The 71841-nt window shown below is 44.2% G+C and overlaps 1 protein-coding gene across 8 annotated transcripts; it reads left to right on the top strand.

Annotated features, from left to right (window-relative positions):
* The first annotated feature begins 20430 nt into the window (after nt 1-20430).
* Vldlr (very low density lipoprotein receptor) lies at nt 20431-59647 on the top strand. 8 transcript variants are annotated; one of them, XM_057777677.1, is made up of 20 exons: nt 20431-20520; nt 21115-21269; nt 35235-35354; nt 40310-40432; nt 41770-41892; nt 43615-43986; nt 44073-44195; nt 44285-44407; nt 44990-45109; nt 45213-45338; nt 45823-45994; nt 46553-46771; nt 48194-48312; nt 49007-49146; nt 49433-49574; nt 50765-50911; nt 51986-52069; nt 52409-52489; nt 53429-53598; nt 54742-59647. In XM_057777677.1, exons 2-20 carry the CDS (start codon nt 21188-21190, stop codon nt 54775-54777), a joined length of 2622 nt encoding a protein of 873 aa, XP_057633660.1. In that variant the 5' UTR covers nt 20431-20520; nt 21115-21187; the 3' UTR covers nt 54778-59647. The 8 variants fall into 8 exon arrangements, with proteins under 8 accessions (XP_057633660.1, XP_057633659.1, XP_057633658.1 ...); XM_057777676.1 differs by lacking the exon at nt 20431-20520 and adding an exon at nt 20597-20782; XM_057777675.1 differs by lacking the exon at nt 20431-20520 and having other exon boundaries at nt 21008-21269.
* Nucleotides 59648-71841: the final 12194 nt, after the last annotated feature.

Genomic DNA, 71841 nt, shown 5'->3' with positions numbered 1-71841 from the left:
GGCTTTTTTTTCTGTCCTGTAGGCCTTGAGTTACAGGCCCTGAGATAATTTTGGCCCAACAACCAAGGTCCCCAAACTGGTAAATTCTGGAGTCAACAAAAACCCACATAGTTAGATGCCCCAATGACATTTGGCCCACACTTTCTGTCAACAAGAGGCACTTACAGAGAAGTCTCTCACTGGAAATATATTATTTGAGTATCCTTTTATTTATTTATTTTTTGGAGGGTGGGAAATAATTTCACTAGGTCTTTGTCTGTCTGTTCGATGTCGTCTTGTCTGTTTTCCTTCCAAAGCCTGGAAAGGGAAGAGATGAGAGAGTCTTCTCATGTTGCGACTTAACCTTGAGAAAAGAAGACTCCGTGGCACAGAGAGAAAATGGATCAACTGCTCTTTCTCACAGACCACAAGTTAATCACTGGGGGGACATAAGACCAAGAAAGCTAAAAATGGAATTTGCAAAAATAGAGCTGTCCTTGGGGACCACTGCCTCTTTATAGAAACCGAGACGCTCCCCACTAACAGCAGATGCTAAGTGGGGCGTCAGCCCTGAATTTCAGCTGCCTGTTGGAGCCCATGACTCACCGGTTTATTTCCCTGGTTATTTGATGCAAGCGAGAAGGGCTGAAGACGATTTTGGCAGGCTTCATACAAGGCGGATCGATATTTTCCATTTCTTCATTTACGTAGCCCTACAATTCACTGGCCAGGGGAACAAGTGGACCAGGTGCTGTATGAGAAAGTCCAGCAGACCCATACGTCAAGGCAAAGAGAAAGAAGGCAGCGATGGAAGCTGAAGAGTTGGAAGGAGCAAAGCAAGAAGATGCTCATAAAGGAGTCTGCCAACTACTACTGCGCATGCGTTCCAGCACGGACGGCGGGCCCAGGAGAAGGTCCCCTCATACTCAGTGCTAGCCCAGCACTACTCACTTTGCGCTCTGTGTCACAGTCAAGAACACCTGAAACCACAGAAATCAGAAGCTTCACGAAATCCCAAGAGAAGCTAGAACCCAGACTCTGAAACCATTGGCATCATTCCTTGGTAGATGATCATCAGACTTGCCTTGGTAGGCAACTGGTCAGCCTTTGGAGCTGAGGTTGACATCTCGGGCTTCAGGCTCCCTGTCATGTTTTTTGGTGCCTTACCTTTAGGGTCTGCATTTATTCCCAGAGAGGCGAAAGATGCCAATAAAGGAACAGGGATTTGCAAAGCTGGCCAAATATTAGCCAGGTGAGCAGCAGCTTCTACCCTTCTACCTAGGTCCAAGCTTGCCCTGGTGGGTTAGGATGAGGGCTCTCTATCAGAAGGCACTGTGCAGGCTCTTCAATTAGACAAGAAGAGATAGGAGATGGTACAAACTTAAGAAGACGAGAATGAAGCCGTGACACCCACGAGACCAAAGCCCCTGCTGTAGATACTAAAATTTGTGGAAAGCAGACAAAACAAACAAGCAAACAAGCCCATGATATCTGGACCACTGCAGATCCAAGTCAGCTTTTCTCAGAAATAAGGGGGAATTGGAAGCGGCCACTAGAAATCTGGCTGCTCATTCTGAGGAGTTCTCTCAGAGACAGAACCGCAGCAGGAAACACAGGTTCAAGCTTGGAAGGCCCTGCCTGCATTGCTTATCTTCTAAATTCGAACCTTCCCCACTAGTTTAGGGGCAGTCAATCTATTTTCCCATACTATTTTTAACAGAAGCATTTATTACATTTATTTCTGGATTACCTAGCACATGGGATGAATATCCCTTACCTAATTAAAATGGTTGGGACAAAAACTGTTGGAAGTTCCAGAGCATCACAGGTTAGGGGTGCCTAAACTATGATTTAGTGATGCAGAGCAAAAAGGCATCCCTTTTGTGAAGCAGATGCTGCAGATCTGTGCGGACAAACAAGAGATGGGGGAGTCCTGTAGTTTTCTGAGAGACTTAGCAGGTGGTCACCTCCAGGAAGAAGAAGAGAAAGAGAGTGCAATCTAAGTATCCAAATGTTTTCAGGGAAAAGCACCCGCCCTCCACATCTGACAACTTGAGCTAAATCCCAAACTCCTAGAATTGCCCTCTGAATACACGGGCGTGGTACTCAAGCACTATGTGGGTGCTCACGCACTTGTGTGTGTGTGTGTATATATACAGCAGGGAAATAATAAAATAAAATTAATATTGTAAAGCCTTGATTTTATTTATAACATTTTATGATCGAAAAGTACATGAGTTTGAAGTGTTACTTTTAAGTGCTGTATGCATTTGCTCTAGGTTTTAAGGTATGAAAATAAAAGGAAGACAAGACCCTCCAAAGCTATAAGTAAGGAGGGTGAAGGAGAACAGCAAAGATGGAGTAGGGTCAGGAAAGGCCATGGGGTGTCCTCCAGGGTCTCCCTCTTCCCCTGAGGCAGGGTCTCTCCAGTAACACATTTTCTCAGCTGAGGCAGAAGCCAGCAAGTCCCAGCAACCCTCCCATCTCCATCCATCTTGAATCTTGGGCTATAGCTCAACACTGAGTCCCCAGATTATTGATTTTTTAGCAAGTACTCCTAACCACACAGACAGCTCTTCAGACCCTAAGATTAAGTTCTGAAAACCACAAATAGAGAATTTTTTTTCCCTAGGAGAAGACCCAGAGACAGTCTCCTAGGAATGGTGCCACCAGAACTCCAAAAGATTGGCGTCAACATATAAATTTCAGGATTTGTCCCCATCGGAATGTCCCATTGGATACTCTAAATGGATGCGTGTCATCTGGCACACAGGTGTTTCTCTGAATTTAAAATTAAAGTTTGTGTGTACAGAGAATTCATTTCACAATCAAATTCTGAATCAATGTCCCAGGAAATGGACAGTCTGGTCTGGTCTGTACAGTGGGGCGCATTTACCGTTCTGAAACCCCAGTGAGGGCCCTGAAGAAGCTGAGCACCTGCTGTGCTTGACACACAAAATCCCCTCCCATTTTGACCGAAAAGAAGCCTTTGTTTTATACTTCCATTGGTATTTACTGTTAAATACTTGAGTATTTAGTAGTAACGCTAGCAACTTCTGAGGTTCCCAGTGTTGGCTAGAGGAAGAAAAACATTGCAAACGTGTATTGATTGCTCCCTGTCATTAACTGAATGTCAGATAATGGAAGACTCTCCCTCACTGCAGGCAGAAGCCACCCTCTCATCAATCCCAGATGCTTAATTAAATCACCCCAAAGCTCCTAATTTCATTGTGTCCTTTCAGATACCCACATTCATTCATTGGGAAAGGAAGACTCTCAGACAGTTAAATGTCTGACATGTTGGTTGGGTGACTTCTGAGGAAACAGTCTCCATAGCAAAGTGGTTACCGGAGGCAAGTTAGCGACAGGTCCTTCCTCCCTAATTTTTAAGGTTATCACATATTAAGATCCTGATTTCTGCGAGCCTCATCATCTGGTGAGGCTCTACCAGAATTTAAGAAAATACAATTCCATCCCCTTCCTGAAACAGAAGTAACACAGGGAAGTAAGGGGGCGAGGATGACCTATTTCAAAGCAATGTAAGAGAGTCCTCTGCAAAAGATCATAGGAGCGGCATCAGAGCCTAGAGGTCACTCAAGACATGCTTTCATGGCTGAGGACACAGTTCAGTACAGTGCTTGCTCTCCTTGCATGCAGAAGACTCTGAGTTCATTGCCAGCATGTACATATGTGTGCATGCACGCACACACACACGCACACACATATTAATTAATAATTCTGTTTTCTGAGGCTGAAGACATGACCCAACGTCCACATCAGGTGGATCACGGTTGTCTGTAACTCCTGTTCCAGATGATCCATGTCCTCTTCTAGATTCCACAAGCACATACATGGCATACGTATACACATGCAGACCCAACACTCAAACATATAGAAAATAAAAATAAAGTGAACATTTTTCTTAAAGACATGCTTTCAATGAATTTGCTGTTGAATTAAAGAATCAGAAATTCTTAATATCTTGGAAGGCAGGATAGAAAAATACACCGTATCTCTTTCTGTAATTAAGATTCTTTTCTGCCCCCCCCCCCCCCGCCGCTTTCCAAAGAAAGAGATAAGAGAAGTTCTTGACCACAACAAAAGTGGCCTCTGAAAAAGATGCTTTAAGGGGGGGGGGGGAATCTTCGCAAGTCACATCAGCTACTGTCACTACCAGCAGCTGCTCTCATTTCACCTTCGATGGAAGGGCAGATGTCACACACATTTAGTCTTTTCAAAATTGTCTCAGGAGGCACAGGAGTTCTGTCTTGAGACAGGTATAATTGAGTCCTCAGACCCCAAGGCTCCTCAACTCTCCATTGGTGTAAATTCCTACAGACACTTTCCCTTCCGATACCCAGGTCTCTCACCTCCTGCCATCCCCCCATCCCTGGACGGATTCTCATCTTGTTAAACAGCCTCTTTGCCTAATTTCCTAAGGCATCATTAACCGGTGGCATGTGGCATATGACATACTTTATGGAAGGTCTGAAGCACAGTGAAGATCATATCATAGCACCCTGCACGCTCTGGTAATATAAAATGTAATAACCTATTTTATGCTGCTTGGTTAAGTGAAAAATGGAATGAATTTGTATGCACACCCTGATTGCGTTAACATTACCCATGAGAAGTTTTTTTTTTTTTTGAAGATAGAAATATGCACAAATGTGACAAGCAGTTAAGGTAATAAAATCACTATTAATTTCTTTTCTTCCCCTCCTTCAAATTTTCTGCCTCTTCTTGGAGGTGCTTGCTCCAGAGGCACGGTGGCCTTTCTTTGGCCCCATGCTTTGGGCTCCCTTTTCCTATAGCTAAGGGGATGTTGTCTTTGCCTGGCTAAGGGAACTAGTCCAGAGCCTATGGCTTTGCACTTGGGTTCCTGCTAAGCAGAGCCGTGCCCTTGTGGCTCATCAGAGGTGACCTCTAGCTCTGTGGAGCTCCATGCTTCGCATGCATTCATTCAGTGACAATAAACAGTGAGAACGGATGACTGCCTGCAACTTATTTCTTTCCTTTTATGGGACTGGACTTTGGCATGATACCAGTGACAGCCATTGTACAAAGCAACCCTCTACAACTCGATGGCAGTCGGTACAGGAAAACCCAATCATCAGAGCTGCAAACACCCTTTTTACGAGTAGCTAAGAAAACTAACTCACTTCTGTTCTGTGTTTGAAGGAGGATGGAGCTGTTCCGGAGAACATTCATTTTTCTTTTCAAGCAGGTAACCAGACATATGAGGTTCTTTTCTGTTTAGTTCTGGTCACTACGACACTCAAAGATAAATTTTTATATCACAGGAATGGATTTTCTATAGCTAACTTCACCTTATGACTTTCATGTTTTCTCTATAATACACATTTATATTGTTAGAGGGAGAGAAAAAGACAGAGAAAGAGAGAGAGAGAGAGAGTCTCACATAACCTAAGATAGCTTTAAACTTAATATTTTAATACAGGCTGGCATTGAATTCTTGATCTTCCTTCTTTCATCTCCCAAGTCCTGGGATTATAGATGTGAACCAACACATCCAGCTATATTGTATCCTAAGAAAGAAAAGAGAAAAAAACTCTAAATGTGAGTGTCCTAGCTGGGTTTTATTATTGACTTTATACAACCAACAGTCAGAGTCACTGCGGAAGAGAGACCCCCAACTGAAGAATTTTCTCAATCAGACTGGCCCGTGGCCACGTTGGGGAGGAATTTTCTAGATGAATGATTGATGTGGCAGGCTCCAGCCCACTGTGGGCAGCACCATTCCTAGGAAGGTGAACCTAGAGCTGTATAAGAATGCCAGCAAACAACAATCCAGCAAGCAACTTTCTTTCATGGTTCTCAGGTTCCTGTCTTGAGTTCCTGTCCTGCTTTCCCTCAGAGGTGGATTGTGACCAGAAGTGCAAGCCGAATAACCCTTTCCTTTCTGAGCTGCTTTTGGTCAGGGGGTCACCCCAGCAAAAGAAGGACACTAGAGCAACAGTTACAAGAGGATTGACTACTATCACAAAGAGAAAGAAAAATGGAAACCACCTATGGAATGACGGCCTCCCGTGATCAGAACCGCCCTAATTCTTCAGGAAGGGCACTGCCTGCATCTTCTTTGGCAGCACAGCACTGATAAAAGAAAAGAATGCTTGTCCCACCTTCAGTGCTTTCTCCCAGAGTCCTGGGCCACATCCCTGATAAGCCCATCTCTTTCCCAAGGTCTAAGCAGACAAAATGCTTTCATTGCGCATAGTCAAAAAGTTTTTCTCTGGGCTCTGTGCAGGGAGAGCGCGTGTGTAGAAGACTGGTCACTTGCTTTCTGACGCACACACTAATATTCATCCATCTGTTTTTTTGAGGAAAAGAAAACCTTAGGCAACTCATAAGAATTCCTCTGCAAGTAACATCCTCTGCACAGTGAGAGATTCCAGGTCTGCTGAGCCAGGGGAGCTAAGCATTAAATAGCAAACCTGGAGCTCCACCCTGAAAAGCATTGGTTTTCAACCTTCTGGTCATGACTCCTTTGGGTGGCAGAGCCAAATGACCCTTTCACAGGGGTTGCCCAAGACCTTGGGAAAACATAGAATTTCATATTAAAATTTCATACCAAAATTACAGTTATGAAGCAGCAGCGAAAATAATTTGTTTGGGGGTCGCCACAAAATGAGGAACTGTATTAAAGGGTCGCAGCATTAGGAAGGCTGAGAACCTCTGGCGTAAAGGTTACTACACACTGTAGTAACTCGGAGGTTCTGTCAAAACTCAGAATGAAGTATTAAGAGGGAATCCTCTTAATGCCAGGAGTGGTGGCACCTTTGTAATTCCGGCTCCCAGAAGACTGAGGTTGAAGGAGCTGGACCGAGGCCAGTCCGAGATGGACAGGGAGAGGCCAAGGGAGAGGCCACCCCCAATCAAGAGTAACTGCAGCAACCGTGGACACTCCTAAGCACGACAAGTAAGAGACGTGTTTTCTCTCAGGCTTAAAACATTCCCTGCAATATGATCCAGAGTTATTTTGGTTTTCCTTTGCTAAATTATCATTTTTTCTGGGGAAAAATATCTATATCCCTTTGTGCTGGAATATAGGTTTGTGACAGAGTTAGTCTCTACAGTGTCTGTTTTGATTGACTTCCCTCAAAAGAATAAGCTTCCTAAGGCAGGGGTGTACACACTGCAATCCCAGTTCTTGAAACATGGACACAGGAGAATCAGGAGTTCAAGGCTAGCCTCTGTTCAAACAAAAAGTAAACTAAATCAATAAGCTTCCAAAGATGACTACATTATTATAAGTAACAGCAACTAAATGGAGCAAGTTCAAGTTCATACCATGTGTCTGGGACTATAAAAAGTTCCTTATGAAATTACTTGTGCCATGAAGTTGCAATGGTCCGCATGCTTGTGTCCCTCCTAAATCCTCAAAGTCAACCTCTGAGCTTAAGGCAGAATCTTTTGTTTTTTGTAACAAGACAAAACATAGCCAGGCAGTGGTGGCACACGCCTTTAATCCCAGCACTCGGGAGGCAGAGGCAGGTGGATCTCTGTATGTTCAAGCCAGCCTGGTCTACAAAGTGAGTTCCAGGACAGGCTCCAAAGCTACACCGAGAAACCCTATTTCGAAAAACCAAAACAAACAAACAAACAAAAACAAAACAAATCCTAGCACAATTGCTCACAGGTTGCACAGACCATTCTGTGACAGACACCTTCAGACAGTGCTGTAAAGTCCCCATCACCCACTCTGCCATGAAAATTTCTGTGACCTTTTGCAGTTGAGATTGAGATTGTGGTCTTTCTCCCAAGGAGACCTGCTAGATTCCTTGCACAAATGTACTTACTCTTATTTTACAACCTTCTCTAGAATTTAGAAATCAGAATATCAACACACGGCCACAGCAAATACCTCGCCAGAAGTAGAGAGGGAATCATGTCTCCCAGTGGAACTAAAGTGAGGCCCAGAAGGAGTTAAGGACCTTTGGGAAAGGTGCAGAGCTCATAAATGGCAAAGCCTGGATAAAGACCTCAGCTTTAGAGCCCAAATGGCACCACGTAAAGGTGATGAAAACAGAGGAGTCTGTGATTGTTCTAGAGTCAAACGAGACCCTTCTACAATAAATAACACTGCAGAAGTTTATTCTTTCCCTCTTACACAAAATAACTAGATTCAGCCCCTGGACAAAGAGGCAATAATACTTAGAATGCAGATAACCTTTTCTAATTGGTATGGGCCTGAAGTCTTTACAGTACACACTCACAAATTCACAAGGACACACAAACTCCTGTTACTGGCTTGATTATTAGTGGCCCCTGTCCAGGTGATGGGAATTTGTATGTAGATGCTACAAACATCAATACTGAATCATTAAACACCATGGGCTTATTAGATCCTTAATTCCAGAACTTCAAGGTCTTGCAAAGTTGGGAAAGCTAGAAGCTCCAAGAGTGCGATTCCCAGAATTTTTCTCACAGTAGTAGGAGAGCTATGATCCCAATAGCTCTAGAGCTTCATATTACAGAGCAGAGGAGATGGCTCAGTGGGTAAAGTGCCTGCTTTGTAAGCATGAATACCCCAGTTTGGACACCAGCACTCTCATAAGGAGCTGTTCACGGCCATGTGCCTCTGTATTGGTGGGGCAGAGGAAACACAACTAGCCCCCTGTTGCTCCCTGGCCAGCTGGTCTAACCACTAAATGCCAAGTTCCGTAGTTCCGTGAGAGACCTAGTCTCAAATACAAGCAGGTAGGTGTAACTCTCACTGTCCTCTCGTCAAAAAAAAAAAAAAAAAAAAGAAAGAAAGAAAGAAAGAAAGAAAGAAAGAAAGAAAAGAAAAGAAAATAGCTTATTTTTGCAGCAGAAGACTACTACAGGACCCACAGCTATTTAAAATGCAGATAATAAGTGACCTGGGGCATCCAGCCACAACTGGCACATCTACAATGTTCCAGTCTGCAAAATCTATACCTACAGCTCAGGGAACATCTGGGAGGGGGGTAGAAAGGATGAAAGCACCAGAGAACAGGATGCATGCTGCTAGATAATGTCTTCTAGATATGACAGGGATGCTGACCCCATGAAATCTTAACAACGTAATTGCCCAGATAAAATCCGAATAATGACAACACCGGTCAGCATGCCAACATGGACAGGGACAATTCACAAGGTGCCAGTGCCACTCTAGATAAAGAGTTATAGTAATCAATGGCTCCTGAGAGAGGGAGAATCGGGTTTCTCTAAGGACAAGACTTCTTAGAGATTATCCAATCCCAAGCAGTCACTCTCAAACATAAGTAATAGGAGTAACATTAAAGAGTTGAGACAGAGTAGCACTAAAAGAGTTGATATAGATTAGATAGATAGATAGATAGATAGATAGATAGATAGATAGATAGATAGACAGACAGATAGATAGACAGATAGCAGTAATAGCTACAAAAGAGATCACTAATTTGAGAGGAAATTGCTGGAGACATGTGTTGACATTAGCTCAATTCTGGGAATAACCAGGCTAGCTAAAGGATAAAACAATTATATTTTTATTTATTATAAGCGTAAAACTCACGAAACAGGAACAAGAAGTCCAAACTCAGCTGTGCTGCGAAGGAATCACACAGAGAGAGCACACCTCGGTCACATGCCTCGTTTTTCTCTGGGTCCCAGAAAGCCACACCCTAACTTGGTCCCACCTCTTAAAGATAATTGTCTAAATAAGAGTGATCCAAACCCAATACAAAACTATTTACAATAGTAACAAATATCAAGTATAAAAATACAACCAACATAAAAAATATTAAGCAAAGAACACATGATAAATGTTTTAATAGACATTCTATTTCAAAGAGTCTAAGTCTTGCATTGGAAATAGGCTTGGCTAAACCATAAGAGGGTGGTAGCTACAACTATCTAATCTTCAACCCCATCAAAGGCCTGAGAAAGGAAATAATATTACTTGAGAAGGCAGGAAGTGAAATCAAGCAGCTACCAAAGCAAGCAGTATATGACGGAAACAACTGACTATCTGAGCAATCACCCAAAGTCTCATTTGCAATGTTGAAGCAATCAACTTTGGCTAAGGCCTAGTATAACTGACAGACCATTTACAGAGGCAGGGAATTTTTCATAACCATCTTGCCCTGTCTTGGCAAGGTTTGGCAGTCCTTTTCCTTGTGTCCTGCTTATCCAGTCCGGATACCATGTACTTTGTCAGTGGTTGAAGCATGGGCAGTTCCTTGCCCAAAGGCCTGTGCCAAGAAAAAAACAAACTCCAGGTGGAGTGTCTTTGGTACTCAATATTCTCTCAGGAATAGACTGGTGCTGTCAGAAGCAATCATGTCTCATATCAACAGAACCCTAAATTATTTAAATTCCATGTTCTACAGATCCTTGAAGTGGTTGAAGATTACCTATCTAGGCAGAATACAATCTTATGTATCTAAAGAACCTAATTAATCTGACTATATGTATAATAAACATGAACAACTATTAACCTATAATATTTAATACCTGTATAACTTAAAGACTAAGACTTCATGTCAGAATATTAAATAATATGTAAACAAATGTGCAGCAAGTGAGGACAATGACCTCAAAATGTAAACAATGTATAAGCTCCTGATGTTATACCTTCTTCACCATGACAGAAGTCCCCTCTGGAACTATAAGGCAAAGTAAACCCCTTTTCCCCTAAAACAATAACAAGATGGGGAGTTATAAAGGAAGTCACACAGTGTCAACTTCTGGCTTCCACATACATGTCCACACATGTGCATCTGCATATACATGTGCACATACACATGTATGCACACACATACACACAAAAGAAAGTTATATCGCTCTGAGAAGGTCATGCCTCATTCTCTGTCAGATGACACTGGACAGCGAAGCACCCTGCTCACGGATCATCTCAGAATCCTTGGAGAACATGCCAGACCTGGATAGGATGGCTCTCTCGAGCATTTTCCAGGCTTAGTCCAGATGTAGCTGCTCTGAAGGCACATGCAGATCTAAAAAAGAATGGCAACTGCTTCTGGAACATAGAAAGTCAGTGCTTGCTACCTCTACTGGGCTGTCTCCATGAAGAAGACATAGGACAGAAAAGGAACCTCTAATCTTCTCCATCAGAGTATAAACTTAAGATTAGTGCCTGATCCACATTGTCTTCATCAGTGAACACACATAGCATCCCTCTCAGTAATTACAGCATACAGTGACATGTTATCATTAATTTCTTTCCAAGAAACAATATTTGTTCAAGATAGATGTGGCTTGTGTAGAGTCCAAGACTATGCTGCAGTTGTGCTGGAAAATTGGTACCATGTGTGCTTTTAACATGCTGGGTATGAATCTAGGTCCTTGGATGGATTTAAGTGGCTAAAGAAAGTACAGTAAGTAAACCTGAGCTATGTTACCCTCACTTGTCATTACGGGACCTTTAGAATACTTGTTGGGAAAGAGTATACCCTGGATATCATGGGAATATCAGCACAGTCAGGCAAAGGTTAAAAATAAACAGGGTAATGCTTTGTAGTCCCGACTTTGTCAAATATGATGACATCTCTGCAATGACAACAATGTCACAAACCCTTCCCACATGATACGGCCATCAAGAGCGAAGGTAAGTATGAGAAAAATACGTGATTGTATCATGCGATTCTGTGTGGGAAGAGGGGGTAGAAACTCAACATGATGGGTGAGAGGAGGCTACAAGGGCCAATACAAAAGTATTTACTAAGCCTTTGGAAGGAGAGACACAACCATTTCTCAGCAAGAATAATGTGTACAGCAAGACCAGGTAAGAAGATGAAGGTGACAGTACAATTCTAAATACATGGCCAGTAACACTACTTCCTTATTCAGTCCAAATAAATCCAATACACCCACCATAGCCTCACAAAGGTTTTTTTTTTTTTTTTTCCTTTTAATTGTTAGTATTTAGGGAGAAAAACAGAGTCCTCCCCAAATCCAGGTAAGAACAAGAAAGCCAATGCCAACAGACTGCTCAGTATATGATGGGTCAAGTCTAAATACAGGACAGGTATTTATAGCTGAGAGAGATTTACCTGGGCGGTACTGCTTCCTACCCAAAATACCTTGGTAATTAAGAAACAAAGAATCTGGTAGTTATCAAGAGCCTTAGGGAAGTAAGGGACAATGGAAGTTGTGGGTCAAGGGGTACAGATAGAAGAGAAATGTTTTGCTATCCATTGCACAGCCAACTGGGCATAAATCAAAATAGCATATTTTGTATTTCGCAACTGGGAGCCAACATTTCAAATGTCCTACTATAAAAAGTGATAGACAAATGAGGTAAGGGGCCAATTAGCTTGATTTAATCATGCAACATTTATATAAAAACATCACATCATATCCCATAAAGGTGGACTGTCGTGATTTATTTATCAAATAAAGCATTAATGTAATTTAAAATCAAATTTTATTTAAAAAATAAAAGAAAAAAGTAGAAGAAAAGTAAGACACTAATGGAATAATAACTCTGCCTGACAGACTATCAGACCTATTTGTAAAACTCAACTCCAGGCCGCTCGGGTCAGAGGCAAAGGAAGCTGGAATAGAATTTGACCTGAGAAATAGTTCCCCTTTTCAGTGTCAATTTCCAAATAACCCTGGCTGCCACAGTTCCAATAATTTCTCCAATGACTGTCTCCTGAGTTGAGGAAATGTTATTAGATCCATAAGGAGCAGTTCCATTTTTCTTCATATCCTAGGAACTTTCTTCCCTGGTCAGAGCTCCTGAGATATTTTCAGACAGGCAAGCAGAAGAGAGAAAAGGGTTTAGGGGTGGAAGACAATCAACAGAGGAAAAATACAAGCAACTTGACTAAGATGTGACAGACATTTTCTTGCAACACACACACACACAAAGAAGTTGTAATGACTGAAGATGGTAACCCCCGCTCATAGTGCACGCTTCAGTTGTTAGCAAGATTTTGGCGACTGTGCTTTACCGAGAAACAGCAAGAGGACATCAGAGAGGATTTTTTGTCTCCTCAGGAAGTGCTCTGAGACTCCAGACTTAATTCCAGGGCGTCCTGCTATACTACTTGGTACCTCCTTCTGTTCTCACTTTATTTTTGCCTTGCTCAGAACAAAGATGTTTGATAAGCATATCTAAGTCCTAAGACTGATCATTAGGGAGGGATAAGCAAAAAGTGAGGACACTCCTCAGTTTGTCTTCTTAAAGTGTGAGTTTGCCAAGAGATCTCGCTCAGACTCATCCAACCGACCTTGAGTAATAATGACTGTAATAAAGCCCTATGGAGGGCTAGGATCAAATCCTTGGGGCACACTGCATGAACCTAAAATGGGCACTTGAGCTCCCCAAGCTCCTGAAAGGGAATTATTCTCCAAGGGGTTGGTCCGCGGTCTCCTTCAAGGAGTAATGATGTCATGTTTGTGGAGTACTTTGAACCCACACAGAAGAAAGGCAACACACAAGTTGAAGACATTTTTCTCACACTATGTAAGACATAGTTATCATAGTTCTGTTCTGCATGTAGAAACAATCTGCCCCTCTTGCAAAGTCGGCTCTATAAAGTCACCACACGAAGAGACAGACGATCCTGCATGGCCCTCCTAGAAGGGACGCCTTTGAATAGTCTCTCCTTCTTTTCCTCTCCCTCGTTCTCTCTATTCCAATCTCTCTGCTCTGTCCTTCCCTCTGCCTCTTTATTTCTATATTTTTTTGTTTGTTTGTTTCTTCATTTGCTTGTTTGCAGGCCTTGGCAAAGGGGGATAAAGAGCAGAAATACAAAGAAATACAAGCAATATTCTACCTTCCTCATAGACACCCAATTGAAAGGGGGCTGTTCTAGAATTCACCAAAAGAACCTGATGAAATATCCCCCAATACTTTTATTTGATATTACACAAACATGTATTTTTAACCATAAGTTCTGCCCTCAGGGTATATATACTTCTTACACAGATAGCAAAGGAGTATGTTTTGATTGCAAGGAAATATTCTGATGCTATTAGGACAATATGATTGAAAGAATGAAAAGTGTCAAAAAAAAGAGACAAACCTTGAAAATGCTATGTAGCCCAGGCTTGCCTAGAACTCAAGATCCAGCTTCTGCCTCCCAAGGGCTGGCATTATAAGGGTGAGCCACCACACCTAGGTTCTCTTTATGATTTAGCAAAATAATCACATTATTATGATGTCTGCTGAATGCATTATTCCTTTATGCCCCGAGTCATAATCTATTTTCTGTAGAGCTCATTGGAAAGATCTTTTAAACCCTCAATGGAAGATCCAGCTCTTGCTAAATGAGCTTCCCTAGTTGTAACGAAATCCACCCCCAACTCTTTGATCCATCTGTCTATTTGTTGCAGACTTCTGACTCCAAGAATCCTTAAGCGGTCTTTCCTTTCTCAGATGGCAAACCCTGTCATGCCTCATAATTGAGTGGGCACTCGATAAATGAATGCTATAGAGCTCTGCAAAATAATACACTTCCTATTGGCAGCAAATCCAAGAGAAACTTCCTTAGAAGAAAGGACTGTCAGTTACCACTTAACAAGCCGGAGTTGGCTCCCATAGAAAGAGCAAACAGAACAATAGCAACTTGCTCCCCAGCAGCAGCCCCATGGCTATCTGGTTGCTGCCTCTAGTCACCTGGCACGCTGCTGGTCCCACAGAAGGAGCTCAACAAGTCCTTGTTGTTAGATTGATTCAGAAAGGCATGCGACTGGTGATATGTAATCCATCACCTGATAGGTGGACGCCAGCTGGGTTTCTCACAGCCTGGCTGTGCCCAGCTTTTGACCTCCTGTGGTCTTTGGCTCCCTTACAGCTGACAAATTTAGCTGAGTGTGAGATGCCAGACCGGGAGCAGGATGCCCAGAGCAAGGACTGGAAGCCTGTTCTGGAACTCTGATGACCGATTAGCTTTTGCAAGACCCTCTTCCCCTCTACAGATAGTGTCACCTTCAAACTTTATCCCAAGACGTCCTCTACAACACTCCCGGCCAGAGCTTCAGATTAAACACGAGTAATTCAGAATTTGAACGTACACCAGACTTACCAGGGAAGCCTGAGGACGCTAGTGGGCAAACCCCACTTACGATTATTGCTATTCTTTTTTTCTCCCCCTATCCCGCCTTTTTGATTTTTCCTGAGACAAGGTTTCTCTGTGTAATCTTGATGTCCTGGAAACTCTCTGTAGACCACACTGACCTCGAACTCACAGACGACCATCTGTCTCTGCCTCCCGAGTGCCACCACTGCCCGGCAATTATTGTTATTCTTAAGAAAAACACCAACACTGAAATTCTCATAAACCAATCAAAAGGACTAGTGTGCAGTATGGATCAAAAGCATTACCTTACATTTTTGCAAGGTCTGACTTCCCTCTGCCTCGCTTTTCACATCATCACAACAATAAACATCACTATTGTTGCCAATTGGAACCTTTTATTCATAACTTGCTATGTGCTGGATGCTGCTATGAGCAGTTGTTTGAATGTAATTGATCCTTGTAAGAAGTGGGTATGCTTGCTAACCCACTTCCAGGTCCGGGAGGGCTGATACAAAAAGTTTAAATAATTGGGCTAAGTTCTTACAACAGGTGAGCATCAGAGTCAGGCTTTGCGCCACCAAAAGCCTGCCTCCATTCCCCATTCTCTAAACCACTGACCCACACTTCCTCTCCATAGTCACTCAGTGGCAGTGACTTTCAGGTACCTAGAGGGTGCTCTCTGGATCCTGTGCAAAGAAAACCACCTTCTGGATCACAGTTCTAAATATGTGTATCAGCTCACGCCAACTCTTGAGCCCAAATCTTTCATGGGGACCTAGAAGCTCTGAACAAACACCCAGAGAAGATACCAGCATCTTCCTTAATTCACTGATTTCTCTGGTACCTCCACTCGCTCTTAGTTAATCTGTTTTCCTATCACTCCAAACTACCTGCTGTTTCTAGGTCCCAAGATAAGCTGCTTGTTTTCAGGATTTGTTTTTTTTTTTTAATATTTATTTATTATGTATACAATATTCTGTCTGTGTGTATGCCTACAAGCCAGAAGAGGGCACCAGACCCCATTACAGATGGTTGTGAGCCACCATGTGGTTGCTGGGAATTGAACTCAGGACCTTTGGAAGAATAGGCACTGCTCTTAACCACTGAGCCATCTCTCTAGCCCCTGTTTTCAGGATTTGAACTCCAGTAAATACATCTCTGAACCAATAAAGACGTTTGGATAGTGCCGTCCCAAAGAGCCAGCTTGGGAGGAAGCACATGTCTCCTTCATGGAGTACTACCTGTGATGTCACAGGAAGCACACACATAACCAACTAAGAAAACATTAGATCTATCGCTTCTACCCACATGCAAATCTCGTCAAAGTTCAAAACTGGAACTATCATGATGAAACTGCATGCATTTCAGGTCACCCCAAATCGGCTTCCTTCATGCTGTCACCAGGACAAGTTCTGACCTTAACCCCCTGCCACATTGGTTAGAAGCAAATGTCTTTCTAACCAAGAGAAAGCCTGGAACTAAGTTCTTGGGCCTCCCCCCAACTCAGCAGATGGGGAAGGTGCTTAAGGCTTAAAAGCCTTGAATGGTGCACCTGGGAACCGCTCTAAATAATCATGCTCTTAAAGGAGGAAGTTCCACAGGTGGGTTCAGGGGTGATCCTCAACGGGCATTCCTTGACTAACAGCATCAGTATTCCTGGGAGTATGTCAAAAACTCCAAATCCTCAGCAGCACCCTGAATCACAAACTCTGGGGGTGGAGCCAGGCACTCTACTGAGATTGGCCTTTCAAGTGGCTCTGATAGAAGTTAAAAATGTGTGACTTCTTAGTGTACACCATCAGGCCATGCCCATGAGGTCAGGAGAGAAGGCAAATCCTGTGGGTTTCGCTAGCCTCTCACACAATTAGAGACGGGTAGAAGGGAGATGGGTGTAGGCATCTCAGAGAGGGTCAGCTCTGTTCACTCTGGCTCGCCAAGGCCTCAGCAATCAGCAGCACAAATCAGTCAGCTGGTTGGAAGAAGACTTCTAGGACCTACATGTGTTCACCGCCGGACTTTGAAGAGGGGAGATGACAGACGGGGATGAACTTTAACATTTTCTGTGGGCCCTGCCCTCATGAAAGCCTCAAAGAAATTGGACAAATAAATTTACATCGTTTCCACAGGAAAAAAACCCACCCACTTCTCAAATAAAACCACATTGGAGTCATTCTCTAAAAACAGCTTCTTTCATACATTTTTATATTTTAAATAATTTATTTCAGAGGGATTTTATGGATGTATACATTGAAATATGATCATCTCTGCCTCTCAAATCACAGGAATAAAATTATATATACAGATTTCTGAGGCGCTATTAAAGCAGGATTTCTGAGGAAGAGGTCTGGGAGTCTGCGCTGAGAGCAACAATTCTTCTTTCCGTTCTCTAATACACTCCACCACCCAGCATCTCTAGGTTTCCCTCCTCTGATGTTATTCTGCCCTATCTCACGCCACTCCAGAGTCACCTTCTGAAAAGAAACTAAATGCCAAACCCCTGATCAATTCTACCCCCAAGCCTCCCTGTGCTTTATGGTAAGCCCCAAAGCCTTTGGGTGACTCGCCAAGCCCCACGAAAGCAGTCCTTGCCTCATTCTTCAGGACAGCTTCCCACCTCCAGTCCCTTGAGCAACTCTAAATTCTCACTCTGCCTTCAACACAAGCTGCTCTTGTGCCTTGGCTTCCTCAACTCTCTAAGCCCTTCCTTCTGTCTCTCAGTGTGGCACTAGCTGAGTTACCCCCATTGTGCACAAACTCTCTGCAGGTTAAGTCAACATAGCTTGGTTCCTCTCTCTGTGTCAGTGGTTAGCAAGCCTTTGCCCTATCAGGACAAATGAGAAATATTTTAGGCCTTGTGAGTAACATGGTCTATGATAGGTGAGTATATGGCTCCAAGCCTTTAAAGTGTGTTTAGAATCCTTCTCATGCATACGCATCACCAAAGATGTGTGCACAGAGACTCACGCAGTCAATGAGAAACCTGGACAAATGTCACAGCCACTTCTTGAATGCTCCCTGTTGCCAGGAAGACAAAAAGAGAGAGTCTCACACAAGCAACTCCATGGCCCAGTCTGGAAAGGATAGAACTTCTGTCCATTAATTAGTCAAAGTTAGTGTCTCACCCAAACAACAATAAAAGGTGGAGGCAGGATGTGACTTACTGGGTGAAAAATGCTGACTACATCAGCACAAGGACAAGCATCTGAGAAAGTCTTTTCTTATGGCCTCCTCTTGCAACTAACCCGGCTGGTTTTTCCTTGTAATCTCATGCATGCATTCATTCACTCATTGTGCGATGCTTCAGATGGAATGCACAACCTTGTGCATGCTAGGCAAGCAACCCACCAGAGAGCAACAGCCCCGGCCTCATCTCTGTATTTTATAGCATCTCAAACAACTCTGGATTATAATGCAGTATGTAACAGGCTGGAATTTTCAACACGTTTGTCTTACCCGGACTAGCTCCCATGGCCTCTTCAGATGAGCATCTATGTATGGCGGTCGCCTTGCCTAGCACCACCCTTCCAGCACAGCTCAGTGTGTGTTGTTTAGACAAATTGACTCATGTGACGGACCATGGGAGTAAATAGGACCACCGACACTATTACCCGAAGGTTCCTGAATCCCTGTCGGTTGGCGCACATCATCTACTCATGATCAGTTTATTCTGTTAGTTATTGGTTACTCTCTGTATTAGTCATATGCATGCCTCCTTGTCACTTCTCTCTGATAAATAATGGACGCCAAAGACAGCTGATTCTTGGGCCACAGAAAACTTTATCACATGGGCTGTTTTTGTTCGCAGTCTACAGGTCAGAGGGCAGGTAAAGAAAAAGGAGTGGTTTGGATTCTGTAGTTTGAAGTTGCATAGCCAATCAGAGGCAGAGTGAAAATGACCGACCAAAAAGCTGCAGGATGGAATACAGAGCCATAACTAAATCTACCAAGAGTTTATTCATGTTAAGAAACAGAACACATGTTTGTCAAAGATAAGTCTTACTGTACCATATCAATGTTTCCCTTGTGGTGTACCTTTCTCTCTTAAGGAAAACATTAAAAAAAACAAGCACGTGACGACTTAATTCCGAGTTTTTAAATATTGACTTCACCTTTGTTCCCACCCATTCCTTCAACTAACTGTAGAGTGACCGTGAACTTTTCAAGTCCCAGGGATGCTCAAGATTCTGAAGGCCGAAAGTTAGATCATCCCCCTCAACTTGGTCTGTGAGGTAAATAACAGCTGTGAACACCTCTACTCTGAAATGGCATGAATTTGGTTTGTAACGCAACATGTGTGTGGCTGGTGCAGTTTTCGCCCATTTCCTACCCAACAATTTATACAAAACAGCATTCACCCTGAGCTACTTAGAAAGACTGCTTCTGTATGTGGGCTTATCAATCAAAATGAGGATAAATTATAGGGACCAAAATGTGTCCTGGCTGAGAATTACCCCGTCTCTGGGTACAGGAAGTTCTCAGATAAACATCCCCCCTAGAAGCCTGCCACTGACGATTGCTCAGGAGAACCAAGGCGAGGAGAGTACAAAGCCAGAAGAGAGCTAGAACCGGAAATCTGAAATCTGTCAACTTTGTTTCTTTCAAGTTGTAGCAACTTATAAAAAGGAGAGTATGCATACTATATTAGCAGTGAAATAGCTCAGTACACCCCTTTACTCTGCTTAGACCAGAGCAGGGAAGGCATCTCAGCTGGGGGAAGGTTTTCAAGAAAACTGAAGGACAGGAAGAGCAAATCTTAAAACTCGGATCCTGTCTGGCAAAACCCCAAAACTCCATCCTTTCTGGGAGGGTTGACTTTGCTTCTTCCATCTTTGCCTCCACAAGGCTTATAATTGAATGTTACTAAGTATACCAAGAATGAATCTACCCGGGTCCCCATCCCCCAACCAAAAAAAAAAAAAGGTTAAGCTTTTAATTACAGGCCCTCAAACTATCATTTTATGCAATTAGCAATTAACTATAATCGTTGATGAGAGAATGCAGAGCTGCGCTGGCAATTTCCCTCCTCCCAGTCCCAGACTCGGTTATTTTAGTCTTGTTCTATTACAGAGGAAAAGCCACAACCACGAGAGCTCTCTTGTTTTTTCTCTCTCACATACACACACTCTTACTTAAAGACACATTTAATTTTTAACAAAAAGGCATCTCAATTTGCCTTTGAGACGGGACTCCGAACCCCACAGCAGAGCAGCGGAGATTCGCAGTCCTCCTCTTCATCACTTTCAGGCTGGAAAGAAGAGTCCCCAGGAAGATGCTACCTACCGACCTCACAATACCAGCCCTTCCTATGGGGCTCAGGAGAGGGAAGTAGAGGGTTTCTTGCCGCCCCCAGACCCCTCAACTGACAGCCCGGAGGCGGTGGCAACAGCAGCAATAGTTGCATCAGCGCTCTCGGCCCCGGAGCCAGGAGGGTACAGTAGCGACTGTAGGGAGCTAGGGAGCGCACAGCTGCTGCGGCCGCAGGTTCCCTGGATCAGGAAATTAGGACAGGCACCCGGGATTGGAGGTGAGGACGGTGTGCGAGCCAACCAGCGGCCGCCCCGGGTCCCCCGTGAGCCCCGGGCGGACGCGCGGAGCAGCCGGGCCCCTAGAGCCGTCCGGATGGCGGCGGCGACAGCCCCAGCCACTGCCACTCACGCACGCACGCTGCCACTTGCCCCCGCACCCTCCGCACCGCGCGCGGTAGAGCGGTGCGTGCGGGAGCTGCTGGGCTGAGCTCCCCCGCTGGGGTCCCCGCGCCGCTCTGCGGTGCTCCCACCGCCGCCCGAGTGAGTGGGTGCCCCGACCGCTCGCCTTCGCTGTCCCTGGCGAACCGGCTCCCCGCCCCCTCCTCCCGCGCCGTCCCCTCCCCTCTCCCTCCCCTCCTCTGCAACGCCTGCATTATTTTCCGCCCGCAGGGTCCGCGCGCACACCGCGGCCTCGGCGGGGGGAGGTGACCGGGTGGGTGGCTGGGTGGGTGGCTGGCGGGGAGTAGAGCGTTCAAGTTGCAGGGAAGGGGTACCCGCTCCTTCCTCGCTCTCCGTGCTCCGGGCTCCTCACTCCTTCCCCCTCCTCCTCGCCTCCTCCCTCCCCGCCCCCACCTCCTTCCTCCTCTCCGAAGGGCTGGTAACTTGTTGTGCGGAGCGAACGGCGACAACGACGGCGGCGGCGGCGGCACCATCCGGGCGGGCAGCATGGGCACGTCCGCGCGCTGGGCGCTGTGGCTGCTGCTCGCGCTGTGCTGGGCGCCCCGGGACAGCGGCGCCTCTGCAAGCGGTGAGTGGGGACGCGCCCCTCCGCACTCGGCCCGTAACAAGCCGGGGCGCCCGCGATCGCTACGTTTTGGGGGGCCCTGAGGCTCCTCTTGCCAACCCCCTCCTAGGAGGCGCCTCTCCGCGCTCCTCTCCTGCCTCCCCTCCCCGCCCGGGTGGCGCCTCTGAGCTGTCAGAACCGAGGCTACTAAGAGCTGGGCCCCGGGGACGGTGGGGTTTAGGGTGTCCTAAAGCGTCCCTTGAACTTGTTGTCATCCCCCTATGTTCCCTTTCTTCCCAGAACCTCTGTTTTACACGGTTTTCATCTCCCTTGACAAGGGCTTGGGGATGTGAGCTTTGGAGGCACTGAACAATGGTTCTGCCTCCTCTGCCAGGCGGGCTGTTAGGACCGTGGCAGAGCACCGGGCCTGAAAGCCCGGGTGCGCCCCTCAGACTTAAGCAGGGTTGAGAGCGCTCAGTGGGTGAAGGTGGGCGTCTCCGAGGACACCGGGCGCCAGGTGCCGGCCGGGCAGGGAGTCCTCGCGCAGCCGTGAACAAGCGCACGTTCGGTGGGCGGCAGCCTGGAGGCCGAGCCATGACAAGTGCGCAGCCTGCGCACCGGGACTGCGACTCCCCAGGCGCCGGGCCGTCTCTCAGGCTCCAAGAGTGGCTTTCAACTGAACTGTCCTCCGAGTGCTTTTCTTCCTTCTTTCCCCGGGGATCCCGCCGCTAATGCGGCGTGTGTATACCTCTGGGTCTCTGTGATAACTGAACGGGGGAGGGGAGTAGGACCTAGACTTAATCAGGTTACTTTGCCGAGCCTCGTTCTGGGTTACGCTTCCCCCCAAAGAAACTGAGTCCCAGTATAGTGACGGCAGTTAGCCTTTATTCTACACAATAGATCGAAGATGTAGTGCTAGAGCTGGGGTGTGACTGTAGCTTGGGGAGGACGGGGGTCACCATCGTACGTCACCAGGGGTCAGCGCACTGACTTGGGATCACTGTGTGTTTTCAGTCTCCCATCTTGGTCGCACAACTTTCCAGAGCAGGCAATAAGACGCCTTCCCAACAAGGTCCCGTTTGTTCCTTGGCAAGTCACTTAAGAGGTCTTAGAGGTCTTAAGAGATGACACCAAAGAGCCTGCTTGCCAACCAGCTCTAGGTAATTAGGGCAGAATACTGTCCCAGCTCTAGAGAGTCCACAGTGCCCATCTCTGTCGCTGGATAACTTAGAAGGCCGGCCTGTGTGCGGTCACATGTGTCCTGGAGTGAGAGCGAACTTTCAAGTGTGTGGTCAAGCAGTCTGTCGACTTATGCTGGGGTGTTTAATCTCCCAGCGCCCCTGAGCCTTTGGCTCCGCTGTCCCGAGCGTGAGAAGCTGGGCAGGGCTTTTCTGCCCCATGCGATTGGCTGGTTACTGGATTGCGTTTAGCTTGGTCACGTGTTTTCACGGACTTAATTGAGCTGCCCCAGCTGGGTTACCTTTAAGATCAGCCAGGCTCAGAGGGGCTGTTCCATCTGGTGCATTCTCCCGCTGCACTCTGAAAAGAGTCCATGTGTAGTGAGGCTGGAGTACTTTGTGTGGCGAGCCAACAAGCCCAGAGAAGTCCCTGCTTCGCAGAAAATTTCAGACGCTCACATTAATCATTAATGGATGAGTAACGCTAACTTATTAAACCATCCCTCAGAAAAAGTGACTTGTGTTATATATTTTGTAATATTTCAAAACATGACTGTATAAAAATGCATTATTAACTGTGATCCACGGAGGTGGGAGGAAAAAAGAGTCACTTTAGCTGCAGGTCCCTTTTGTATTCTGGGAACTTTTGATGTGCTAACTTTCCATTAGGTGCTGCTTTTTATGGGGTGGTAGGAAAGCACCGCAGGCTGCTGCACTGAGCTAGTCCAAAGTCAGAACTGTTCAGTTGGGATCTGTAAAGTGAGGCCATTTTTTGCTCTAAAAGTGGAAGGGAGAACCTGACACACCTAAACCATCAGAGTGGGGGAATTCTTTCTGAACTGCCCAAACATGGAGTTGGTTGAAGCAGGTATTGAACCCCAAGTCAACCCAGCCTATCCATGTCTCAAGTTCAAAATACCAAGATATGTGGGCTGATTTTTCTACTCCTAGCCTTCTATGCTCAAATTTTCCATGTCGCCTTTTCTCCCTGTCCGCCAATATCCATGCCCACTCAGAGCCTGCTCCAGACTACCTGACACGCGTCAGCAGGTTTGCACTAATTTCCTACAAGGAACTTAAGCAAGGCTAACAAGAGGTGTTACAAAGACTGATGTCAAAATACATGGGGGGCTTTGGGGCTCTTTCCTCCAGCCTAGGTATAAGATGTGAGATGCTGTCTAGTCTTCAAAGCCAGAATTCTGCAAGAGCTCTTCCAATATGACCAATGCTCTTACGTCTCTTACTCTGTGAGTGAGTGACTTACCAGCAGTGCTAGGAATCTAGAAGGCCAGGAGAAATAATGCCTCGCTTACCAGTGCACCAAGAGAAGAGAGAGACCATAGCAATCTCATCTACATCCGAGAAAGGCCTGTAGAAAAGGGTGTTCTTTTTTTCCCCTTTTGGTTTTTCTAGACAGGGTTTCCCTGTGTATGAGTCCTAGCTGTCCTGGAACTAGCTCTTGTAGACCAGGCTGGCCTCGAACTTACAGGGATTTACCTGCCTCTGCCTCCTGAGTGTTGGGATTAAAGGCATGCACCACCACTGCCCAGCCAAGAATATTGTTTTTTATTTTATTTTATTTTATTTATTTATTTGGTTTTTCGAGACAGGGTTTCTCTGTGGTTTTGGAGCCTGTCCTGGAACTAGCTCTTGTAGACCAGGCTGGTCTCGAACTCACAGAGATCCACCTGCCTCTGCCTCCCAAGTGCTGGGATTAAAGGCGTGCGCCACCACCGCCCAGCAAGAATATTGTTTTTTAAAAGAGGGTCATAATCTCAACTTGATGGGCAGTTCATTTCCTAAAGCCTGGAACAGCCTTTTTGGCTAGAATCATTCTCTTACCAGAAACTCTAGTGCTGGCCCTGTGATATTTCAACTCTTTATGCTCGAGTCTCCAGAGACCTACAGCATGAATATAAAGGCCAAGTGTGGCAGAGCTGGCACATGTTAAGACTTCAAGCCGACAGACTGTCTTTGCCAACACTGTGCAGGACTTTGTGAAGGTGGTAGTCTCTACCTCCCAAACAATTACCAGCTGACCATTGGGCTTCTGCTTTCTTTAAAAAAAAAAAAAAAAATGAATAACCATATTCATTTATTAGGATTTATCTCTAATACTTTTGTGATGGTTCTGGGAGAGCTAGAGTGGTGTGATCCCCCTTCTGTTCCCTGAAACCTAATGTCCTAGAGCACAGCCTTAAGGTCAAGGGCGCAGCTAGGACCCCAGGCCTGTGGCTTCAGGCTTAGATCCTCAAACCCTACCACTTACCAAATAGGATAGAAAGAGAACGTGTATAGGAAATATTTCCTAGCCCCTCACAGAGTGCAAAGTTGTTCTCAGTAAAGAAAACAGGATGGAGATGGGGCAGCTCCCTCTTTAGCCTCTGGTCCTGGCCCTGATTGGCGTCATTGACCTTGCCTCGGAAAGCTGCTGTCACGGGCTAGCCTATGAGACATTAAGCACATTACAGAGCCGAAATGGGCCTGAAACGGTGCTTGTCACACATATACCTGGCTAACACGGGTGAGTCTCACGGCAGGCTAAGGCAGCTGCCCTTCACACATTAGGAGATAGATTCTTCTAACTTGAAATAATCTCAAGAGATCACCCAGACTACAGTGCAGTAGATGACTTTCAAGAAAAACAAAAGGCCTTCTTCGGAGGTTATGAGGGAAGTGTACATACTGAACAGGAGTAATCTAAGGCTGTCTTTCCTCCTCGCTGAGGAGGGGACAATCCGAGAACTGGTAGCTTGTTCCGAGGTCCCCAAGGCATAATATAACCCAGTTCCTGAGAACCTGATTTTGTAAGTAAAAACTCACTCAATTTTTCTCTATATATTTGTTTTTGATATAAATCAGTATCTCTCTGCTAAGCGCTAGTGTAAATTTACAATCAAGGCCCGGATAGTGGTAAATCCCAGTAAGTTAGACATGCTAACTGTTGTTAACTAACTAACTAACTAACTGAGAAAGCAGGCGCCACCTTAAGCTGGGCCCAGTTTGCCTGCATGTGGAGAACCCTGGATGATTTGGGCCTGCCAGCCATTTTTTAGGCTCTAAATTAAAAATGTAAGAGAGAATCTGCTATGCGTAGGGAGAGTAAGCACAGAGACCATCCAGAAATGTTTCAGCGTTTCAGCAGAGGGCATTTTGCCAGCTTCTTGTGGTAGAGTGGGGAGGGGAGAGAGTATGCCGGAGCCAGCATTTAAGAAGTGCATTTAGGGCAAGAAACTACAACTCAGAAAGGTTAGGCACTCACTAGAGTGGCCACTCTTGCCACTAACTTGGGGCATCTCGGTTGGCAAGGTAGCTAGTTGTTGTGTGCCCAGAAATAGTATTGGCAGTGGAGGTGAGGGGGTGGGGGAACGTGCAGTTTGCCAGGAAATGATGATTGACATTTGAGAGTTTACACGTTTATAACTTAGCATTTCCGGCACAGACGGTTAGTGTATACTATTCTGGTCTCCAGGCCTGCCGCTGATCGTCACCTTGCCTAAGCATGCTTTCCTAAGGTCGAAGTTCTTAGCTGGCAGGGAGATTTAGCAGGCAGGCTAGAAACTGAAGCCAGTCCCCCTTGTCCATCTGCTCAGGACCACTTGATGGTCAGCACAGAGAGCTGGCCTCTTTGTGCCATTTTGGTTTTTTTGTAGGAAGTCAAACCTGGAAATTCAAGATCCAAAGAGAGCTGAGCATAGAAACTGTGAATGGAGTGAGCAGAGGGGGGGTTCTTAGTCCTGAAAGCCACAGACATGAGCTGAAGATGCCGTGAGAGTCTCCACATGCTGCTTTGATTATCGCTCATGATGTTTCCCTAACATCATCAGCAACTCAGACTTCATGATGCCAGCGCAAGAAAGGGTTTTCTCTCTGCCAATGGTCCCGCAAAGGTGATGATTTAAACCACAGTGGGCGATTGCCAGCATTCCCGAAGAGCAATAGCATGTCAGAAGTCAGTCTTGGGTCGGACACAGCTAACTCCTCACCTTACTAGACCTTGCACGTGTGTTAGAATCTCTCGTGTGGAAATGTGGCTGATACATTAACTATGGCAGACACATGTGCGAGTTATGTTGTTTTTAATGATTACTTGCCACCCAGATGAGATGAAAGTACCCTCGCTAGTATAGGAAGCGGGTACCTCTTAAACTTTATCTTTCAAAGGGTTCTAGCAGGCAAAACTTCATTTAGCAGGCCATACTTCCTTTCAAGTTCAGAAAAGCTGGAAAAATATTTTGACAAAAGTCTATAATGTACAACAGACTTGTGGGTTAATTCATTACCCAACTAACACATTCATGATATTTGGGTAGGACTTTGCAAATCTTTGGATGCTAAGTGACAAGCCCTAAGTGCACTGCGGCACTGGGACAGGTATGAAAAGTTTGGGGAAAGAAGCCAGATCGTATTTGTCTCTGGGGAAATATTTAAGGGTCCATCGGACCTTAATGAGGAGGTGCTATCTGAACGTGCTCCCGTGGGGAAGACCACAGGAACCATACGGACAAACAGAAACAAAGCATTGGTGAGGGTTGTCAAAGGCAGGGAAAGTAAGGGGAATGCCTTAGAGCTGTTAGCTCAGCTGTGGTAGCCTGAGCAGATGGTGGGTGACTGACAAAAGGAAGAAGTCAAGGGAAGCTGGTAGGGAGCTGAGACTCAATCCTGGAGTCAGTGGGAAGCCAGGAAATGATCCTATCCTTGGCCCTTCTGGATATTCCGAGGGGCTTAAATCACTGTCTTAATTTGGAGAGAGAAGGAGACAGCCTGGAGGCAAAGGGAAGGGTGATTTAAATTTAGATCAAGTGAGAGATGAGTGATTAGACGTAGCCAGGATTTGATGACCCAGTGTCAGGGGAGAAGGATCTGAGCTCCCTCTTGGGCTACTGAAACGAAGTAAGACACGAGAAGAGGGTACTTTGGGAACACGCTGCTTTACTCTGCATGCCTGCTAAGGCATCTGGATGAATGTTACCTATACAGTGTCCCCCAAAGCTGTGTTCAGGCTGTCATCGACAGGTCTGTTATAAAACACTTCCATTTATGTCCTGTCTGCACACAGTGACGGTCATGAGGCTTAGGGGGATCAACAGTATATTCAGGGCTACAACCTTGAAAGCAGCCTCTTCCAGGATTTGTTGCCTCTGTGACTCCTTGGTCTACACGCTGGTGTCCCCTGAGCTGTTCTCTATCCCCAGGGAGGTGCGGTGGGGAGATGACTTGGTTAGTGCATCCCGCTCAAGAAAATCAAGAGACTCAGTCCTTTTAGAAAAAGCCACCACAGGAATTCTAGCAGCATATGTAAAGGCTACGATAAGAACAGGAAATAGGGCCCTATCTCATCCATAAAACTGTACTGTAGAGTGTCTTTTCGAGAAGGGAAACCCTTTCACTCCTAATCGATACAAGCAGACCATACTAGCTAAATTCCAAGCAGATGGAATATTTTCAGAATTATATAGTCTCTAGTTGGTGACTGCAGTTTGTGCTCTTGGTAGCATGGCATTTAGAGCCAGAATCTAACCTGGGTTCAAATCTTAGGTCAGCCCAGTGTAATCTTGGTCAAGTCACTGTATGTTCCTTCTTGGGCCAAACTGTAAAGAGGAAAAGAGGAAAGGTGACATAGAACTAATGAGTTAATACATGAGAAGTCTTAGGGCAGCAACTGGCCAACAACACAAAGCATTTGAATGTAAGATGCTCTCCGCCAGGTGTAAATGGAACAGCTTGTGATGGCTGAAGTGTGGAGTTCATTCCTCGGCATCTCAGGATCTCTTCCAGGCCACCTTGCTGCAGCGTTTTCCTCTGAAAGCCTCTCATTCCTGTAGGAAAACTTATTTTGCTGACTCAGAAGTCTGCCTGTCCTAAAAGGAGTTTCAGCCTCTGAATAGAAGGCCTGGCATTAAATTAGCAAGCAGTAGAGATGAGGTAGACTAAAAATAAATGCCCTTGGAGGCCCTAGAAGTGCCAAAAGCAATGGACTGAAGAAATACCGGCGGATGATAACACCTTCATGTGTAGGCAAGTGAACTGAATGCTGAGCCTGACAGAGTGTGGCAACATGAGATCCCCCACCAAGAGATTCAAGTTCTCTCTGACCCTGATACTCTCGGCATCTCCTCAATATCCCAGATATCCTGCCTATGGGGAAATCCGTGGCCCATCCTGAAGGCCAGCTAGGCTATTCACTGTCAGGCGAGTGCAGGGTTTTACTGAAGCATACATGCTGGTTCTCCAAGTTAACCCTCACAGAAGCAATTAGATAATGGCAAGCTGACATCCCTGTGCACTCAACCCCATGCCTCCTGGAGCCCGTGAACTTCTGGGTGTGGGTAGCAGTCACTGTTAACTATTTAGGTGAGCACAGCTCCTGGGGCATGAATGCCTTCGAGTAAGCTTGAAGTCTGGTGACATGTACAAGTGACAACAAAATCAGGACATTCCTTGACATTTCGGGACATCTATTATTAACTTTAACTGGGGGGGGGGGTGGCACACACCTTTAATCCCAGTGCTCAGGAGGCAGAGACAGGCAGATCTCTTGAGTTCGAGGCCAGCCTGGTCTACAGAGCGAGTTCCAGGACAGCTAGAACTGCTACACAGAGAAACCCTTTCTCAAAAACGCACACACAACTAACTCTAACAGCCACATAAGTGGGTAGATATAAGTGACCTCAAATCTCCTGGCTCACAAGGAGAGAGGTATTCTTGCTTAATATTAGAGCTGAAGCCGGGCGGTGGCGCGCACCTTTAATCCCAGCACTTGGGAGGCAGAGGCAGGAGAATCTCAGTGAGTTCAAGGCCAGCCTGGTCTACAGAATGAATTCCAGGATAGGACTGTTACATAGAAAAACTCTGTCTCAAAAAAACTAGAAAAAAGAAAGAAAAAAAATAGAGCTTGCAGAAAACCTAGACAGTTTAATCTCTTGACAGAAGAGGACCCTTTTCATATTCCTAAACTAACACCAAGAGTCTTTCTGGCTTATGATGGAGGCAACTCCAGGGTCTCTGCCTCCCCCCCCCCCATTCCTTTAGCCCCAGGGTATTTCCTGTCAACACTGCAGTTTTAAGGAGCCCACTGAAAACTGTATTTTACTTCATCTTTCCACCTTTCAGAGCAGACAGATCTAGGGGTACAGAGTCCCCAGCATTTCCACTCCCAAGGTTATTTATGTCTTGCTGTGACTTTAGCTCAGCTTAACAATGAAAAGAAACTCTGCTGTGGATGATTTCATGCCCGCTCTGTTCCCTCTATGAACTGTAATAGCGAGTTTGAGATTTAACATTCATAGATGAAAATAGACTGCAGGTCTACAATCCTATAATCCCCAAAGCTCTGAGAACCAAAAGCTTCTTAATTCATGTGGTGCTTTCAGTCCTGGACCTCTGAGCACCAGTGGTCTCAGAGGAGCACCCAGATGGGAGGTAGAATCTCTTTGGAACCTGCAGGGAAAACCCACAATGTTCTGGGCGGGTGGCTGAGGTCTCTGCACTCTACTTAGTGGCTGTGCTCTTCAGGCTGCGCATGAGACGGAGAACTAAACAGAAGCAGGCAGCACTGCTAAGAATCTGAGAGGCATGGCCGAAAAGCTTCCAGTCTTTTCGTTTCTCTTTATCAATCTGACTGGCTCTCCATCCTCCTTTCCTCCATCACCTATTAGACAAGCAGGGACATTTGGATACCCACTGTCTTCCTTGTGTAAATGAGAGTCATGTGTGTTGTGGTGACATGTCACTTCCTGATGAGCAGGCAGAAGCCTGGGTGATGTGGGCACAGGTGAGATATGAAAAGGTAGAAGTTCAACTCCTTTTTGCTTTAGGGTATTGAAATGAGCAGATGAAAATGCTTATGTCTGTTAGAGCCCACATCCTGAGCCAAACCTCCGGGATTTTAACACAATCTATTATTGTTGAGAGTTTGTGTAATTACAGCTAAGTCCAGTCTCCAGAACCACCATGAACTGTATATTAGCCCTAGCATGTTATTATGCAGGGCTTTAGCCCCAAGGCAGCTTGAATGTCTACCAAATCCATCACACTGGCCTCATTTTTGAGGAAGTTCTCCCACAGGCCTCGTCCTAGAGTTCTGTTTTGCTTTTATCTTCTAAATCTCTCTCCAAGTCTGATGGCTGCTTATCGTTCTCACTAGAGAGAGTTCAATGGTTTGACTCACCCTTCAGAATGAAGGCCCTTAAGACATCAGACTTTTAGCCTTCACTGCATCCTGACTGCAGTGGACCATTCTTTCTGTGTTTCCTCCTTTATTCTCTGACTACAAATGCCTTTTTCTAATAAAGTCTTCAAAGTAGATGTCTGCCATTCCCATAGTCCTCCAAGTAGATGTCTGCCATTCCCACGGTCCTCAAAGCTGGAAGGACACAGTCATAGCAAATGGCCCCTGGAACATATACCTCCAGCTTGGAGAATATGGAGAACATTCGGGAAACACAGTGGCAATGGGAGGGAGGAAGGGAGGAGACAGTCAGGTATCTCACACTTGGCTTGTTGGCATTAAAATCAAACAACCAATGCTCACCCTTGTGTGCTTTGTAACTCCCTAGTATGTTTTATTCAATAAAATATTTGTAGAATGAATACACATTATGAAATGTTGGTAGGAAATACTATCAAGTTACACTGCTGTGTACCTAATTCTAACTTGCTAAATGTTTAAGAGCAGAAAGGTTCAGAGAGTTTTAAAAGCAATATTCACCGTACCTGAAGGTAGCCACACCATGTGGTAATCTTGGCTTGAGCCAAATTTTCATCTTTGGGAATTAGCCACAAAGTGCAGAATTCTCCCCGACAGCAGGGCAGAGTTGACACTGGGGAGACCAACTAGAACATTGTGCCTTTCACACAAGAGTTCCAGTCTGTGCTTGCCTCTGCCCTGTCTGTTCCTATGCCAGCATGCCCCAGCTGCAAATGCTGAGAGGTAGCAGGAAATCTGAAGGCTTTTTGCTGGCAACCACCCTCCCCCCAGCAAATCTGCATGCACCCCAGGCTTCATGCTGGGTTTTGTAAGGCTGTGTGGTGTATTTAAGGGAGGCCTTCAAGGGACAGGAGCTGCCCCTCTTATCATCAAGCAATCTGGTCCTACAGAAGGATGGAAATGCTAATGATGAAAGCACCGGAAATGTCCTGGACGGGGAGGACCTCCTTGAAGTCCTGGTTCACACCTCTGTAAATAGCATGACTATCACCAACCAAAGCAACTGAGCTCAGGAAAACAGAATCGGATCTGTGGCTCTAGCTTGCTCTCCTTTGGTCTCATCACTGAGTTAAGAATGCCACCCCACTTCCTCCTAACCATGCTTTCTGGATGCTTTTGACTTGTCTCTAGAACTGGTTTGTGAACACATATTTTGCAAAGGAAGTCTCAGGTTGTTTTTGTTTTGGTTTGGTTTGGCTTGGTTTTCCGAGATAGGGTTTCTCTGTGTAGCTTTGGGGCCTATCCTGGAACTCCCTCTGTAGACCAGGCTGGCCTCAAACTCATAGAGATCTGCCTGCCTGCCTCTGCCTCCTAAGTGCTGGGATTAACGGCGTGCGCCGCCACCAGCAGCTTGGAAGCCTCAGTTTTTAAGACATGGAACCATTATCAACCCTTCACTTGTACCCTCTCCTTGCTCTGTTTGTGAAAGCAGTGTTACTCTTGAATAAAGCTGTGGCTGGAGCCAGGAAGAGCTATTAAGGATTAGGGTTGTCTGCATGTTGTTGGTGACACACACAGTTTATGCGAAAAAGAGTCCCGAGGCCTTGGGATGGTCCCTTGTGTCTCTGGCTTAGCTAGGTTCATTAATCTGGGGTTGAATCCAAGACTAAGACCTCTATTTCAGCCACCATGCCCAATTTTTTAGACATTAAAAGGGATATTATTAAATTTATTTACTTATGTATTTTTGTGTGTATGTGTATGCACACGTGTTCCATAGCATGTCTAGGAGGTCAGGGGACAGCTTATGGGAATCAGTTATTTCCTGCCCTATAGGTTCCAGGAATAAAACTTGTGACTCAAGGTTAGCAGCAAGTGTCATTTCCTGCTGAGCCATCTCACCTCTGGGTCCTGGAAGTAAAAGGATTAAAGGGAAGGAAAATGAGCTCCCTGTTCTTTTAGAGCTATAGCCACAATGCTAGAAGTCCTAAGAACGACAGTGTTGAGCAATTCATCGCTCCTTTACTTAAACACGCGGTGATGCTGACTTAGTTACTTTATTGCTGTGATGAGATACCATGACCAAAGCAACATCTAAAAGATAGTTCTTAATGGGGGCTTGCTTACAATTTCAGGGGGCTATTCTATGACCATCATGGTGGGCAGCATGGCATCTGGCAGACAGGCATGATGACTCTGGACCCATAGCTGAGAACTCCCATCCTGATCCATCTGTAGGCATCAGGTAGAGAGAGGGTGGGCAAGACTGACGCTGGGCTTGGTGTAGGCTCTTTTTCTTTTCTTGCCTTTCTTTTCTTTTCTTTTCTTTCTTTCTTTCTTTCTTTCTTTCTTTCTTTCTTTCTTTCTTTCTTTCTTTCTTTCTTTCTTTCCTCCCTCCCTCCGTCCCTCCGTCCCTCCCTCCCTCCCTCCCTCCCTCCCTCCCTCCCTCCCTCCTTCCTTCCTTTTTCTAAAATCAAGATAGGATTTCTCTGGCTATCCTGGAATTAGCTTCATAGACCAGGGTGGCCTCGAACTCAGAGAATCCAAAGAGCCACCTGCCTCTGCCTCCTGAGTGCTGGAATTAAAGGTGTGCACCACCACGTCTGGCTGGTGTGGACTTTTGAAAATTCCTAATCCTATCCACACTGTTCCACTAACTGGGAAGCAAACATTAGAATTTATGAGCCTATGGGGGCCACTCTCATTTAACCACCACAGTGGGTTAGCAGACTTCCTACCTAGACAATGTCGGCTAGCCTGTTGATTCTAGGCTACCTGTATAGAGCAGGGTACTTGCACTAAATACTAGATGTAGGCAGCTATAACACAATGGCCAGTATGTGTGTATCCAAATATATCTAAACTTGGCAAAGGTACAGAAAAGTCTATCTATAAAAGGTTAACAGGTGCCTCTGTGTAATGGTGATGGATGGGCTTGCAGGGCTGGAACTTGCTCTGAGTGAGCCTGTGAGCGCATGATAAGTGGAAGCCAAGGCCGAGTACACCGCTGTCACTTTAGAAACGCTGTGTTCTCAGTGAACCTTCAACTTAGAAAAAGTTCATGAAACTAGTTCTGTCTTCAATGATGAATTATCCTTATTTTTCTTTTTAAACATTTAAAGATTTTATGTTTGTTTCCTTCCACCATGGGTTGCCAGGGCTTGAACCCAGAAAGGTCAGGCTTGGCAGCAAGTACTTTACACACTGAGCCATCTCACCGGCCCACTGTTTAAAGATATAGACCGATAACAGCTTAAAACACATGCTGTACAGTTATACAAAAACATTTTCTTTATATGCTTACTCTATAAGCTTTTCTCTATTGTTGTGGTGTGTGTGTGTGTGTGTATTTAAAGCTTTTCCTAAGAACTAACACATAAACATAAACACACACCTTCTCTTAGGCCTATAGAGGGTCAGGCCCACAAGTACCTTACCCTATGGGTACTAAGTCCTTCTGGGCTCTCTAGTGAAGGAGGGAACTGGAGCTTTCTCTGGGTCAGGTTCTGCCTTCATTCACATTTTTCAGAAATATGCCCATGGTGGCTTGGCTGCTCTATATCTTCTTTTCAGTCAGACAATTCTCTGTGAATAGCCCTCTTGGTCTATGAGGACACCTTAGTATTGGGTATGCATGTCCTCCAGTGCATTCATTCCTGAGCTACTTGAAGTCTGAAATCTTCTCCTAACCCTTCCACTGTCAGCTTCCTCAGAGGCGTTTCTTCTTCTTCTGCAGGTTTCTTTTGCTGGTTCTTCAGCTGTATGTTCTCTAGATGCTGGGGTTATTTTGCTCCGTTACAGTTTTATGGTCACCATTGGAGATGAGATACCTGTTAGCACACTGACTAAAACATCACTGGCCGGCATGTGATTGGACTTCTTAGAAGCTTTATAATCTACACTCCTTTTCTGTTTGCATTCCACTAGCTAGAGCCTGGCATCTCAGCTGTGCCTCTCTGGGAGAAAGGCTGGAAATCTAGTGTTCTGTTTTAGTTTGTTGACCAGTGAAGGACTCTGCTGCTGTTGTTCACTGTAGGCGGAAGTATGTAAATCCACGAGAGCCCGAATAAAAGGATATCAAAGATTTATTAGGAACACTCACGAAGACAAAGTTAGCCGCCTCCGTGGTCTTTTGTTCTGCCCTGGGGTGCATGGAAACAGCAATCCGGATCTCTGGCCACATGAGAGAGCGAGCACCTGCCCCTCTCTCTCTTTTCTTTTTTTCTTCCTTTCTTTTTCTTTTATTTTCCCAAGACGGGGTTTCTCTATAGCTTTGGAGCCTGTCCTGGAACTGGCTCTTGCTTGTAGACCAGGCTGACCCCAAATTCACAGAGATCCACCTGCCTCTGCCTCCTGAGTGCTGGGATTAAAGGCCTGCGCTACCACCACCTGGCTTCCCCACCACTCAGCCTGGCTCCCCCTCTTTCTTTTAAAGGAGTTATGTCAGCAAACTAGAAGCTCCGCCTCTCTTGGGTCAGAGAGCCCAAGGTCATAAGCATGGCAAATACTACAGTTCACTGCCCCCCAAGCCATCCAAGCCTGACCCATAGCATGTTACAGCATGCTGAGTCTGAAGCTGTCTCTATCCATGGGCTTTGGGGAACTTGTATCTCTAACTTACCTTCTATGCATGCATTGCTCAATGTTCCTTCCTCATCCTAGGGAAAAAAGGCAAATGTGATAATTCCCAATTCCAGTGCACAAATGGTCGCTGCATCACTCTGCTGTGGAAATGCGACGGCGATGAAGACTGTGTTGATGGCAGCGATGAAAAAAACTGCGGTAAGTTTCACTTGTTAGCAAGCCAGTTTCACTTGCTACTCCTGCGTTTTACTGAAATGCGCCAATGTTCTTTAGTTTCTACAAATGTATCGAGATTGTGTAAATAAAATCCACTTTAAGGTAGGAATCAGAGTCCAGTGAATCTCTACTGATCGGGAGGCATATAATTGCGTATTTGACATGAGGTAATCGAAAGGTTTTCTTACCCTGATATTAAGTCTCTTCTCCAATGCAGTAAGCCAAATTGAGCTGAATTAAAAAGTAAAGGACCATGTTTAACCTAAGCAAAGCACTCCTGGGTGATTCTCTGAAAGGGAGCCGGAGAGAATTCGCGTGGCTGGTTTAGGAGTTTCCATGTAGGCCTTGTCTTGAGCTTGGGAAGAGGAGCCTGGATGTCTGGCTGTCTCTCTGAGGGGACAGGATTCAGAGAGGGAGGAGGGGTGCTGAGGCAGAGTATTGTGGCAGAATTTCCAGTCGAACAGTAATCAACTTGAATGTGGAATTTCCTCCACGTGGTAAGACCTGATTTTTCTCACCTCAGACAAACATGTGCTATAGGAAACTGAGAAAGGAAAGAAAAGACCTGACGTAGAAGCAGAAAGAAGATTGCTTAAAAGTAACTTTATACATTTATAAACTAAAACAGGGGGATATATGGAGAAATGTCTTAGTGGTTAAGATTGTGTTGAGCTTTTCCAGAGGGCCTGAGTTCAACTCCTACCACCCATCCTGGGCAGCTCACAACTACCGGTAATCCCAGCTCTAGGTATCCGATGCCCTTACCTGACATCCATGAGAATCCCCTGCACTTAACACACACACACACACACACACACACACACACGGCATGCAACTATGCAGACACACACATGTACACATAAACAAAATAAATAAATTTTTAAATTCACAAATGGCTCTGATTCAAGATGATAGCAAGCTATGGACAGAACAAAATCCTGTAAAGTTTAGTTAACTAACTCTGGCATAGAAAGGACAAGCCAGCACATATCAAAGATCAGATAAGGAGTCTTTTAATTCTCTGCTCGCAATGCTTGCTTACTGGAAAGCATTAAGCAGGATAGAAAACATTCTCTTCCCTAACGAATGTGACTATAACAGCATAGCCTTGATCAGAAATGATCCAAAGGTCATTGCGCGAAATGCCTGTGTGAAAGGCCCCATAACCTCATGTCGCAAAGAACAGCAGAGAACCACATGTCAAGGTCACACAGACCTGGAATTCTTGCTGAGGTTTACCTTTTCATCCCTCTGGTCTCCATTATAAAAATCCCAGAGCAGAAGCCGGACGGTGGTGGCGCACGCCTTTAATCCCAGCACTTGGGAGGCAGAGGCAGGCGGATCTCTGTGAGTTCGAGACCAGCCTGGTCTACAAGAGCTAGTTCCAGGACAGGCTCCAAAACCACAGAGAAACCCTGTCTCGAAAAACCAAAAAAAAAATCCCAGAGCAGTGTTGAGTGGGAAGATTAGCGTGACCACTGTCATTTGCCTTTAGAAAGATGGTCCATACGATACTGGGTGTGGAGGCACATGCCTATCCCAGAACTTGGAAAGAAAAGAAAATCAAGGCCATGTGGGGTTTCAGAGACTGCCAAGTTCATTATGCCACTACCTGCTTCTTTGTTTATCATCATTAAAATGCTGCAGACAGCATCCTCGGCAGCAATACCCAAGTGACAGCGGCGGCTCTGAAAGCCCATTCTGAAAAAACGCTTACGAAGAATAGTTCTCCTGTGCTCTCCTTTTCCTCATGTGCTTTTAATGTAAGGATTTCAGTCTGCTCCACAGAACACCGATTTCCCTATTTCCAGGTTGCCTAGGGAATAGAGTTTTCTCAATCCGTATCTCACAAGGAGGACCTCTTCTCAGCTGTTCTCTGGTTGCAAGCGGCAAGGCTTTCGAGAAATCATGCATTGGGCAGAAACTCTCCCCCACTTATTTTTATACTTCCTGTCATAGGAGGTCTTATCATCTAACTCAACAGAGACACCTGGGTCATCTTAGAAACAATGACTGGATTTTCTTAAGTCCTTTCTGCATAGATTCTCTTTACCAGCCCCATGGGAGAAGGGCTTGGGAGAGGGGAAGAGAAAGATGAACAGCAAAGTGTATCAGGATCACCTGAGGTGGGATAATTACAAACATTGATGGGCAGAGTCATTGCTGAGTCCCAGGTATGGAGGTAAATGGGGAAAGTGCAAGCATACCCAAAGCAGTCTTAAATGCGTGTTTGAAATAGAAAAGCTATGTATTTACTTAAAACTTCCAAAGCCTCCTTCCAACTTCCCCATCTGGCCTTTAACCCATACTTAAGTTGTAATTTGGGGGAGGGCCCACTTTTGAGCTTGACAACGAGTATAATCAATTTGAGTGTATATTCCATGTCACTTGTTTCTGTGAGTTCCCAAAGTAAGTATCTGATGGGTTCCTCCCCCGTGGAACACTTTCTATCTGCATGCCAGTGTGTGATTCAGATATCCTTTCTTTGCCCTTATAGTGTACGCTCAGAACCGAGAAAGACGATCTCTGGGAAGATACGCCCCCCCTACTTATCTTTGCCCAAACTGTCTGTTGCATAGCTGATCTTTCATAACGTCATGACATTTTCCACTTGGCAAAGCCATCTGCTCCCTTTATGGCCATTCCCCTGCTCTCTCATTCGCCACTTACAGAGGTGATCGCAGGGTGAATTACAGCAACAAGCCCCTTAGCCTGGCCTCTGTTTCCATATGGGCCCAGGAGATCACCAGCCTTGTGTAGCATTTGCCGTGTTAATGCTGTGTGATGGTGATTTAGAAACAGGGGTGAATTTATGAGCTGGCATGGCTTTCCTTGGTTCCTTAGCTATGTAGTTCAAGGATATGAATAATCCCTTAGGGATCATCATAATTTATCAGCCCATGTTGAATGTTGCAAGCTGACTATCTCCCAAGTTTAAAGGCTGAATGAGAGGGACTTAAGAGTAAGCCCTAGCCTCCAAGCCTCCCTATCTAGCTTAAACCCCTCATACCAGGGGATCCCTTTTAAATTTACAACACACTGCAGTCTTTGGCTGATTTACAAACACAATATTGATTAGAGGGATGCTTTAGAACAGTCTAAGCAGAAAGTATAGGCACAGAGGTGTGGGAGAATCTAGTCTAAAAAGACAATCACGGGCTGTGGGTGTGTCCTCTCTGGCTGCTTTGGCAAGAGTTCCAGATTCTGGGACTCCTTCACAGGCATGGTGGCCAAGCTACCTGGTTTGTTTGTCTTTACTGTCCTGGTCTAATTAATGGATGACACATTATATTGTGACTCTAAGTTGGCCCTAGGAAGAATTAGTAATAGAATTGGTGGTATTTTGCCTTAGGCTGTTTGAAAGGGTGCTGTGAATTATGGGACTTAGTACCGGTAGCTTAGGTGACTTTGGGTTGGTTGGTGTTAAACCAAGCGTTGGCTGAAGGCCTCAAATCTCTTTGAATTCCAAGTCCTACCACTTGTTTTAAGTGTTATAATTGGCTTTACGTTTGTCTAGTGGACGAGTTTCTCTGCCCCAGTAGACCCGTTAGAGTGGCAGTGTTCAGTGTGGAGGCATCAGCATGTCCTCTACACTAAGTGCATGTGTTGTGAAGAGTGTTCCTGCAGCAGGCTTCGTTTACACTGCTGTGACAAAAAATACCCTAGGTAGAGGGGCTTAAAGGATAAAAACCTGATTTGGGGGTTCTGGGTATTAGGAAATCCCCAAACTAAGAAGCAGCAGATCCAATGTCAGATGAAAGCCTTCGTTCTGAATTGCAGATGGCTCTTCCCTTCCCTCCTCTCCCCTCCCTTTCCTTACTTTGGTTTTTTGAGACAGGGTTTCTCTGTGTAACAGTCCTGGCTGTCTTGGAACTCTTTTTGTAGACCAGGCTGACCTTGAACTCACTGAGATCTGGCTTCCTTTGCCACCCAAGTGCTGAAATTAAAGACGTGCACCACCACCTGGCAATGACTGTTTTCTTAGTGTGTTCTCCCATGATAAAGGGAGACAGAGAGGGAGAGAGGGAGGGACGGAGGGAGAGAGGGACGGAGGGAGGGAGGGGGGAGAGAGGGAGAGAGAGAGAGAGAGAGAGAGAGAGAGAGAGAGAGAGAGAGAGCGAGAGAGCACAAACAAGCACTAATGTTTCTAATGAGGGCTCCAGTCCCACTTGTGAAGGTCCATCCATCCTTATGACCTAATCACCCCCCTCAAGTCCTCCTTCCTACAACAGCGCTGTTCAGGGCATGACATTTATGAAGACACACATATTTACTCCACAGGAAATAGTTATCCCAAGGGCCAGTCATAGGATGCAGTGTTTGGTTGTTAAAATAACTTTTCTTTGGTGTGTCGCCCCTGGAGTTCACGCTGCAGTGTGATTTTGAATAGTATGTTGAGAGGTGGCAGGGCATTTACGAAGTGATTAGGTCTGTGAGAGGGAATAAATCCTTTCTCCCTGGGCTGGATGAATTACTAAGAGAGTGGATTAAGAAGCAAGGCTCAAGGTCCTCACCCAAAGCTAAGCAGGTGCTGGGGTGTGCACTTAGGATTCCCAGCATTCAGAACTCTGAGCTGAAATAAGTTTCTCTCCCTTAACCCACTTGGAGAAGAACACCTCAGGGTTTGTGAATGAGTTGGAAGAAATTCATTGGCGCCCCTGGGTTGTAAGATAGGATCTATTTGGATTCAGCCTTTGCTTTCCCTCGACTTTATTGTTCTCCAAGTCTCTCCAATGAATAACTCCCTCCTCTGAGGCCTATGAGGAAAAAGATGAGTTTTCTATCGTCTCCCTAGATGCTGACAGATAAATGTCAGTCAATCGGTGCAGCGTTCCTTTTAAAGGAAAACATACCCAAATATAGTTTCTACCTGAATAGGAAAGCTGAGGTCTGGGGTGATTGACTTCAACTCTAACTCTGAGAATAAACTCCTGTAGTAAAGAAGACGTGTGCTGAGTCTGACTTCGTGTGCAAAAACGGCCAGTGTGTTCCTAACAGATGGCAGTGCGATGGGGACCCTGACTGTGAAGACGGTTCTGATGAGAGCCCGGAACAGTGCCGTGAGTGTGCCTTGACTTGCTTTGGACCGGTCCTCTTTCGTGCTGTTCTGTCTCCGTTCTAAGTGATGCTTTATCGATTGCTTGGCATTCATTTTTCTTTGCCTGCCTTGAACTTGAGGCCAACTGACTTGAAGGTCATTCGAGCTATTAACAGTTATTCCATCTCCTTTAACGACTGCTTTCCCTAGTCTAACAAGACTGACATTCTCTTGGGTAGCTTCGCCTTTGAATACTTAAGACTGAAGCCAGCAGATTCAATTAAGAACTCCTTGACTAGGTGCATAGACTTCAGCTGTTTGACAATAACTGAGCAGATGGTTCCCTGATCCTGGAAGTTCAGATGGGAAGGTTTTCTAAGGGCCACATGTAAGCTTTGAAATGCACGGATTTTCGTATTATGAAAACATGCTATTATTAAGACAGCAACATGATTAGTAATAGGGTAATCTGGGGATTTTAACAAATGTATAACCTAATGCAGGGACCATACAGTTTGTTAGTGAATAAGAAAAACTTCATAAAGGTGCAAATATATCTCTTTGCCCATAGGCTGATATGTAGGGGAAAATCCCAAAATCACAGAAAAAGGTGTGTTGAAATCAAGTAAACCGGGATCATTTGGATGCTAAGATGCTGAAAGGCCTGAAGATTCATGGCAGTAGAGGCCTGCTGACACAGAAGAAATAGGATTGACAGGAACTAAGTTTAGGTTAAGGATATGATTATGAAAATAACTGAGGTGGAACTTTTGTTTTCTAGACAAGAAGTGAACAATTTTGTTAGCAAGTTAGAAAGCCGAGGGTCCTAGACTAATTACACAGATTCAGCCCCGTCTTTCAGGGGTTAATGACATGGTCAAATCAAGACTCAGGCCATGTTCTCGCTTTACGTGTATAAAGAAAGATGCGAATAGAAGCTAAGGAAGGCTTCTATTCCATGGACGCTCTCATAGGTATTAGCCCATCTGACCTTTAATAGACTCAGGATTAGGTGACCATATCTGGTGTGCCCACTGATATCCAAACATAGGTAATGGACTAGGAGCAGGCCAACAAATCAACTTAACGGTGCCAAGAAAAACAAAAGCCAGAACTGAGCATGCCGCAGAACCTTGAAGGAGTGGCATGGTCAAGGTTCTCGGGGATGTTGCCAGGTGGCCTTGCTTGGCACAGCTTCTAAGGATGGAGCTGGCGAAGGATTTGCCCGGCTTCCACTCGTCAATGTGCCCCGTGTACCTGACCACTGAGTCCCAGGTGTTGCAATTCCAGGCAGCACGGGAGCAGCAGCTTTGCACTGACCACTTTGGAGGCTCTTTTGAGACTGTATGTCATCAACAGATATGAGAACATGCCGCATAAATGAAATCAGCTGTGGCGCCCGGTCCACTCAGTGTATCCCAGTGTCCTGGCGATGTGATGGTGAAAATGATTGTGACAATGGAGAAGATGAAGAAAACTGTGGTAAGAAGACCAGTGTGCCGTGGCATACCCCAAAGACCCTTGTCCTAAAGAAAGGCGGGCAAGGGACGCTAACGTAAGCCCGAAGACATGGTGCCACTGAGTCGCTTTTCAGTGGCTTTGCTGTCTGCTCAGTGTTGGTCCTCCTAACCACCATAAAACTGTGCAAGGCCTTTTCCTGGTAATTGGCCACTACCTGGTATATCGGCCAGGCAGATCAAAGCAAGCAGAGAAGTCATCTTGGTGTTTACATTCAGCCTAGTGCATTTAGTATGGCTTAGTAAGGCAGCGGCTATGTGGGTCTTTTTCTTTTATGACAGTAACTCATGTGCCTCCCTTACTTTGGCTCAATAAAGCTAGGAAGTGATGGGGCCAGCAGACACATTCCTAGGATTCGTTAGATTAGCTTCCTGGGAGAAGTTACGTGAGTGTGATGTACCTATTTCCACCAACTAGACTCCATGGTTACCTTAGCAGAGAAGCATGACCTGACATGTTGCCAGCAGATACCTAAAGTCTGCCCAACCTTTGTGTCCTATGATGATTCCTGTCTCTAAATGCTAGCATTGTTTCCTATTCTTTCACGCTTCTGTTCTCAGTGTGTCTAGAATGAAGTGTTCCGTGTTAGAGGTGAGACCCTGGGGAAAATCTGTAGACTGAAAACAGTTGTGAGTGGTCTTGCAATCTACCACCCCTTTATAGTGCTTGTCAGCCTGAGTCTCATGAGCTTAACTTCAGGCTTTAGTAGTATCCAAGGGAGTCCAGGGTCCTGGCAGGTAAAACACTAATCTGGGGCTCAGGGTCTTGGCAGGTAAAACACTAGTCTGAAGCTCAGGGTCCTTGAAGGTGAAACGTTAGTCTGGCTTGTACAAGTCTCTTTGTGGGGGCAATACCACTGCACCTAGTCCAATGAGTTTCGTGTTCAGTCATGGAATTGAACTTCAAACATTGCTGTGGCAAGCCCCGGAGCTGCCAAACATTTCCCTCGCAAATATATACTTTGCTTCCCAAGAGAGTCGTGGTCTCCTTTTACCAATTACCGTCAAATTGTGACCTCAGTATGTTTGGTAGGAATTGAAGTCGAAACCTAAACTGGCAACTGTGACTACCTTGTCATCACTAGCATGCAGAGTGGCTAGGCTGTGATTCTGATTCTAGCAGTGACTTTAAAAAAAAAAAAAAAAACCTGAAAATTATTAAGATGCTATTCCTAATATTTATTTAAAGGATCCAAAAGAAAGGAACCATGTAGAACGTTCTTTGGTTTGTTTCTTTTTGGATAGAGCCTGAATACCCGTTATACCTTGCCCATATAGCTGATGCATAGTCTCAGCTAGTGATGTGATTTGGGCTGGCATACAGTAGGTTGGTCTAGGCATGACTCTGCCTTCCAAAATGAAGTCCCTGATGCCAGCTTACACTATTGATCACTGTCCCTTTAAGTGTCAGTTGTGGTTCTCATCTTAAATTAGTTTCTAGCCTTCTATTGTTTTCTCGGTCCTTTATTTCTGCTGTTATACATAGTATGGCTGCATCTTATTTTATACTGTGAAACCATTTTGTCGTATCTCAGAAACTCGTTCTCAATAGAACAGCACTATAGCCTTTAAGTTAGAGAGCTAAAATTCATCATCAAAGATCAATATATTGGATGTGATGATGAGAGTCTTGTATTTTAAAAAAAAATGCCGATGCACTTTTAATGGGATGCCTTCCCTCTAACAGGCAACATAACCTGTAGCGCTGATGAGTTCACTTGCTCCAGCGGCCGCTGCGTCTCCAGGAGCTTTGTGTGCAATGGCCAGGATGACTGTGACGACGGCAGTGATGAACTGGACTGCGCGCCGCCGACCTGTGGGGCCCACGAGTTCCAGTGCAGCACCTCTTCCTGCATCCCCCTCAGCTGGGTGTGTGATGATGACGCGGACTGCTCTGACCAGTCAGATGAGTCTCTCGAACAATGCGGCCGGCAGCCCGCGATGCATACGAAATGTCCTGCCAGCGAGATCCAATGCGGCTCTGGCGAATGCATTCACAAAAAATGGCGGTGTGACGGAGATCCTGACTGCAAGGACGGCAGTGACGAGGTCAACTGCCGTAAGTAACTTTCCAGTTCTCTCCCATGTCCCGCCTGGGGGACCATTTTGGCTACCTTCATTCCATTGCCTTACCTCCTTCCATAGCTTCTCGAACCTGCAGACCTGACCAATTTGAATGTGAAGATGGTAGCTGTATCCATGGCAGCAGGCAGTGCAATGGCATCCGGGACTGTGTGGATGGCTCTGATGAAGTCAATTGCAAAAACGGTGAGGTTCTCTGCATGGCGTTCAGGTAGAACCATTGGTGCTCTGGTCAACCCAGCCATGGAACTTCTCTCCTGTGTTTGGCCTTATAGTTAATCAGTGCTTGGGCCCTGGAAAGTTCAAGTGCAGAAGTGGCGAATGCATAGACATCAGCAAAGTGTGTGACCAGGAGCAGGACTGCAGGGACTGGAGCGATGAACCCCTGAAGGAGTGCAGTAAGTGAGGGGCTTGCTTGAGGCCAGAGCTGGGGCGTTCCATTCAGTCTGTCAGAGCTAATGCTGTTTAGACCCTGCTTGATGCCCCGTTGAACTCAGAATGAACTAAAATTTCATATAAGCTTGACAATAAAGTGTTATGATGTGGGATTCTAGCCAATGGCAAACTGATTTGGAGTTTAGAACGATGACTAAAAATAATAGCAAAATAGGTAAATCCTGCATAAGCTGGTAGCCTACCATCCGACCTGAAATGTTTATCTATGAAGCAAATACTCAGATCTTAGCAAGGCCATCAGCAGTGGTCTGAGTTTACAAGTGAATAAGATAAATATCAGTTAAGAATAATATGTCATTTTAATTTGGACTCTGGGTTATGAAACAGAAAAGAAAACGAGCAATTGAAACTGGGAGAAAGATGTTTGTGCAGCATCTTAAGAGTGTTGGATGGCGTATGGGATGAGAGATATGATCAAAATGATCTCTGTATGTGGAAGTCTCAAAGACTTCCATAAATCTAAAATACTATATTAAAAACAAAGAATTAGCTTCCAGGTGACTTTTGTTCCCCTTTTATTCCAGATGTCAATGAATGCTTGGTCAATAACGGTGGCTGCTCTCATATCTGCAAAGACCTAGTCATAGGCTATGAATGTGACTGTGCCGCTGGGTTTGAACTGATAGATAGGAAAACTTGCGGAGGTGAGTTGAAGCCAAGAGTCTGGCCCCCGGAGGACATGGGAAAGGGCAACATGCACTGGGTGAGGCCCCAGAACAGCAAGGCTAATTCTGCTTTCCCTCCTAGATATTGATGAATGCCAAAATCCAGGGATCTGCAGCCAAATTTGTATCAACTTAAAAGGTGGCTACAAGTGTGAATGTAGTCGTGGCTATCAAATGGATCTTGCCACTGGCGTGTGCAAGGCAGTAGGTAAATGGATGCGGGCTGGTGTTGCTCTGGGATGGTTATGAGTTAGTCCCCACAAGGGACGTCCGGTGACTGGGACAGTCGACCTACACCTAAAGTCATACCCTAGATCAGTGCTACCAAACTCTGTGTGCAGCAGGCCACGTAATTTAAAGCAGCTCACCTTCCCATGCATCTGTCTTGGTCTTTCCTTTTGCACAGGATACTAGGACCAGTTGCCATATTTGCTTCTTTTCTGCTTCTGAAACTGAGCACATTGTAGGCAAGTGACTTGATTATCAGCCACCTGATTGCTGGATGCTGTAACCCCAGGACTGCCTTCCTAAATAGGACAGAAGTACTTACAGCTCCAGGGGGTTTGAACTCCAGGCTGAGGACTACCGAGATGCTCAGCAGGATCTTTAGAAGTGGTCCTCTGTGGAGAGGAGGTGACTTAGGAGATCTTGCTTTATAGCAAAACTAAATCAACCTGGCTTATGTCTTATAGGCAAAGAGCCAAGTCTGATCTTCACTAATCGAAGAGACATCAGGAAGATTGGCCTAGAGAGGAAGGAATACATCCAACTTGTAGAACAACTAAGAAACACGGTGGCTCTTGATGCTGACATTGCAGCTCAGAAGCTATTTTGGGCTGATCTAAGCCAAAAGGCCATCTTCAGGTAACTTTCACTTGCATTCCTGACATCTGGACACATAAGTCACTGTCATTGGGCCTGTGGAAAGGATTGGAGTAGGGGGTGGGGCTTCTCATGTCTCTAGCTCCCGTCTACGATCTAGTTAGTTGGGATTATAAACCCCACACTGTTATTAAGTTACCATAAACTGTTATTTAGGGATGAATCATTGGCTATGAAGGGAAAGGATCTGAATTCCTCATATTTTCTCCACCTATAGTTGTGAACTGTCTTCTCTTGCTACAAATAGAAATGATGATAGTAGCTTTTGCTCACTGGAAACTGCAGAGCTGGGGTGATGGCTGGTGAATCAAATGGTTTTCTTCCAATTTTGCTGGGCTTGCACCTAGAATACATTGCTACAACTAGATAGGCTACAATTTTCCATCCCCAAGCAACATAGCTGAATAACTTCAGCGGTGAGCTGTGGGGTTCCTAGAGTCTTCCTGAGTAAAGTCCTAGACCATTTTATAAGCAGAAAGTCCAACCTTCAGGGTCCAATGGTGACAACTTTTAAATTTCTTGTGACCTATTCTGTTTCAGTGCCTCAATTGATGACAAGGTTGGTAGACATTTTAAAATGATCGACAATGTCTATAATCCTGCAGCCATTGCTGTTGATTGGGTGTACAAGACCATCTACTGGACTGATGCGGCTTCTAAGACTATTTCCGTAGCTACCCTAGATGGAGCCAAGAGGAAGTTCCTGTTTAACACTGACTTGCGAGAGCCTGCCTCCATAGCTGTGGACCCGTTGTCTGGGTTCGTATTTTATGTTTTCCTTTGCTTAACATTTTGAGTGCTAGAGCTTTTCTAGCATCCTAAGAGTGCCCAGGAACAGAATTATCTGGTTCAAGACACCAATGCCGGTATGTGTTGTTCAGTCCTTCCCACTTTTCCCTTAATTCCGCCAGCTAATTCCCTTGTCTCATGTCTCCATTCTCTCTCTCTCTCTCTCTCTCTCTCTCTCTCTCTCTCACACACACACACACACACACACACACATATACACACACAAACGAACAATTTATTACCTTTATAAAATCTAGGATCTACAAGTAGGAAAGAATGTGATATTTGTTGTTGGAGTCTTACTGTGCCTAATATGATCACCTCCAGTTGCCTCCCTTTTCCTGAAAATGACATAATTTCCTTCTTCTTTATGACTAAATAAAACTCCATTGTATACATGATAAACTTGAATGAAAATACCTTCTTGAATCCAATCACAATATATAATGTATACTAATAAAAAGATAAATGTTGTGAGTGACCAAATACAGAGCACTCCTGGGGCAGACCGTGTGCATGATGTGCCTCCCAATCTCACTCCTGATTGTCCAGCTGCATAACAGCGCTAGTGATACTTTAGATTCATGTATGACATACAGCAAAAAGTGATGTCTAAATCCTTTGCCCATCCAGCTTCTGCACAAATGAGTATGTGTGTGTGTGTGTGTGTGTGTGTGTGTGTGTGAGAGAGAGAGAGAGAGAGAGAGAGAGAGAGAGAGAGAGAGAGAGAGAGAGAGAACAGTTTGCTGGGTTGGTTAGGCCTGGGTAATCAGATCTCAGGCTCAAGGAAAATATTGGTGTTGGCATAACCCTGTTCCCTCAAGTTTCCATCTAAAACTGCATATTGTATGAAAGTTCAACTGAAAGGACCAGACTTCTGTCAAAACATTTCCCTGAGGCAGGCAGCTTAGAAAAAGTTGACTGTAGTCATCACAGCTGATCTCTATAAAATATCATTAGAACATCATCACCAAGCTCCTCCTTTAGAGTTTACAGAAAATACCTCCTTCATGGATCCAAATAAATGTGCCTTTAGAAAGGAATATCCAACCTTAGGACTTTGGGCTGAGACTTATACATCAGCTCAACACAGACTAACACAGTTATGACTTGGAGATGATATTATTGTCTCCTGGAGTCCTGAGGAGTAGACCCGAGCCTCATACAGGGTAAGGCAAGTATTCTTCCACTGAGCTATAGCTCCAATCCTTGTGTAGCCTCACTGTTCAGTTCCATATACTCAGAGAACAGAATTAGAGCCTCAAGCACCAGCATTTATCTTGAGAGCCTCAAGTTCAGGAGTTTGCTGTGCCCTCTTTAAGTTTTGGATTTAAGCCACAGTTTTCTTTCTTCTCAGTCACTAAGGCACGTTTGTGATTTAACTCTTCCCAGCTTTGTTTACTGGTCTGACTGGGGCGAACCAGCTAAAATAGAAAAAGCGGGGATGAATGGCTTTGATAGGCGTCCGCTTGTGACCGAGGACATCCAATGGCCCAATGGAATTACACTCGGTACGTGTGACCTTCCTCCTCCCTCACTAGCTAACCTCCTTCATTGAGTTTAAACGGATGTCCACTCTAAGTTTGAGGTGATACTTCTAGTTCTATCCATAGCCAGAAAGAGAGACTGAGAAAACATGGTGGACTTCACAAATTACGGGTGCCAGAATGGCTGGCTTGTCATCTAGTTGCAATGGCAACTCAGTGAATCTTGGATCTTTGGGGTTTTTCATATGGAACACAACAGGCATGGGTGCCTTAGCCTTTTCTGGGTAATAACTTGTAACCATTTCCTTCTGAGTTATCTGGGAAGAAGTGCAAATACAGAGCTTTTTTTCAAAAACACTTTCTATAACATATCTTGTGTCAACGACTTTGAGAGTCTTAGAAATCCCATTGGCCCCTGTAGAGGGAATACAGTTACAGGTTCTATCGCTGGCTTCTCAAGTATTATGGTGTCCCCATTAAGAGCTTCTGATGGAGAAAAAAACACAAAACAGAATAGATTCTTTGGATTTTGTTTGTTTGTTTGTTTTGTTTTTCGAGACTTGGTTTCTCTGTAGCTTTGGAGCCTATTCTGGAGATAGCTCTTGTAGACAAGGCTGGCCTTGAACTCATAGAGATCTGCCTGCCTCTGCCTCCCAAGTGCTGGGATTAAAGGCACGCATCACCACAGCTCATATCATGTCAATTATTTTCTTGCTAGACCTTGTCAAAAGCCGCCTCTACTGGCTCGATTCCAAGTTGCACATGCTGTCTAGTGTGGACTTGGATGGCCAAGATCGTAGGATAGTGCTCAAATCTCTGGAGTTCCTAGCTCATCCTCTTGCGCTCACCATATTTGAGGTAAGACATGTGCCTAACATGTAAGCAAACACTTTTAGAACAGGTGTGTGGGAAGAGGAAGGACCAGTAGACAACTGAAAATTTTCTATCTAAAGACTGGTACACATTAGATACTAAGCCCTCAAAGAACTTTAAGAAACCTGAACTTGTTTCGCTTACCCTTCATACTCAATATCCTGGAGAATCACTCAATAACCTCATCCCATTAAATGATGAGTAAAACATATTAGAACTTGATTTGTGTCAATATTGGATATACATGCTAATTGTTGGCGTTCTGTTTTAGGATCGTGTCTACTGGATAGATGGAGAAAATGAAGCAGTGTACGGTGCCAATAAATTCACTGGGTCAGAGCTGGCTACCCTAGTCAACAACCTCAATGATGCCCAAGACATCATTGTCTACCATGAACTTGTTCAGCCAGCAGGTAACATGAAGAAACCCACTCCTTAATGACCACGCCAATGGAGTAGTATGATCTAGAACCTACTACCTACTGACTCCTTAGCTACTCAACTTCCCTTAAAATGGAGCCTTTGTCCTCGTGAGTCCTGGCCAAACTCTGCACTTGATGTCTGATATCTCATTCCAGCCATCTTGGAGAAATGGCTTCAGAGTCAGCTCTTAGCTCTTTTCAGTTCTCAGTGTCGACAGCTTTCATCTTGATTTCTTCTGGGTCCCCCTTGCTAAGCCTAAGGCAGCAGCTTCTTCAGTGGCTTTCAAGTCATAGCTATATCTCAGGGATAGTTTTCTAGGTAGCAAAGTACCACAAATCAAGTGCCTTAAACAACAGAAACTTATACCTATTAAAATTCTGGAAACTAAAAGTTCAAAGTCAAGGTGTTGGTAAGTTGGTTCCTTTTGGGGATTTGAGGAAAGGCTCTATGCAAGACCTCTCTTCTTGGCTTATAGATGGCTATTTCCCTGTGTCTAGTCACACCTTTTTTTGATACATGCTTGTGCCCATATTTCATCTTCTGAGGACACTTGACCTACCCTAACGACCTCACCTAACTTGATTCCCTCTGTCAATACCATATCTGCAAATAAGAGCGCATTCTAAGAATTACCAGTTAGGAATTCAGTGTGAAAATTTTATAGAGAGACATAACCTGTCATACCTATTCTCCCCCATGACACATCTTATATAAGATTCAACAAATCATCAGACATATCTAGTCATCTTTTCTCTTGCCCAGGACACTGGCTCATCTGTCTAACGAGAACCTCGCACCTCCCTGTGGCTGAGTTCCCTTTCATTCTGTAGGAGTTAGTCAGTATAAAGCCAGGAAAATGTGACTTGCCTCCCTCCTTCTGACCCTTCAGTCTGAGCTTTGAACAAACAATGTGAGCCAGGCCTGATCCCTTACCTCCCTTCACACCGACCTATGGAAGATATAAGTCTTATTCCACTTCCAAGAAACCTCTGACTCTGGTATCTTCAGATTGTGCTTCCAGTACAATGATTGACACCATTCAACATCAGTGATACACATTCTTCACCGATGTTACCCTCACTTGAGGGACTGACAGAATAGGCAAATTTAGCTCCATGGGGAGTGCAGATGGTTAACACCACAATGCCTATTTTCAAGAACCTTTCTCCTTCCTGACTAGGTAAAAACTGGTGTGAAGAAGATATGGAGAATGGAGGATGTGAATACCTGTGCCTGCCAGCACCACAGATCAGTGACCACTCTCCGAAATATACCTGTTCCTGTCCCAATGGGTACAGTCTCGGGGAAAACGGACGAGAGTGCCAAAGTAAGACTTACTGCATTTCAACTACAAGCAAGACATAAAACAAACACTATAAGCCACCAGCTACGACAACTTGTCCGGATTTGAGAAATTCGGGTGTAGCTAACTTTTGAAATAGATTACAGAATATTAGGTGTTACTGTTGTGTGACAGGCATTCGCTATCAGTACTTTGATCTGACATGTGCCGCATTTCAACATCACATGTTTGTGAGTGACTGGTGTCAATGTGCCACACACTAACTAGTTTGTACCCGTCGCTCTGTGACTTGAGCTAGTCAGTTTTCAGGTAAAGTCCTCCACAGAGGGCAGAATGAATGCAAGGAAGACATTTGAGGAAGGAGGCCACAGTTGCAGGATACTTACTAACCTCAGTAGATGACATAAGTTTAAACTTATGTCTCGGATAGTCTGAGCTTGAATTTTATTTTATTTTATTTTTTTGTTTTGTTTTTCGAGACAGGGTTTCTCTGTGGTTTTGGAGCCTGTCCTGGAACTAGCTCTTGTAGACCAGGCTGGTCTCGAACTCACAGAGATCCGCCTGCCTCTGCCTCCCAAGTGCTGGGATTAAAGGCGTGCGCCACCACCGCCCGGCTGAGCTTGAATTTTAATATTTTGTTCTCAGCTTTTGATTAATCAGCAAGCTGACTGCAAGCAAGGCGCTCACATAGTGATTCTTAGCATCATTCTGTGCCATACTGGGCACCTACTCAGTTTGCTGAGAAAATAGGTGCAAGTACACGGGATATGCATAGCACACCAGAGCATTTTTGAGAATATCTGTGGCCATTCAGGAGCCTTGCATTTGCTGAGAGGCGATTCATATGGCTGTGAATCTTTATGAGTTGTCAACTTCCACATGCTGATTGCTCTGCCCAGAGTTTCATATGTCTCTGGTTTTTGCTTGGAACTGGCTATTTCTCTCCATTCAGACACATCCACTTCGCAGTTGAGTTCTGCAATGGGTTGTCTCTTTCACCTGGAGTTAAAATAACCTTTCATCACAATGTGTCTGGACTATGCGGCCAGCCACGCAGGAACCTTAGCCTTAACTAGGTTCTTGGTTTTTATAATCCAGGTCCTTCAACTCCTGTGACTTACAGTGAGACAAAAGATATCAACACAACAGACATTCTGCGTACTAGTGGACTGGTTCCTGGAGGTATTGGATCCAGTACTGCAAACTGTTAATCTCAACTAACTGCCGCTTAAATAATTAATGCAACATTTAACTGCTGGTTCTGCCCCAACTGGCTACTTGTGCCTAAAGTCCAAAGATTTCAGAACCTGTGTATCCTGGATTTCTCTGACTTAATTAAACCTGTTGGTGAAATGGCTATGTAACTCAAATAATTCTAATCCCAAGTTCTTCTGGTTTGGAATTATAGTGGATACTAGACCTCAATATTAGCTACAAAGGTATAAGGATTTCTACCTAAGGGGTAGATTTCTAAGTCTTAATTCAAGTCCTGACAAACTGATTCCTTGTATGTCCTTGTAGAGATCAACGTGACCACGGCAGTATCAGAGGTCAGTGTTCCTCCGAAAGGAACTTCAGCTGCCTGGGCCATCCTCCCTCTCTGTAAGTAAATTTGCTTCTTCTATAGACCCAATAGACAGTTCTAGGTCATCTACAGTCACCTTCTTGAGGCCTCTTATGCTGTCATAACACAAGGGACACTGAATTGCATTCACTCCCTCATCTGACTGGTACCCACTCTTCGGCAGTATCTTTCACATGCAATGGACTCCCGTGAATATTCACCAGTTGCCTCAGAGGTCTTACTGCTTCCTGTGCTGAGCTTGCTAGCCTTGCTTACCCCTGCACACAGCAAGTCACATTAGCAAGAGTTTTGTTCTAACCCCATTAGTTGTATTCAGAAGCAGGAAAGCAAAGAGACAGATGCATTTTTGAAAAAGATGTAAAATTCAAAAAAAGTAAGTTGGAGGGGTTGTTGATTGGTGGGTGTGTGTGTGTGCGCGCGCGCGCGCACGTGTACACATGTGTGTTTTCAAGACAAAGTTTCTTTGTGTAGCCCTGGAACTAGCTCTGTAGACCAGGCTGGCCTCGAATTCACAGAGGTTTACCTGCCTCTGCCTCTGAGTGCTGGGATTAAAGGTGTGCACCACCACTGTCCAGCCATAAAGGATAAATTTATAGTGATTAAAGATTTTTAAACTCAGGGGAAAGGACCTGTAAAGCCACCTTCAGGCATGTAAATTGTAAGGCATCTTGTTTGACTTAGCTTACTGTTTTCCCTAATATACCAGGACCACTTGACTAACACTTTAAAGTGTTCTATAATTTTCCTTGTTTGGGCCTAGGTTTGGGATTCAGGACTCAGCATTTGCCTGGGTGTGGAATAAAAAAAAAATTCACAGAACCACTGGGCTGAACGTATTTGAAAATTTTGTCTCATCTGTATTCCAACTTCCAGTTATCCAAGCTCCTGAAAATGGAACTTTTATTAATGTCAATTCCCATAGATCCATGACTATTAGACTTCTGATTTTTTTTCAGTGCTCTTGGTGATGGCAGCAGTCGGGGGCTATTTGATGTGGCGGAATTGGCAACATAAAAACATGAAAAGCATGAACTTTGACAATCCTGTGTACTTAAAGACCACTGAAGAGGACCTCTCAATAGACATTGGTAGACACAGTGCTTCTGTCGGACACACGTACCCAGCAGTAAGTCTGCTTTGTCTGTAATCACTGTGGCTTGACATGAGTCTCTTCAAAGGAGACCAGAACCTCTCACTATGAGTACCTGGGCTGAGAAGGATCATGGCATCCCCAGATGATCCTTTATCCACTGGCTGCATGTTAGATGCTGGGTGTCTGGCCCGCTAACACAGTCAGTCGGTAAGCACCTCACCCACAGAGGAAGGCAGGTGAGTCCTACTTGCCATTATTTTAGATTATGAAAATGACATGGAAAGAGCAGTATGAACCAACTGGCTTGTTTTTGAACTTCAGTTCCTTGCCTAGTGGATAGCTAAAGATAAATCAGTGTGGGCATGTGAGGATTGTGTATAGGGAGTTGGCCGAAAGTCAATAGCGTGAGTAAGATTCAATTAGCCGAAAGTACTAAAAATGCTTGCCTTAGAGAGTTGCTCCATTCCCACCCCAGAGAGCCAGCTTTCCACAGGAGCCACACTGCAATCACATGTTCTTCCCCTCGGAACCCAAGTACATATCCAGCCTCCAGTTCAGGACCATGCTGAACGAAACACGCTGAACGGGAACACTGCCCTTGCGAGTTCCACAGTGGAACTTGGAGCAGTGTTCATTTTACATTCTGCGTCTTTTCACATTTGTTTCCAAGGTTTGCACTTCTTAAACAGAATCAATCACAGTTTGTTTGCTTGTTTGCTTCTCCTAGCAAGAAGGTACAGATTATGTAGCCCTTACATGAAATACTTGGTGCCAGAAGTGTTCAGGGTTGGGGATTTATTTTTAGGGAGCATGGAATTTGGAGATTTTACATAGGAAAAAAGTCTGAAGACAAAATCCGTTCACTTTATGTGTTCTTATACACATATTCTAGGTTACTTTACATAATATTTTAATGTGTGTTCATTTTGACCACAACCAATAACATTAAGGTGAGGTGTGGAGTTTTCTAGAGTTTCATGGTGGTACTCAGAAAATTTAAGATTTAGGAACCCTTTGGGGTTCCAGATTTTCAGGTTGGGAACACAAATCCAATTCATGCGTCTGGTCTCCATTTCTTTGGGTCTGTGAATGGTCAACTCAAAGTCCATTCCATAGAGCTGCTCACAGTGAGTAACCACCAAGCTGAGCTCATCTCAACCTTTTTCTCCTCCGCAGATATCAGTTGTAAGCACAGATGATGATCTGGCTTGACCACTGAGGTCTAAACCAATAACACCCCACTCCGGAACGGTAACCGAGCCAGCGCTGAAGTTTTCTTTCTTCCTCCCATCCGGAAGAACATCAAGATATCTTTCTGGGGATCAAGTTTGTGTACTTGGTCATTTTTATATTACTTTTGTAAATATTCCTGGCCACATACTACTTCAGCTTTGGATGTGGTTACCAAGTATGTGTAACCCTTGAATCTCTAGACAGTATTGCCATCTCTGGCCACATATGCACTTTCCCGAGAAAGCCATATTCCAGCAACGAACCTTGTGCGGTAGCGACGCCCACCTGTACATACATTGTATAGGCCACCTGTACATATCCCAGAGAACAATCACTATTCTTAAGCACTTTGAAGATATTTCTATGTAAATTATTGTAAACTTTTTCAATGGTTGGGACAATGGCAATAGGATAAAACGGGTTACAAAGATGAAATTGCCAAAAAAAAAAAATTTGTAAACTAATTTTGTACGTATGAATGAAATCTTTGACCTCTGTGGAGGTTTGCAAAGACTGACTTCAAACTACTGTACATTTTTTTTCAAGTGCTAAAAAAAAATTAAACCACACAGCTTAACCATGGTTTTGATTATTCCTCTAAGATGGACTAGCAACAGCCTGATTATCACCAAATGTTCTAGATATCTGAGCTATAGCTCTGGGTGTTGTACACCTAGCCCAAAACTGGGCTAGTATCTTTTATAACCAAGTCCTAACTAAAGAAACAGGCACCATTTGATATTTGTTCCCCCAAATTCATCACCCATCCTTCCTTCCTTCTTTCTTCTGTCCTTCCTTTTTTCCTTCCTTCCTTTCTTCTGTCTCTCTTTCCTTCCTTCTTTCCTTCCTTCTTTCCTTCCTTCTTTCCTTCCTTCTTTCCTTCCTTCTTTCCTTCCTTCTTTCCTTCCTTCCTTCCTTCCTTCCTTCCTTCCTTCCTTCCTTCCTTGCTGGACTCAAGATTGCAATTCTCCTGCCTCAGCTTCCCAACTTCTAATATTACATGTCTCATGTTTGGACCACTACACTCAGCCAACATATTTATTTCTTAAAAAACACTGTCTTCCCAGAATTCCTTTTGCTCACAGAAGATTCCTTTCCCCCTCCTTTTCACATTGACCTAGCAACATATGCTAAGATTTCCACAGGTTCTCATGTTTTGTTGTCCCTGTTCTGTCGTAATTTGTAGGTCAGTCAAAGACAAGTGCCTTCTACGGCATAGGAAAGGGTTTGTTTTTATAAGAGCCTGACTTGTCCTGCTGTGAAGATGGGTAGGAAGGATGCTAGGCAGCACTGTTGTTGAACAATCTAGGTTGTGGTTCTCAGCATGCCCCGGGAACAGCAGTAGTGGCTGCTAGGAACTTAGCAGAAATAAATCTTCTTGGGACCCACCCGAAACCTACTTAATCAAAAGCCCCAGTAATGGGGACCAGGAAACTGAGTCTTCACAAACTCTTCATGTAGTTCTGATATAACCGCAAGTTGGATAAAAACTATTCTAATGTGGCTTTATGGAGAATATAATTGTAACGTAGTGAACACTATGTTGTCAGTCTATGGCATCGCACATATAGGGATGTTCTTCCTATAGGGCATTTGTGGAACTTTGAAGATAAGGAGCTGGAGGTGGGAAAGTGGTACTGTGTAAAGGGAGGAGTTTTGGGAGTTTGTCATCACATTGGCCATCATGTCCTTACTCTGAAGTCTCCAGATGCCTAAAAGTGAAAGAAGATGCGTGGCTTAGAGCCCAGACAAGATGCTTTGATAGCTCCACTGCGAGGTGGGCACTGTAGAAAGGGCACTGATTCCTTGGGAATGAAATGGCTGAACAAGCATCTAAAACAAACAAGGTCATTTCATTTTTATAAACCTAACATTAGCTAGAACTCACTGTGTTTTAAAAGGCATTTCATTTTAAAAAAATGAAGTGCTTAAATATTGAAAGAATATTGTTCAGTATTGCGAGGGTAGTTAGTTATCTGGTGAGACTGCTAATTGGGTCAGAGGACAGTAGTTCACAAGGGATGAGAACCTTGGCATTTACCACCCAAACAAGATCTTAAGAACTGTATGTGAGCTGGGTTGACCTAAGCTGGCTGCATCTCTAGAGTTTAATGTAGTGGATAATTAATTAGGAGGTGAAATCTGAAACATCAAATTCTTAGAAAGGATATTTATAATTAAACCAGCCTGTCACATGAGGCTGCAGTGAGTGGAACCTCAGGGACTTGAGGAATATCTGCAAAGGATAGACAAATCAACAGATTTGTGGACCCCAGTTTAAAAAAGTCCAGTCAAGTCTCAGAGTCCAAAATTTTAAGAGGTTGTTGCAAGCTACATGCTTTTTGAGCAGAAGAAGACCTAGAAGATCAGCAGTTCCCTTAGTATATTCTAACAGCTACTTTGAAAATTTGGCATCAAATCTAAGCCTTTGGATCTGGATAAATAGGGGCAAAAATAATTCTTTGAGATTTCAACTGGGGCACTTACCTTGGTTCCAGACATCCCTTTTAAGAAATGAGCAGGCAGGTTTTAAACAGCACAGTTGCTGGCCAGTTAAAGGAGTCACTTTTCAGCTGGGAACACTGCAGAAAGCTGAGACCCACCTACTGTCTAGCTTTTAAGTTCTCCCCAACCCAAAGATGCTGGTGGGCTTCCCATGTATCATGTAGTTGAACAGAATTGATTCCCTAGCGTGCTTACCTAGCAAAGTCTCTCCTACTGGAACAGTATATCCCCTTAAGCCCAAATGAATGTCATGCTTCTTTCTTTCACTTGTGGCAAAACAAACAAATTAAAAAATAAATAAATAAATCACAGACCCTTTTGCTTCCTTAGGTTCAAGAACAAAACAAAATGCTATTCCTGATCCAGAACTTTGAGCCCTTTGTTTCTAAAGCCAGTGTTTCACCCTCTTTGGAAAGACTGAGAAAATGTGTCCCCTATATCAGTTATATTCTAGATCCTTAAACTGGGCAAATTCCTGAAATGGAGAAAGGTCTGCAAAGGTGTCTCAATTTCAAGGAGAAAAGAGATGGCTTGGAAGATGGGGCGGTCATTGTTGGGGAGTTTCCTGCTGTTGCTTGTTTGTTCACAGAGATTCCAGCTCACAAGAGCTTCATGGAAGGATAACAACCACCATTTCTGCATGAATCACGCTCCCATCCACCTTCAGTAATGAAAAGCTGAATGTAAGTTAGTAAGGAGTCCTGGATGGAGGTTTGTGATCATGTGTGCCATCTCATACGGTGTCACTCCAGTCTGTAATTGTGTTTCTGAACCTGGTTCATCCGAGAAACAGGAATGAAGTGGGACCGGAGACCTCGAGGCCATTTCAGCCTCCCTATGAGTGTGTGAACTCTGGGACAAGAGTGAGATAGGGAGCCTGGGGGGTATGGGTTTGGCAGAAGCTCTGGGATATCTCAAGAATAGCTTTCTTCTTGGCTGTGCTAAGTGAGATGGTGGCTGGGTGGCTATGTATAGGGTTCTACACATTATGTCAATAGCACACACTTCTCTGTCCCGCGTGTGCTGGCTTGGGCAAGTCACTAAGCATCTCTGTGATGTGGAAATGACAGGGACACACTGGGGCAAGGAGATGCATACAGCAGTGGAGCCTGAGAGCTCAGCACCATGTCTGGCATTTGGTGTCCTTTGGCAAACACCTAGACTATCATTGTCAGTATGTGTTGGTCCACAGCCTGAGAACTGGTAAGGGACTTTACCCAGTGAGTCTTGTGGGCAGCTTCACTCATGGAGTAACAAGAGCCTTTCACCTGGAATAGTTCTTCCCCATCATACCGAAGTCTGAAGTTCAGGAAGGATTTCATCTCCGACAGGTGAAATGCCTTAAAGGACAATATGGTGTCAAACTCAGACTCATAACTGGTTTGTGTCTGCCTTGGCCTTTGACTACTTCTCCTAGGGCATGGAAACACATATTGGCACCTGCGGAGTCTTTAAGTGGCTGTCTAAGTGTTTTTAATGACCATTCAGTTCCTACCATATGCTTAATGTTGTGCTAAGTAAGTGTTCTCTCATCTTATTAGATCCTCACAGTAACCCTAATAGGCAAGTATCTTCGTTTTGCAGATGTGAAAGCTAAGGTCATAAACCATGTGAGATTCCAAACTAAATAAGCTTGCTGCCATGGTTGCGGGGGAGGGTGCTGTCCTGTGGATATCACATTGTATGTTTGCTGAGTCTTCTTTCCTACAGATTGTAGAACACGTCTTCATTTTCTCAATCGCTTTGGACTTCCCATTCAGCATGATGGTGCACAGAATTATAAAGCTGGCATGGTACCATGTATATAAGTTGGTTAAGACACACCTTCAAGATGCTAGACTTGGTAGTAGCCATCAAGAGATAGCTTTGAAGGAAAAGATCCAGATTCCCTACAGGAACTTGGAGATGTCATGTCCTTCTCTAGCAGAGCATACTAGGACAAACAAGCTACCACCCAGGAATTCTCAGTTTCCGAGGCAGCCAAGTGGAGAGCACACCAGAGAAGACGGGAGGGAATGAGACTTGTTCATAGAATGCTGGTGCTGTGACTTCCCAACTGCTCCCAAGTGTTCTAGAATCTGCCCGAACACCCGGCTGTTTCTCAATTTACATGTACCCTTGGGGAGAAGAGAATGTTTTTGAGCAAAATGACTGGCTTTCACAAAACTGTCTCGCCTTTTTTCAACATCACACTTGATACTAAAAATATGATTTAAGAACGTGTGACGTCTCGGGAGGCCCATGTGCACGACCTGACCATTGCCTTAGGATGGTCACTGTTGCTGAGGCACACATTGGAACGCGTCCAGTCCCTGCTGACCTGTAGATAATTATTTTTCTCTAAATGAACTGTACATTTATCTTCAATAAAAATTTATTTTTGAGATAACTGTTGCAAGTCCACTTTTTCTAGGGATCTTTTCGAAAAACATTTGCTTAAATCTTCCTTCTCGCTCAGCTGAATAACTAAGAATGACTCAACTGCCCTTTAAGGAAAACACTAAGAATCATCCAGTCAGGCTAGATGACCCCTCTCTTGTCACACTGAGAAGGACAGTAGGGCCTCAGTACAAGTGACAGTGTGTTAGGTACCTCCTCACACCCCCCATCCCTGTCCCTCTTTCCATGAAAGATCCAGATTCCCTGGATCTTTCATGAGAGAAACAAAGTCAAAGCCATGTTCCAAAATAGCAGCCCTTCCCTCTGAGGACGGCTGGACCAGGCGCACGTGCCTGCAGGGACGATGCTCCAGGATGCCGGATAAAACCGGCATTGACAAGCAAAAGAAACCATTCTTGCATTTTCTGCCTCCTCGACTTTTCCAAGTCTGTTACAATAGATTCATGATAAGGTTAAATCTTCATGAGCCTTAGAATTTTTCCACATGAATCTTTTCTAAGAAATGGGCCTCCAGTGTTTGAATTATATTGGCTGAAAAATCTTGACTCTGGGAGAAGATAGGTAAATTGAAAGATAGAGAAACTCAAAAAAGAAAGACAGGAAGGGAAAAAATGGAAGGGAGAGAAGGAAGAGGAGAAAAGGGTGGGAAGGGAAGGAAGGGCAGGGAGGGGAGGGATGGAATCTTGGAAACATTGAAGGTCACACACTATAGAGCCCTTAATCCATGTAAAGAGGCACAGCACATGGGACTGGCCTCCCACCCCTTGGCTCTCTGTGTGCGCAGACATGCCTACCATCTCAGCTCTTCCAAAACTACCACAGCCACCCTCATAGGTGCCTCGGGAGCAAGGGCCAAGTTCAGGTGACGCCTGCTCATCTTGCACCATCCGAAAATCACCGCCATAATTTTCTCCCACATAGAAATATTTTAAAATTTATTTTATGTGGATTGGTATGAGGGTATAAGATGCCCTGGAACTGGAGTTGCAGTTGTGAGCCGCCATGCAGGTGCTGGGAATTGAACCCGGATCCTCTGGAAGAGCAGCCAGTGCTCTTAACCACTGAGTCATCGCTCCAGCCTGTCACTATTACTTTTTAGTAAAGTTACAATCTTTTGCTCATGCACACTTAGGGATCGGGTTTCTGATCTACCATCTTGTATTAATCTCGCATTTACAAGTGTTCCTCCTTAATTCTCTCCTTGAAACACTGGCACCGATGACCTTTTCTATACTCCTAAAAAACAAGATTAATCGTCCTGCACTTTTTGGTTTTGCAGGAAGCCTCACACGTGACTTCCTGCTGACTAAAAAATGCCAGTGGTTGCCTAGGATCCACCAGTTACACAGTGAGGTCTTTTTCATCAGTGGGGGACAGCAGGCTATGCTTCACTCCACTCAGGAAAGTGAGGTTAGTGCACCTTCTAGATTAATTGTGCTCAGTAGACAGATCTGGCTTATAATCTAGGAGATGATAGGAACCAAATACAGGTCCTCTATAATAACAGTTTAATTGCTATTAAAGAATTCGAAAGCTACTAAAAAAAAAAAAAACAGTTTGTAATTGCTGAGTCATCACTCCAGCCCCCGTATTTGTTTTCATCCATTCATATGTGACATTTTCTGAGGATTGGTTCCTTAATATTGAAAGGAAATCTACTTCTCAGCCTGATGCCAAATGAATAGGCCTGTGGTTTTCCGAGAGGAACTGCTCAGTGGAGGACAGATTAGGGTAGGAAGCCCAGTGTTCTTCTCTTGGGCCTCAGAGGAATAGTGGTAACGGTCTTAGAACATCTAGAACAATTTTGAGATGGGAAGATTCTAGATGGAACATCAATTAGGACAAAATGCAAAACTCTTTGGATGAAACTAAATCGGGATGTATGGGCCTAGCCTTCATAAGTTACTCCCCCCCCCCCCACACACACACACACATATCACATCACATCACATTTTGTCCTTATTTCATTTGCTTAGTGTGCCCTATTATGAGTCAGACATTGTTCTTGCTGCTGGGGAGTCAGTAAGACTATGACAGACAAAGCCACACCCTTCATGATGCTCATTCGAGTTGGGAGCCAGGAACTGAGCAGACATTAAGCCAGGTGGAGACAAGAACTAAGACCGAAAGTAAAAATAGAATACAGAATGATAGCTGTAGTTTAGATAACCTGTCAAGGATACCCTCCAGGAAAATGACTGGAACAAAAAAACCAAAGTACAGGGCAAGCCCATCAGGGGAGGAGCAAGGTCCTGAGTGAAAAGCATGCATGACTCATTGTAGACAAAGCAAGGTGGCTTCGTAGCTACAGGAGGCAAAAGTAGACTGGGAGGAAGGAAAGAAGGCAGCAAGGACCAAATGTGGGCAACTTCAAGAGTCATGGTTAGAACTCAGGCATGTCGAAGTGATAGGATAACATTGGGGGGAGAGAGGGGGAGGTAGCAGAAACACACCCAGTTTTAAAAGATTTGCATGGGATGATTTGCTTAGAGTACATTGCAGGGATGCAAATACAAAATCGGGGTGTAAGTTAGAGGATTATGGCAGTAGTTCTGGAAGATGCCCATGGCTGGGGTAGGGCTGACAGAAAGCCACGCTTCACCTGAATTGCATGAGGAAGGTATGTGTACACGCTGCTTCCCGCAAAGGGGGATGTGTGAGCCACATGTCCCTTCCTCCAGGCTCCTGTCCCAGCTGCGTTCTACCTGAAGACACCAAGGAAGATACCAACTAGACAGCCCCTGGCTGACGAAGGATGCTGGGCACAAACCACATAGATGAAAACCCTGACAGTGCTGCATGCAATGTGAGAAGAGAGTTAATGGTGTTGCTCCCGAGCCAAAGGAAGTCAGACTCTAGAAGAATCTAGCAGCACCTGGAGCATAAACTTTCACCTGCGGCACAAGGCTTCAACGTGTCAGTCCGTCCTTTTCTATCTTCCAAAACAAGTTCTTCCAGGAACACATTTGCATGGGGTCATTGGAGGACAGGCCAGCTCTCAAACATGCCCCTCTGGAGACATGCTTCCTACAGGTGGTATAACACAGTGGCCTTCGACGGTGTTTTCTGTCCACCCAGCCGCTTCTCCTGTCCCTGCTAGCCATTTGGCTCTTAAGAGCCATCCAAATTGCTTTCTTTAGGAAATTCTGGGATCCTGGCATTTCAGAGATAAGGGAGCTCCTAAGGCACTGAGCCTGACACCGGATGGAGAAAGACGTAACTATTCTGGTGAAGCAAAGAACCCACTCATAAGACTGGCTTCAAGGCCCACAGTGTAGCAATAATGCTTATCATAGGCCACAAATTTCCTGACAGCGCATGCCCTTCTGATAGAGAGAGAGAGAGAGAGAGAGAGAGAGAGAGAGAGAGAGAGAGAGAGAGAGAGAGAGAGAGAGGATAATTGTCTAGAAAAATAAGGTCTCCCTAGAATCTAAAATTTGAAGGATTTTATTTAATGTGCTAAGACTAAGACATGAACTGAGTTTCCAAACTGCCACCTGCATGTCACAGAACAGAATTCAAATGTTAACAAGCAGCATATGAAAACAGAAAGCCACTTCCCACACATCAGCCCCAGTACCAGCTTCTGCTCAGAAAAGCAAGCCTGCCTCTTGATATCTCGGGATCTGGTAACCTCCAGGAAGGACAGTGCTGGGAATAGAGACTGCGTGCAGCTCTCCTGGCAGCCTGTCCCCAGCAGCAGACACAACGTTCCCAACACTCTATGAACTGTCTCCATTGGGAAACAGATAAAGATTTCAATGGGCCTAATTAATAGCATCAATTCACCAGAAGTGGCATACTAGTTTGCCTTGCAATCTCAGGCTCTCAGGAACCCAGTGAAATTGAGATGGAACGGTATCTGCTTTTGCCTTGGCAGAAGGCCTGAGAACATAATGTCCCTGGGAAAGGCAATTTCTATATTTCTGTAGGGACGGGAAATCTTTATAGTCACTGGAGAGGGTCTCTGAGCTGAGACTGGGGAATGGGCTTATTCACAGATCCAAATTGTACAAAGAATCAGATAAGGTGGGAAGAAGGTGGAGCAAAAGTGCAGGGAGTGGACGTTTGCATCCTGAGTAAACAGACAAGACCAATGTGAAATACACAATTTTGGTTTACTGTGTGTGTGGGTGGGTGTGGATGTGGGTGTGTGTGGGTGTGTATTAGATGAATCCTACCACATCTACCTTCATGGTCCTACAGTAAAATTTATTGACTGGCTTTTGATGAAATTTATAGCAAGGCCACAGTCCTAGACCCGGGTGGACATGTCAACAGAGCAGTGAGGGACTTACCAGGCAACCCAATAACTGAATAAATGGAGTCACTAGAGAAGCATAGAGCCCAAGAGACTGAACACTTCAGGGAGTTGTGTTCATTCATGGTTCAAGTGCCCTTATACACATGGCTTGAAGGTGATCTTTAATAAGAGTTTGATCATTTTGTATATGAAACAAGGTTCGTGGTGTAAAGTTTTCGCCTTCTGGTGTCATGTTAGAGCTAAAGAGTTGCTATTTGGTGTTTTGGGGTTATGGATGCACAACCTGTAATCTTGACATGACTTAAAGTACAGGGGAGGATGGGTATAGGTTTTATGCAAGTACTACCATTTAAGGAAGCATAGGAGAAACTCTTCCATCCATGAAGTTTGGTGTTGATGGGGATTCTGGGATGGATCCCTGGTGGATACTGAGATGACTGAAACACAAATTCTCACTTTTAGTGTCAGCGACCCGGGATCTCCTGCTGCCTACCTATTCTAGACTGAGCTGTATACTACCTAAAGATGTATACAGCTCAGTCTAGAATTCTCCAGTTTCACACACCTCCATAACTCCAAATTTTTCTATTACTGCTTTCTTATTCCCAAGACCCAATATTTAAGTCCTAAGATGCCACCAAAATGGACAGAGCCAACCACAGAATTAGTATCTTCAAAGCAAAATATAGGAGTCCTTTATGCAATTGTAACAATTCAAAATTTCACAAAATACCCAATTCTACATTGAAGACAACATGCTTTGGCTAGAGGACACAGAGAAACCAGGCTGGAGCTGAGCTGTAGGTGTCCTCCCTGCCTGTCACTGTACATAAAGCCAGAAAGTGCTATGCAGGACTGCTGGGGGAGAGTTGTTACCAATGGTCTTACCGAACTTTGAACCATGTGTGCCCTAACATCAACCTACCAGACAAGATTTGCCTACCTGTGCAATGGTAGTATGGCTGTTTTGTGGCGGGGGTTAGGGGAGAGATAATCAACTGTTTTCTGACTGGATTGAAATCCTACTCCAGGAGGGAATGCGTTCCTGCTATACATAGTAAACCCAGCCAAAAGCCAAAAGCCTATGACCGGTGAAAGAAAGGTAATAATCCAACTCTGGGAGTTAATGTTGACTTTAACTGTGGCTTGGGGATAGGGGCGTGTTCTGATCCTTCAAACTGAACACTTAACTCTCATATCTGTGCTTTCGCTCTGGAGAAAGCTCCACAACGGTAAGACCATGAGAGCCCGGGTTGGAAGCGATGGGCTCTGATCTTAGTTGGTTCCTACTTGCCTTATAGTCCTGGCAAATTCCCTTCTATTCCTAAGTCTCCATTTCTCCACCTTACAACAAGCCAATGATAAACTCTGACTTAGTCACTCCACGCAGCTATTAGGAGGACCAGATGGGAAAACAGATGCGCACCATTCAAATGGGCGCTCTCTCCCCTCCCAGAGCTGTTTGAACGAAAGGTATTTGCCATGTGCACATTTGGCAAGTTCACAGCCTAGATAGAGGCTGTGCTGAAGTTTGACACCACAGACTTGGGGTTTACAGGAAGAGTCACTGTGCAGGGGGTTCTGTGGTTAAGATAATGACAAAAGTAAGTCATTCACACTGAGGCCAGAGAGCCCTATTCCCTAATCCATTACACCTTCCAGAGACCTTGAGCGTGCCTTCCTCCTGACAACAGTTCTTGATATTAGCAAAGTATGCATGTTTTACTAACACACAGGCTTTGTTGGACTTAAAAGGCAGAAAGAAATCCTGAAACATACTCTTAGAAAACTTATGTCTTAGGAGATATTTTCATGAGCTGTAACGGATTTACAGGATACAGTGGTTTTGACCTTCAAATAAGCTTGCGTCACCCTTCTTACAGTTGAACTTACTAAGTGTTTCTTTGGCCCTGGCCTATCGTGGAAGCTGATGCAATGCAGGGCAATTCAGTGTGAGCAGCTGTGGCAGTCCGGTCACACTGCAATGTTGTTCTCTTAAACATAATGAGCAGTATAGAAGGAAGTACCCTGGACACCATGTCCAGAAGAGAAGACCGAGTCCAGATTGTACTTGTTCATATGACACACCTTGAGAGACGTGGGCAGCCAGCACGTTCACAGAGCGCTGTCAGGACGAGTTCCTTTGGACTTCTGTTTCTTTTATGACTGTTTAAACATACAAAGAAAAGGAAATCCAAAATAGTTTTTGAACACCCCCGTCTGTTAAAAATGTTCTGGTCTAATTTCATCCCTGACACTTCCTAACGCGTGTGTGAGGCCAGGCTGGATTTGCTTAGCTACATGAGGACTCCAGGCAGAAGGCTATGGTGACAGCCTTCTTCTAGCTTTTCCGTGAAAAAGACATTTCTTGCTGTTTTCACCAGAAAGGGCCACTTTCTCTCCAGTATTAACAAATCTCTCCGAGCCTTCCAAAATTAACTCAAAACTTTATCTCTGGAATGTTGCCAATCAGAATACGTTTTTCTCAGTGCTTGTGCTAAGCCCTCTTACTACCAACAACTGCCAGATCCAGTTTCTCAAGCTAACTGTGTAGATATCGTCTTTTTATACCAAAGGTACGCTCGTGAAACTGGTGTTCAAAACCCTCCTCACCAAGTATTTAAGAAAGCCATAGCACTGTGACTATCGAATAATATATTCTAAAAAACTGAAGGCCATAGAATATTTCTTAAATTATTTCAAAATACAAATGTTATTTTGATACAAAACTAGATTAAATATTACAAGAAAATATGTCAATGCAACCCATGATCAAAGACACAACAATTCCTCAGGTATAACTGTTCACTGATTATTAAGAAAGAAACACTGAAATCTCTTATTATAAATATAGATCATCTACTGCATGTCACTTAGAGTGAAAATAATCCTACCCTGTCCCTAACATTGACCGATTTCATGTAGGCATATACAACCACATTCACACAAATTTACATATTCCCACTACCCTGTGGATCATTTTCACTTATGAAGGCAAATGGAAAAAAATAAATCCCAAAGAAAATGCTAGCAAATTCAATTTGAAGGTATTATAAAGTGCAAAATCTCCCATGACCAAACCATAATTCTTAAGCTAAACTAGAAATATTAAATATTAAGCAATCTAATGACGTATCAATGAATCAAGTAAGAAAAAGCTTATGAAAGGCACTCTGTAAAATTCAACTGACAGATTTAAACAAAAGCCCTTGGAAACCCAAGACTGTAAGGAAACTTTATTAAGATGGTAAAGAGAAAGAACACACACTCTTGAGAGTCAACAGGCTATTTTCAAACTGACTGACACGTGACTAACGTTGTTTCTAGGACCCTCAATAAAGTGAAAATACAGTGTTTGCCATGGATGCTTGCTTACTCTCGCTCCCCATGCTGGTCCCAGGGCCCTTGAGTTTCTCTATTTTAACCACAGGTAGTGGCTATGGGCTGCTGGGTCACTTGGTGTCACAGAGCTTGGATTGTATTTCACCTCCTATTTTAGCCAAATACCTCTGAGTACATGGATGAGAAGAGGTAGGGAAAAAGCCAGAGCAACTGAGAATGTAATCTACATCGTCAAAGGAGAAAGCTTTCTGAAAAGACAAGTCTACAGTTTTATATTTAAAGAGTCATATTGCCTCATTTATCTTGTTAATACAGCTTTTGTCTTGTTACTCAAAATATTTAAGCATGACAACAATTTCACAGTTCATTTTTTATTTGTTTTTTTTTTTTGTAAATATATTGCCAGGTAGTGGTGGCATATGCTGTTAATCCCAGCACTCAGGAAGCAGAGACAGGCAGATTTCTGTGAATTCAAGGCCAGCCTGGTCTACAGAGTGAGTTCTGGGACAACAATGATGGTTACATATGGGGATATATTGATCAGGAAAATAGTGATTTTTATTTGCCTGTAATTATTAGTTGTCCATTTAGGCTCTCTGTTGGTGGGAGGTCTAAGTTTGCTAGACTAGCTAGAATTTATTATGTGGCTATCAGTGGAAATACTGTTTGTAACTCTCAAGCTATGATTATTGTTTGGATATGAATACATTCATAATTAGTACTTGCTAGGCAAAAAAGTAGGGAAGAGGACCCAGCAATAGGGGTTTCTATATGGGCTTTTTAAAGTCACAGGTAGACACCATATAATGGTATTTTAATTAGGAAAGTTATTACACATGCTAGTCATAGAATATTGTTGGGTCATGTTTGGTTAGGTGAAGAAGTGTTTAGTGGGAGTAAAATAAAACTGAATGATCCTATTGTAATAGTGATAAGTGTGGGGATAAGGGTAGCTTCAAATTGTACAATATAGTAAGTTTGTTTGCAGAGAATGTTATAATTAGTAAAATTTGTAGTGATACTAGTAAAGCAATATAAATTTTCTTATTGTGTTCAGATTCCTTTTTAATGTGATTTTGACTAGCTAGTAATATTAATGGTATATTATATATATTATGCATAATATATTACATCTTCTATCACATGAATTTTTTTCTTATGAACGTTTTCCTATGTATCAGGTTTGTCTAATAATCTCAAGAGGATACTTCAACTATACATTCTTAAAGGTACAAACCAGAGATTTTCCTTAGAAAGTGGGATAATCAAGCTGGGAATCAACATTGTCAACCAATCTTGTTTTCAGAGATTTGTTTGTATGTGTTTGGAATGTGTACTTTCATATGGGTGAACATGCACATGAAATGCGCATGTGTATGTGTGTCTGTGCATGTGTGTGCATGTATGCGTGGAACATGAGTGTGTAGGTCCCTGTTGAGGCCAGAAGACGTTGTCAGATCTCTTGGAACTAGATTTCCAGGCAATTGTGAACCAACCACATGGGTGCTGGGAATTCAACCCAGGTCCTCTGTAAGAGCAGCAAGTGATAATAACTGTTCAGCTGCCTCTCCAGCTCCCAGAAAGTCAATCTTACCCATAATGTTTCAGGTAAAACTTATATTCCTGATCATTCCTCCAGTACAAATGTACGTCACAAAGGACCAGAAATTCTAATACACCAAGAAAAGGAATCTATGGTCCGGAGTTCATGAAAAGTCTCTCTAAAATGGCCAGGTATAAGCAAAACTTGAGTCCACAGCTCTGCTCATACAAAGTTTTAACCATTATTTCAGTCCTCACTCTTAAATATGAACAGCAGAAGACCAAACATTTCAAAATAGTCAAAGTGAGTGGAATAAAGAGAACTTCAGAAGAAACTAGGTCAGTGAAAGTAAGAGAAGAAAATGAAAAAGAAAACAAAGCACTGTGTATAATTCATACCTTTAAGATATAAGATACTGCTTATGTTTTAAAAACAACAGGACACTATGAAAAAGGACCTTTTAAAGAGCAAGAAATACTCTTGAAAATTAAAAATACTAAATAAGTATAAATTAAAAAATACTACAATAAAAAAAATCAAAGACACCTTTTAATTCTTAAAAAAATACATAGAAGGAATGGGAAGGAAGGGAGAAAAAGGAAACAGAGAACATAACAAGGAGAGGTCTGGTCTAGGAGACCTCCAGACAGAGGGGAAACGCATCGCCAAAGGGACAACATGAGTTTCCTGGAGGAAGAGCCACAAGTTCCAGATGGTTGGGGACTACTGACTACCCCACTCAGTAACAAGGCTGGACATCTCAACATTCAGAAAACCAAACCTAGTCAGACCAAATAATAGGCAAAACAACAGGTCACCACTGGACATCTCAAATATACAACTGGATAACATAGTAACAGCCCTAAGATTTGGTACTCATAAATCCTTAAGAATTCTATGCCCCGTCAAACTATCAAGCAGATGGAAGGAAAGACAGAAACACGTTTTCAGATACAATATCTTAGAAAGATTTATCAGAAAAATTCAGTTAGAAGATTATAAAGGATATTAAAGGTGATTATGCAATAATTAAAACATGCATGATGCAGTTGAGGACAAGACTTACATTGTTATAAAAATGTAAATGTCAGTCATTAATATAACCTAGTGTTGCTTAATAAAAAGATGTAAGAAGGGAGAATGGCGGGCTAGAGAGCTGGGTGAAATTTTAAATGAGAAAATTCTCATATTTAATTGTAACAAGTTAATTGATCTTAAATATCTAACCCAATAATAAAAAAGCAGAACAGTAAAATTATATAATTTGGAAAATGGAATATGGTAAATATTAACAATAAAAGCAATAAGAGTTGATGATACTTGTCTCTGCATAGCTAGATTCAGGAGAAAGGATGAGCAAGAAAGAAAATGCTGGGTTTTGCTATAATTGCTTTAGAAACTTTTGACGTGTAAAGCTGACTGCTTTAAAAATAGGAACTTTACAAAAGAAAGCCCCAAGCACACAGGAGGAGGCTCCTTTGGGCTTCAGTGAAAGGAAGGTAAAACTGACATTCTAAGAAACTGATTGGATCTAACTCTGCAGTGATGGAGGGACCATGGCTGCATCGGCAATACCCGAGGACCAGAGGGGCAACTTTGAGTCCCAGATGAAGCAGCTGCACAGCCTTCCAAACAAACACCTGATTCACAGACTGTTACCTCCATAGTATCTGCTGAGTCAGCCAGGGGCGACGCCCTTTATCAATGACGTAGTCTTGGATCAGGGGGTCAAATGCTTGCTAAACAGAAACAGCAGGTTTTGCAATTGTGCATTATCTTTTTAAACTATGGCAGGACACACATATCAGAAATTTTTAACATTTTAACCATTTCAAAGAATGCTTTAGTTAGGCTTCTATTGCCACGATAAAACACCATAACCAAAAGCAACTTAAAGAGAAAAGGGTTTATTTCATTTTACAGTTTGTAGTCAATCATGACAGGAAGTCAGGGCAGGAATTGAAGCAGGGCAAAAACCTAGAGGCAGAAACTCAAGACAAGAACCAGGAGGCAGCAACTGAAGTAGAGACCATGGAGGAGTGCTGTTCACTGACTTGCTCCCCATAGTTTGCTCAGCATCCTTTCGTAGACAACCCAGGACCACCTGCTCAGGAGGTGGACTGGTCCCTCTCCCATCAATCACTAATCAAGAAAAGGCCCTACAGATTATTTATAGCCCAGTCTGACAGAAGCAATTCTCCCATTGACAGGTTTGTGACAAGTTGACAGGAAAAAAGAATTACCAATGCAGGAGGGGAGTGCAGTCACACTGCCATGACAGTCCCCACTACCTGGTTTTAGAACTTTGCCAACATCCCAACTGTCAATAACTTTCCAGCTCCTGCAAATTCTGTTTTGCTTTCTACCTCGACGAACTTCTCTGTTCTCTTTTCCTCATATAACCAGAACCACGAGGTATATGTCTACTTGTATCTGACTTACTAAGCATGATGCATTCAAGGTTCAACCACATCACAGCACACATCCAAACTTTAATTCTTTTCCAAGGCTAAATAATGTTCCACAGTAGCTACATAACACATTCATTTCGCCATGAACCTGCTACACATGAGGTTGCTTCCATAATTTGGCTGATGTGAACTTTAGAATATGTATATATGGTCAATGTTTGCTTTTAATACTTTAGACTATTTTTATTTACAGTTAAGTTTCTCCTTGAACAAAATATTTTAAAAATCACAAAGTTTCTCCAACTCCCTCCCCCACCCATTGCTCTATCGACACTCCGTAACTCAAAGCTCTTGAGTTGTTATTGTTTCGTTTGTTTGGTTTGAGGTAGGGTAGAATCTACATAGCTCAGTCTCACCTTGAACTCTGATTCTTCCTGCCCCGGTCTTTGAAGTGTTACCATTATAGGGGTTCATCATACCCCTGGCTCATATTTCCCACTTTTTCAACCCATCGGGAAAGAATAGAAAGAAAAACATTGTTCCCAAGTAGTTCCTTACATGCTTTTATGGACCTTTTC

The sequence above is a fragment of the Chionomys nivalis genome, chromosome 8, assembly GCF_950005125.1.
Source record: "Chionomys nivalis chromosome 8, mChiNiv1.1, whole genome shotgun sequence".
NCBI lineage: Eukaryota > Metazoa > Chordata > Mammalia > Rodentia > Cricetidae > Chionomys > Chionomys nivalis.
This window is presented reverse-complemented; position numbering and strand designations above follow the sequence as displayed.

Coding starts and splice junctions, on each gene's coding strand:
- Vldlr (XM_057777677.1), top strand. CDS start 21,188: ATGGGCACGTCCGCGCGCTGGGCGCTGTGGCTGCTGCTCGCGCTGTGC. Junction 50,912..51,985: donor AAACGGACGAGAGTGCCAAA/GTAAGACTTACT, acceptor TTTATAATCCAG/GTCCTTCAACTCCTGTGACT. Junction 53,599..54,741: donor TCGGACACACGTACCCAGCA/GTAAGTCTGCTT, acceptor TCTCCTCCGCAG/ATATCAGTTGTAAGCACAGA.